At 35.2% G+C, this 72,089-nt stretch overlaps 1 protein-coding gene and 1 long non-coding RNA gene across 3 annotated transcripts in view; both read right to left on the reverse strand.

The window, feature by feature from the left end:
- Positions 1-14,854: 14,854 nt before the first annotated feature.
- Positions 14,855-38,556, reverse strand: LOC309661012. The gene is made up of 3 exons (XR_014263790.1): positions 36,517-38,556; positions 35,237-35,388; positions 14,855-20,697 (listed from the first exon to the last, which is right to left on the reverse strand). It is a non-coding gene; the product is annotated as an uncharacterized lncRNA (long non-coding RNA).
- A 6,872-nt stretch (positions 38,557-45,428) lies between these two features.
- LOC309660995 (uncharacterized protein) overlaps positions 45,429-72,089 on the reverse strand; it is a 369,759-nt gene continuing 343,098 nt past the window's right edge. Inside the window, exons 7-8 of one of the 2 annotated variants that reach the window (XM_082462220.1) lie at positions 50,588-50,668; positions 45,429-48,875 (exon numbers count right to left, since the gene is read on the reverse strand). In XM_082462220.1, the coding sequence (XP_082318346.1) occupies positions 50,591-50,668 (78 nt within the window). In that variant the 3' untranslated portion in view covers positions 45,429-48,875; positions 50,588-50,590. Of the gene's footprint in view, positions 50,669-72,089 lie in introns of both variants that reach the window. The other variant, XM_082462219.1, reaches the window with a different exon arrangement.

Below are 72,089 nucleotides of genomic sequence, written 5' to 3' on the forward strand. Positions count from 1 at the left end.
TGGAGTTGAAATCCAACAGTATACATGATTAGTTTCTTTCACTTAGTAGTATGCATTTGTTTCTTGATGGCTTTTCACATCTTGATGGTTCATTTCTTTTTAGTACTGAATAATATTCCATTGTCTGGGTGTACCACACTTATTTATCCATTCACTTATTGAAAAATATCTTGATTACTCCCAGGTTTTAGCAATTATGACTGTTATCTTCTTTATGCTAAATAAACAATAAAAATGATCAATTTATGTAACTTCAAAGAATTGTGTTTTCATACTATGTAATTAATTTCAGAATGTTTGCTATTAAATAATACAAATTTTATATGTGTCAGAACTTAAAAGTTGTCATTTTCAAGTGTCAAGATTTCTATGCTGTTAGAAATTAGCATTAAAAGTATTTAGCCACATGAAAGTAGAAAAATCCTGTTCATTTTCAGACTATAAAAAAAGATATTTGAAATGATTCTATCAAGTGATATAATATCGATAATGTATAAAATCTAAATAACCCTGGATATCTGTGCTAGTTTATTGGAAATTTTTTTTCAAAAATCTTCATATTCTTTTCCTAGAGCCTGGATCATATCCTGAAATAACCCTTAATTCTCTGCCTACTTTCTTTTTTATCTCTGTAATTCACCTAGTACAGGCAGACTGATTTTCTTTACCACTTTTGTCACTGGAACTCAAATATGTGTTTTGAAAGACCTTTCACATAAAATGAACAGAGAAAAAGAATGGTAACTGAATGGTGTTGCAGGGAGGATGGCAGATAAGGGCTAATGCTTCAAAATTAAGAGAGAAAATGATAAAACATAGATATGAGTTTCATGCCAATTGAGATTATATGGTAGAAATTTGAGGATATTTCATATGATAATTTGAACTTTCTCCACGATAATGTTTTACTTGGTTGCCTTATGACTTCAGCTCTCTGATGGATTCAAGAAAATATATAATTTTGTATTTTATCTGGCTTTTTTTTCATTGTTAGATTGAGAGCAAAAGTCTTTGTAGACTTCTATGTCCTAAGTAGAACGAGGTCCTCTTTGTTACTTTGGATATTTTAATGGCTAAATTAGAACTTTACCAGGCCAGGGAACTGAGCACTGAGGGGATTCCAGATATCTATTTAAATGTAGCCAAGCCCGCAGTCTGCAGAATAGTAGGCGATTTCTCCATGTTTTTCAGAATACTTGCTAGGGTTTGTGTCACTGGGGTAGGCTCTTTGTGGTCTAGCGCCTCCACCTATTCTGTATATTTTTCAGCCTTCAGGTCCTTTGGAGTTCAGAGGGCAGAAGTTAGTGAACTCCTAGAATGCCTTCTCTTGGCACTCCTGCCTCAATCTCTGATTTTTTTTTTTTTTTTTAATGAAAGTCTGGAGTTTCTCTGATCTATTTTTCTCAGCTCTCCTGTTCTGCCCAGTTGCATTCTGAGACTAGCTACCTTGCACGTGATGGAGAGAGTGTCCATAACATGTGGGGACACTCAACCCCCTTTTTCTGCTGCAGCTTTTGGCGTACTTCCGCTGAACATTTAGTGAGTAACTATGTAAGAGGTAGCCGGTGGGTGCAGACTCACTTTGTGCCTGGACTCTTTGGGATTTTAATCTCTCTTGCCAGTCCAGGAGCAGATAACCAAAGTCTCCTGAGTTCTGCTGCTTTCACAAACCTTCATCATAGTGGCCTTGGGTTATCTACTCAACAGTTCCACAATTATAAATGACGCTCTCATATGAAAAGCTTTTCACTTTCTGGAATTTATTTTATTTAGGTTTCTTTGAGTCTTCAAATTTTCCTCATTTTAAGGAAAACTATTACTGTATATCTTACTTAGATTGTAATGTTTGTTAGTGTGAACCTGCAGTCTTGCAAATTTCTGTATCCAGACTGGAAGCAGAACATGTTCTCAGTTATTTTAAATTTAATTTTTGTTGTTGTTACGTTTGCATCTGTAAAATCTTTTTGAAATTCACTAGACAAAGTCAACTATAAGTGAACTACACATATTCATAATATTTTTCAATGTGAGTGCCTAAATTGAAATGCTGTTTTGAACACTGACTTCTTAGGGGATTGGTTTTTGCAAACATATTAGCAAAGCAATGATGGGAAAAATCATGCTCCTATCAAAATACCAGTAAGCTGTCTTCACTATCAAACAGTTTCATCACATTGGTCTTTTCCAACCACAAAAAAAAAAAAGACATCTGGGAAGAGAGAAATTCTCTCTCCAGGTTGAGCCCCAAGGAGGCATTTGCTTTCATATGTGGGGATCAAACAAAAGAGGAAGTGGTTACATTCTACAGCTTTGCCTCCGCAGGCTATTTTTAGGCCACTTAATCTTTCATCATCCCATTTTAATCTCTTATTCTCCACACCTACACTATGTTATTAACCCCTAACCTAGTCTCTCTTGTTCTAGTGTGTCCTTTATTGGATATCCTTCAACAACCATATTGAACAACCAAAAATACTACTTTCATCATATTAATTTTCTTTTAAAAAATCAATGTCCATTATACATGACATAAAGATGCCAAAGCAAGAGTGGAAACACAGAAGCATTTTAACTAATTAAACTGGCATTTTATATTAGAAAATATTATAACACTAAGATTATATTAGTTTATAATATTTATTGCTCATTTCATGCCAGGTACAATTCTAAGTTCATTATGATAGATTGACTCAATTAATTCCCACTAAAACTGTGTGATGTGAGTAATATTATTATCATCACCTCTGTTTTACAGATAAGGAAATAGCACAGAGAGATTGAAGACGTTGCCCAAGGTCCAAAACACATACGGTTCCAAGTTGGTTATTTGACTTCTCTAGAACCTAAAATGTAACCAATACACTATACCTCAGTTGATAAAATTATATAGAAATATTAATAGAATGTAAACTGTGTGTCTAATATAATCATTTAAAAGAGGTGGTTAAAAAATGCTGTTCCTCCATTTTGCTTCATTATAAAATCATAAATTTAAGAAAGTTTAGATTAATTTTGGTTTGGTAGTTTAATTGGAGAACTTGAATTTTACTTGCTGTGAAGTATCTTTAGAAGTTAAGGAGGAAGATTAGTTCAATATATGATCTATATGCTAATGGAAACCTGGTCCACTGTTAAAGCAACTGGAACAGATATGAGTTGTTATTCCACCTGGAAAGTAGTTTGGGAGCAGGAGGGTAGAGGTAACTTTAATAGCCAAAATTTAATTCAATAAGCACTCATTCAATTCCTGGCCTAGGAAGTTTTGATAATAACAATAATAATGAACATGTAAGCCACACTTCTTAAGTTTTACGTGTTATCCTATTTGCTGATTGCTACCATGTCTTCAATATCGGAGAGGCTCTCTTAGAACATAATTATGGAAAGACATTTTTCTATTCAAACTTCCACTTACAAAGGGATAAATCTATGAATAATGAGTATTCTAAAAATCAGTACTAGCTAGTGAATACCTAGATTTATGCTACAATAGAAAAACCAAATACATGCATTGACCTTTCCAAAGGTTTGGATCTGTGGAGACCACATGCAGGGGTAACTTACTGAATACAAGGAAATCTTCCTTCGAGGAGGACAAGGTAAATTTGGAGAACAATCCCATCTTGAGTTGCAAGATCCTTCCTACAATCATTACTGATAGATTCTTACAATATTTAGCACAATACCCTGTATCTAATAGCCATTCAATCAAAATATATTGAATTGATAAATAAAATTAGTTCTAGGATACATGATAAAATTTAATTGCTAATATCATAATGAAAACTACAGTATTTTAACTATACTTTTTTAGAGTAAAAATGTATAGCTTTATAGTTTGAAGTTATAAGATTGGTGTATTATCCTCAGTCCTATAACTAACTCTTAAATTACACTTGTGTAAGTAATTAACCTCTGGGTGACCAAGTTCTCTCATCTGTAAAGCAGATACAATAATTATTATTGCCTACCCTGTGGGCATAGTGTGAGGATTAATGAGGTAATTTCTAAAAGCTAGTTGCTTGAAAGGTATTTATATTTATAAAATCTTTCTGTCCCAGGCTATTTGTTTTATTTTCATCATATACAATCAAAGTCTAAATGTTTTACAAAATAATTTTAAGTTTTAAGTCTTTTAATTTTAAGTTGACCAATTACCACTAACAGAGACCTGATGGTTCAACAAGAGTTGAAATGTAGCAATAATAATTGAAATCTTAACTAATATTTCTGTAGTGGTTTTTTTTTATTGGCTATATATTTGTATTGTACAATATATCCTTGTAGCTTTTTTTTTTTCTTTTTTGGCTGTGCTGTGTGGCATGCAGGATCTTAGTTCCTTGACCAGGGATCTAACCTGTGCCCCCTGCAGTGGATGTGTGGAGCCCTAACCACTGGACCTCCAGGGAATTCCCTCTGTAGTGTTTTATATGTCTTTTATTTTATTTTATTTTATTGGAGTATAATTGCTTTACAGTGTTGTGTTAGTTTCTGCCATACAGTGATGCAAATCAGCTACATGTATACATATACCCCCTCCCTTTTTGACCTCCCCCCCCATCCCACCCATCTAGGTCATCACAGAGCACCGAGCTGAGCTCCCTGTGCTATACAGCAGGTTCCCACTAGCTATTTTACACATGGTAGCATATTTATGTTAAACCTAATCTCCAAATTCATCCCACCCTCCCCTTCCCCCCCCGACCCTGTGTCCACATGTCCATTCTCTATGTCTGCGTTTCTATTCCTGCCCTGCAAATAGGTTCATCTGTACCATTTTTCTAGATTCGACATATATACGTTAATATACGATATTTGTTTTTGTCTTTCTGACTTACTTCACTCTGTATGACAGACTCTAGGTCCATTCACATCTCTACAAATGACCCAATTGCATTTCTTTTTATGGCTGAGTAATATTCCATTGTATATATGTACCACATCTTCTTTATCCATTCAACTGTCAATGGACATTTAGGTTGTTTCCATGTCCTGACTATTGTAAATAGGGCTGCAATGAACATTGGGATACATGTTTCTTTTTGAATTATGGCATTCTTATGGTATATGTCCAGTAGTGGAATTGCTCGGTTGTTTGGTAGTTCTATTTTTAGGTTTTTAAGGAACCTCCATACTGTTCTCCACAGTGGCTATATCAATTGACATTCCCACCAACAGTGCAAGAGGGTTCCCTTTTCTCTGCACCCTCTCCAGCATTTATTGTTTGCAGATTTTTTGATGATGGCCATTCTGACTGGTGTGAGGTGATACCTCTTTGTAGTTTTGATTTGCATATCTCTGATGATTAGTGATGTTGAGTATCCTTTCATATGTTTGTTGGCAATCTGTATATCTTCTTTGGAGAAATGTCTATTTAGGTCTTCCACCCATTTTTTGATTGGGTTTTTTTTTTTTTTTTTTCCTGATATTGAGCTGCATGAGCTGTTTGTATATTTTGGAGATAAATCCTTTGTCCACTGCTTCATTTGCAAATATTTTCTCCCATTCTGAGGGTCTTTTTGCCTGGTTTATGGTTTCCTTTGCTGTCCAAAAGCTTTGAAGTTTCATTAAGTCCCATTTCCTTACTTTTGTTTTTATTTTTATTATTCTAGGAGGTGTGTCATAAAAGATCTTGTTGTGATTTATGTCAAAGGGTGTTTTTCCTAAGTTTTCCTCTAAGAGTTTTATAGCGTTTGGCCTTACATTTAGGCCTTTAATCCATTTTGAGTTTATTTTTGTGTATGGTGTTAGGTAGTGTTCTAATTTCATTCTTTTACATGTAGTTTTCCCAGCACCATTTATTGAAGAGACTGTCTTTTCTCCATTGTATATTCTTGCCTCCTTTGTCATAGACTAGGTGACCATAGGTGTATGGGTTTATCTCTGGGCTTCCTATCCTGTACCATGGATCTATATTTCTGTTTTTGTGCCAGTACCATACTGTCTTGATTATGGTAGCTTTGTAGTATAGTCTGAAGTCAGGGAACCTGATTCCTCCAGCTCCGTTTTTCTTTCTCAAGATTGCCTTGCCTATTCAGGGTCTTTTGTGTTTCCATACAAATTGTAAATTTTTAAATTTTAATTCTGTGAAAAATTCCATTGGTAATTTGATAGGGATTGCATTGAACATGTAGATTGCTTTGGGTAGTATAGTCATTTTCACAATATTGATTCTTCCAGTCCAGGAGCATGGTATATCTCTCCATCTGTTTGTGTCATCTTTGATTTCTTTCATCAGTGTTTTATAGTTTTCTGAGTACAGGTTTTTTGCCTCCTTAGGTAGGCTTATTCCTAGGTATTTTATTCTTTTTGTTGGGATGGTAAATGGGACTGTTCCCTTGCTTTCTCTTTCTGATCTTTTGTTGTTAGTGTATAGGAATGCAAGAGATAATACATGTATTTTAAATTGAACATTCTTTTGGGTAAGTGGTCTTGTTTTCTAAAAGTTCAAACTTTCAAAATTTTCTTGTTACTTTTTTGATCCAATAGTTAGATACCAAAAGCTGCTGCGATCTATCTAGAGAAGGGTTCTTCCACTTCAGCACTACTGGCATACTGAATCTAGACTAATTTGTTTTGGGATGACTTTCCTGTGCATTATAGGATGTTTAGCAGCATCACTGACCTTTACTCACTAGATGCCAGTAACAACTCCCCATGGCTGATGTTCAAAAATGTCTCCAGTTTTGACGTTACCAATTGTCCCCTGCAGGACAAAATTACATTCAGTCAAGAACCACTGCCCTAGAAGAATTAAATAGGGTGAATGGCCTGTCCAAATTCTGCAGTAAAATCAATTTAAACAATATTAACACTAGGGAAATGCACACATAGACATACACACATACACACACACACCCCCTTAAGGGGACCATATAGCTTAGTTTGCCTGGCATAGGTCTGATTTACACTTGATATCCCAGCATCTGGTCTCATTACCATTTGTACTATATTTTCAATTTTGTAATGGAGTATCATTATTAATCCATGTAAAAAATAAACACGTGAGGATTTCATTGACTTACAATTTGTACTTCCAGTTTCTTCCATTTTTTGCCTTATTGTGTATAGGATCTGTTCTGGGTAGTGAACAGAGTTTTCACTTTAAGACCTTGTTAATATGAAAGATGTACCCATTTCTTGTTTACTCTGCCTTTTCCTGAGACAGTGAAACTGAAGCTTCCTTCTAGAGCCAGTATGCTGAGCGGTGTGGAGAGGAGGAGCTAGAACTCCCCCCAGATATGACATAGAGGTGGGATCATGCTTTCTGCCCCTGCCAGTCACTGGATGCACCAGCTAGTCATGCTTTGGCTCATGCATGGAGCCTCAAGTTGGGTAGTCAGTGGGGATCAGTTGGCAAGGTAGGAACATCAAGGTTGACTGTACAGGAAATTTATGTAGAAAGTAGAGACTAAGGAATACCATTTCAGAACATATATCTTGCTGTGGTTGTTTTTAAATTTATTATACAGTGGAAATTTACACATATTTATTTATTTTAAAGTTTGATTTTAAAAAATTTACAACAAATTATTTTAATGCAAATAAATGTATAAAAATAAAGTTGATATTTAAGGGAAATTTAAGTATTTAATTGATGTGCATGCACTGTACCAAAACGTTTGTTGACTTTTTTGATACCACTGATCCCCACTGACTGTGAGCCCATCTTGGTCTGGTGTTTTCATTTTTTGGTTAATGATTTATTAGCTGTTTGGGAAAAAATAGATTTATTTTTCACATGACATACTGCTTTCAATGTTTAAATAATAGGTTTTCATAATCTAAAAATATATATTTTTATGTTTTTAATATGATGTAGTCTGTCATCAGTAAATTAATATCCAGAGAAACAATTTATTAAGGCTTACAATTTCTAATTGTACTTTCTTCATTTGAGGGAAGTTTTTCTTTAAATTGGTTTTCTCCCACATCAAAGAATGCAAAATCCACAGATCTTGTCTTCAGCAGATAGTGTTTAAATGAGAATTATTCAATAGGCATAAGTGAATTGAAAAAAAAAAAAACAATGCTAATACCTAGAAATGCCCACATAAAATATAACTGCTACTCTTAAATTATTATCAATTATTTCAACAGTACACATGTATTCTAAAGAATGTATTATTTCACCAAGAGAAATTTTTTGTATAGGTCTTAGGCTAGATAGTGATGTTGAAGCTGAATCTGGTCTCTGTACCCCGACACTGAAGTAAATCTCAGAGACAGTTTTGGGTGAAGTAGAAAAGAATAGCTTTATTGCTTTGCCAGGCAAAGGGGGCCACAGTGCGCTAATGCCCTCAAAACTGTGTCCCAACTTGGGGGGCTTTGTGAGGAGTCTTATAGTCCAGGGTTGGATTGCTGAGGAGGATCAGGGTGTGTGCATGGCCCGCATTCCTTCAATCCACAGATCATCTGGCATCAGGTGGTGACGGGCGATCCGTGACCTTCTCTGGAATGAAAAGTGCTTCATCTACTAGTCAGCATCTTCCATTTCTTGGGGGTTTTAGTTCTGCAGGAGACCTCAAGGATATTGTTATGACTGTCCCTTGAGGGGGAACCAGGACCCTGCCCGCAAGGCTGTACTCTTGTTTCTTGACTGCTTCTCCCTGGTCTCCACATCCTCTCTCTTCCCTGATTAGCAACTGTTTGAACCTGTTCTTTGGAACTCAGAGAAGGGGACACAGAAAGGCTTTCGTGCCCAGGAGCCCCATAGGGTCCTGCTCAGTTTCAGTGCTATCAGCTAGAGATGCTTGGCAGAGGGAACTCCCCTGGACTCATGCTATTCGTGGTAAACCCCCAGAGACCTTCCCTCGCACGCCTCCCACCAGAGCCCAAGTTGTGGTCTGACTGGTTCTTCTTGTGATTGCAAGATGCATCATAGCAACTGCTGTTAGGGAACTCTGAAAAATAGAGGTTTATTGCTAACAGGTTATGGACTTGCATGCCCAAGGGTCACACAGGGAGGTCTTGGGTAAAGAGAAAGAGAAAGCCTGGACCAGGGCTCTGCCTTTGTTAGGGTCGAGGTTGGGGTACTTCGAGTTTCAGGGGTTCACTGTTTACTGGTTAATTTAATACATAAGAGAAGGAATTAACGTGCAGAAAGGGAAAAACAAATGATCAGTTATCTAGGTCACGCATGGGTTTCTAAAAGGGGAACTTCATGGGTGGGGCAGCCTGGCTCTTTATCTAGTTGAGTAGCTGGCAATGTGTTTATTCCAGATGGGTGTCTCTGAATGGGCGCCTGGGCAAACAAAAGCTTAAGGTTAGGCACTTGCCTTACAATCAAAAAAGCTAATTGTCAGGCGCTTTACACTACAGACATTTAAAATATTTTATCTAAATTACAATTTTTTTTAAAACAATTGAAGTTATTACTGAAAATCTTCTCATTGTGTATGGTATTTTATTCTTTCCATTAAAGTGACTTTTTTTTTTCTTTTTTATTCTCCAATTTCTAACCACCAGATCAATAAGCAAATGAATCACTTTTATTTTTAGGTTTTCCCATTGTCTTAGTTCAGGCTGCTATAACAAAGTACCATAGACTGGATAGCTTATAAACAACAGAAATTTATTTCTCACAGTTCTGGAGACTGGAAGGCCAAGATCAGGATGCCAGTATGGTCGGGTTCTGGTGAGAGCCTTGTTCTGGGTAGCAGACTGCTGTCTTTTTGTTGTGTCTTCACATGGCAGAAAGAGAGTGAAAGATCTCTCTGGGGTCCCTTTTATAAGGGAACTAATCCTTCTCAGGAGGACTCCACCCTGTCACAACCTGGGGTAGAATTTCAACATAATGAATTGGAGGGGGGGAGGCATAAACATTCCATCCATAACACTCATGTTCTCCTATATTTTCAAGTCTAACACATTTAGCCTTTACAAAATATTTTCACTCAACTATTTGAGAGAAAAATTCATGAATAAAACAATGTAGGATATGCAATAATTTTCATGTTTAAATACCTTGTTCTGCAGATGTGGTATGCAAAGGTGACATTTTAGCTAGTCATACTTTTCAAAGTGGTTGTGTGTTACTATAATAGTCATTTTACAGGTAACAACTGCGGTGAACTAATCCTTTTCTGCATTTTAATTTGGAAATTTTAGGCTGTAGTATTATGTATTCATTTTCCTCCAAATTTGGGATAATGCAAAGGTAACCTGATATAAAGGTTGGCAATATTAAGATTCTATTTTACTTGGTCATGATAAAACTGAGAAAAGTGGCAGAGAATAATTATTGATACACTAGGCAAAAATCTCCTTGATTTGTATACCGAGCAAGGATAAGCGTAAAGAAAATTCCAATCACGGGCTAGAGGATGTGTAAATACCTCTTGTTGAGTGATGCATGTCAGGTAAAAGAAATTGGAGAAAATTAGAGCAAAGAGGAAAATTAGTGTGACATGATGTTAAAGAGGGAAGAAGGGGAGTGGTGGTAAAGAATTCTTTTTTTTCCCCCCTAAGGCTATTGTGAAGCAATTGCAGCAGTTAAAACTTGGAGATTGGTATATTTATGTAATAAGAACATTCAAGTGTGACATAAACAGGCTTCATTCTTATAAACAAACATCACTCTGATTTCAGTGTGGAGAATGAATTTGAGTAAGGCAAGAATGAATCTCTGTGCATCAATTAAGCTTTTATGGGGTCACAGCTATGCCAGCTATGATAGCTATGATACCATCACAACAAGATGGTAATTTGGTTTAGGATTGTGATGACTGAAATGGAGAATAGAGGAACTGAAAAAACATTAGAGGATGTCATGATGAAGACTTGAATATGTGAAAGAAGAGAGGCGATGGTCCAGAGAACGAATGCTAGGATTCTGACTTAAATGACTCAACTCAATCAGAATGGAGTAGAGGGCAGCCAGGTTTGGGGAAATCCATCAGAGATTTTAAGGTCTTGTGAAATATTTAGAAAGATTTTTCACATAAGAAGTTGGATATAGGGATTTAGAGCTTGGAGGAGAAGTTTGGATCGAAGATAATTCATCAGAGTCATGGACACAAGTAACATCATCTATAAGAAGACAGAATGACAAGAGGAAGACTGCTATTAAACCTTTAGGGATACAAACGCTTATCTGACAGATGAAATAAGCCTACTAAGGAAACTGAGGAGGAGGATGGATCAGCAAGAAGGTAGGAGGAAAATCAGTTGAATGCAAAGTCATAAAAACAAGGAAAGAGAATGGTTCAAGAAATAAAGGAGTGGCTACGAGTGTTGAATAATGTTGAGAGATATAAAAAGAATCAAACAGAAAATCTTACAGGATTTTTCAGTTTGAACATAATCGCAAACTGTAGAGAGCTGTTTTATGAGAATTATTGAGGTTAAATCCAGATTGCCATGGGCAGATTCACAAGAAAGAGGTTAAATATGAAGAGGAAGAGATTGGAGAGGATGGAGGGTAATAGCATCATTAAGAAATTTTTTTTTTCATGAACTACCCAAAGCATTAGTCTATTAAAATTATCTTATAAAGTTCAGTTTAATCTTTATCATATTAGGAAATTTTGCAGTTGCCTCAGGTCGGTGAAATTATTTTCATTTGATGTCATTATAACTTGATATTAAAATGTGCTGTATTTGAAACCAGATATACCACTGTATATTTATTAGAAAATTTATAGAGTTCTATGAACTATATCCACAATAACGTATAGATAATTTTATAACTATATTATATATAATGTCAATAACTTGATATCAGACTATATATGAGATATTTATCTTATATACAGTATATGTTATATTGGGTGAGATCATACATGTGTACATATAATGTAACAAAATATTGATTAAATATGAAATTAACAAATGTCTTATTTCAAATAAAAGAAAGTACTTGTATCAGAGCTCTAGAAGAATAAATATATTACTTATGCATTTAAACTCTTTAAAATGAATTAGCCATTGAATTTAATGTTTATGAGATTATGATACATTGTAAGCTGAAATGAAAGCTGCATTTACATATGAGTTGATTATTATTCAACTTCACTCTGATATTAGCAAATGCCCAAGGAAGACTATCTGTATCAAACCATTAACCAGTATAACATTGTGGCCCAGGCATTTATATACTTACGTTTCCCTTTCCTAAGTGCACAGTGTTTTTATTACCAGAGTTGTCCTTAAAAAAATAATTACACAGGTGTATTTTTTTAAAAGACCAAAATCATAGAATGAGAATAGGACTTTCACAGAAAGAGAGGAAATTTAAGACATTTATAAAAAGTTTAAATGCTAGAAGATAAGTAGATTTCTTCTAATAAAATTAGTAGGAATGATCTACTTTTATACTTACCAGGAAAAAAATGTTTCTTAGAGAAAAAACAAAGAACAATTAAGAAAATAAGGCTTTATTCAATTGTCAGCTAAATCTTAGGATTGAGTGGCAGTGTTGGAAATGACAAGGGCACAGAGGACCACAGGATCAGAACACAAGGAGTCAGTTTAGTTCCTAAGCTCTGCGGGTGTCCAATAAATGCCAGTGCCTCAGGCCTATGAATCTTTAGATTCTGACAGAATAAAAATTTGGATTAAGACAATGGACAGCTGCTTATAGCTAGTGGCAATAGATTTGCTTCAACACCTCAGAGTTTCCTGCCTCTATTCAAATCCAGTAAAATGGATTTAAAAAAAAAAAAAAAATATATATATATATATATATATATCTCATATATAAAGTAAGCATAGATGGGCCATTTCACCCTCTTCTGACAGCCGCAGAACCTAAATTTCCATCAGCAGAGGAATGAATAAAGAAGATGTGGTACATATATACAATGGAATATTACTCAGCCATAAAAAAGAACGAAATTGGGTCATTTGTAGAGACATGGATGGACCTAGAGACTGTCATACAGAGTGAAGTAAGTCAGAAAGAGAAAAGCAAATACCACATATTAACGCATATATGTGGAATTTAGAAAAATGGTATAGATGATCTTATCGCAGGGAAGGAATAGAGACACACGTAGAGAACAAACATATGGATACCAAGGGGGAAAGGGGTGGGGTGGGAGGAATTAGGAGACTGGGATTGACATATATACACTATTGATACCATGTATAAAAGAGATAACTAATGAGAACCTACTGTACAGCACAGGGGACTCTACTCAATGCTCTGTGGTGACCTAAATGGGAAAGAAATCCAAAAAAGAGGGGATATATGTATACATATAGCTGATTCACTTCACTGTACAGCAGAAACTAACACAATATTGTAAAGCAACTATACTCCAATAAAAATTTAAAAAAAAATAAAGTAAGCATAGAAAAATCCTATCATATGACTGCATTCAGGTGCCCTCACTTTCTTCTTAACCCTTCCTTGTGTTTTCTTTTTTTCCTTAGCAGTATTGCCTGCTTTTGATCATCTGATTTGTCAGGAATTTATACCACTTTACTCTTATTGTAATGACCGATGTCTAACCATTTAATTGGGGATAGTAGGAGTAGCAATGCCAACAGGGTCCAATTTCCAAAGTCAAAACTGGGAAATACTGAGTCATTAAGCCCCTGAAAGTAAAAAAATAAAAAAGGAAGAAAAGAAAAGAAACAAATACAAAACAAAACGAAAAAGAACTCCTTCCTCCCTTTATGTTCTGGTTCTGTCTAGAAGTACTACACCGTGAAAATGTTGACTATATCAACAAGTGCGACTTTAAGTCACTCTGAAGTCTCCAAAAGTGGTTAGTTGTATCTGGCAAATATTTACTCACACCTTCATATCCATGGCACGTTGAAACAGAACGTTGAAACTTCCCAAGAAAGTGGATGATATATATTGCATACTCAGATACCTTTAGTGGCAGACACAAATTTTTAGATCATTTCAAGATGATACAGTTAAGATCTTTTTTAGCTTAGACAGCTGTATTACTTAGAACAAGAATGAAGAGCAAACCCATTATAGACTCCTGTAGCTGTGAAATCCTCGAGGGACTCTCAATATCTGTACCTGGAGAATTGGGTATAGGGAATTACAGAAAGCAGAAGTGTGTGTGCATGGATGTTGTGGCAGTGACTACTAGTTGCCTAGGAAATATCCATTCTCCCCTTCTTTAAAAATGGAGCTCCAATTTTATTCCAGGCAACCAAGTGGCAAGATTAAGGGCTTTGTTTTGCAGCCTCCATTGCAGCCAGGATGAGTCTTGTAACATTACTTAAGTATGCTCTGACTCAGCTGAAAGGGCACTATTTTCATGATCTCTTTTTACCTCTTTTCTGCCAAGTCTGTGGACAATTATCTTATGAAGCAACCTTGAGTTTGAGTCTCATGCCATTCTCAGTAGTGTACAATTAAAAGACTTGGTTGCTCACGTGCATAGAGCTACCACACTGACCTTGTTGTATTCTTCTCTCTGATTTGTGTGTGAGAGAGAAGAGCAAACTTCTTCTTGGCTTAAATATTCTTTTTATTATTTCTCACTTTTATACAGCCAAGTCAAGCCTAATTGATTCAATTGCTATTTGGACATATACAGATGGAAGTAAAGTCATTCCAGCAAGAAAAAAAGGCACAGTCCAGGAATAGTATACAGAATTCAAAGTGTAGGAAGAAAGGATGGACAGGTGTTTCTCACTGGCAGCTACTGACCTGTATTATTAAAACCAGTATAACAACTTTTAAAAAAGACATTTTATGCATTCAGGTGGAACATATACTCTCTTGTCACCTTTGCAACGTCTAACATTTATTTTGCTCACCTAAGCTCTGAATGCATTTTAGCGTCAGACATTTCAGAGTATAATAAGTAGTCAATTAAATCTGAATAAAGTCTACAGAAGGGAAAAAAATAGTTACAGTAGAATAACAGTGGAAAATTGAATCTTTTTTTTTAAAATTAATTAATTTATTTATTTTCGGCTGTGTTGGGTCTTCGTTTCTGTGCGAGGACTTTCTCTAGTTGCGGCAGGCGGGGGCCACTCTTCATCGTGGTGCGCGGGCCTCTCACTATCACGGCTCTCTTGTTGCGGAGCACAGGCTCCAGACGCGCAGGCTCAGTAGTTGTGGCTCACGGGCCTAGTTGCTACGCGGCATGTGGGATCTTCCCAGACCAGGGCTCGAACCCGTGTCCCCTGCATTGGCAGGCAGACTCACAACCACTGCGCCACCAGGGAAGCCCCGAAAATTGAATCTTTAATGGTAGATCCTCTCCATGCCGTCACACGAAGACATACAGACACCAAATTCTGATAGAAAGACAAAGTTAAGCAGGTCCACTTGTGAGACGAGGAGCAGGTCTTCCTCATGTTCGGAGTGGGATGATGACTTTATTGAATAGCACTTAAGAAATAAAATGAAAGAATTATATAGGCTGTGGTCAGAGACGGAAATTCTCAAGTTTAAGTTTTTAGAAGCGATAAGAATGGGTAATGCATATGCACATGAAAGTCTGAGAAACAGCTGTTTACAGATTGGGTGTAGCGAGCTCAGGTGTGGCTAGTTTCTGATACTGAATGGCTCCTCAGAGCCACTGCCACTCTTGCCAAAGTGATTTCTGATTAGATGGCTGCAGACTTACTGGGTAGACTGCCATTTGAGAACAAAGAAATAGTGTGTTCAAGGTATTAAATACGCAGTGGGATAAGTCTATTAATGTTTTCCCCCCTAAGATCTAAAGGGACACGGGAGAAGCAGAGGCTAATAGAGAGATGACGGTAAGGAACACTATGTCGTCAATGGAAAGTCCATTTCGGGTTCTGTAGGAAACTGGAAAAATACAATTCTCACTGTCTGTGGATAAATTCACTTCATTAATTCTAAATATCAAAATATCTTTTTCTGGTGAACATATTATTATTCCCAATAGTAAAAGTAATAAAATGAAAATTCACATTGGGACATTCTCCAAAGACACACTTCAAACTGATTGTTCAAACTAGCTCAAAAATACAAAACTGGTCAAGGATTCTATTTCATTCTTAACATCAAAATCTATACTCCACTCAGACATAGTTTACTGAAGCCTCTTTCTATGGGATTCAGAGAATTCATTCATGCATCCTCCCATTAGGTTAAGCTTATCATAGTAGATGAATTTCAAATGAAATCAAAGCTTGCTCTTCAAGTGTATTGAAACTAAGACATGATTTTCTAATTTTCAAGGATAGCTAGTGTATTTTATTTATGAGGATTTTAAGAGGCATTTAGTAATTATAATATTTAATTCATAAAATATAGAATGTATTTTACAATTTTAATTATATTACACTGATAATTAAAATTTACCTTCATTTTCCATCACATATTCAATCTGTGTTTTTCTACACATCTAGGCTGTTACTTTCTAACACTATTTGTTTCTTTGTCAATTAAATAGATGATTTCAGGTACATTTTAATGCTTTTACTAATTAATAAAATTCTGGCATGTCAGTATCAAACAATTCTAATTTAAAATACACATGCATTGTTAAAATATAGTGCTCAAATATGAAATTACACTTTAATGAAAGCTTTCCATTTTAGTTGCTTATATTCTAGGAAACTTAAACTAACAATGTTGTGGAGATAATTAATGGTGAAGGAAATTAAAGATGTACATTAATGTAAAGTGTATTATAATATTAAGTTAGTCAAATGATGTTCCTACAAAATATAGTTTATACAAAAACTAATAAATATTTGCATATGAATTTCCCTCAAGTAAATTAATGCTCAAATTCACTTACTACCATGACTAACTCTAATATTAGTGTTAATAATTACTTCTAAGTGCAAATAAATGGTAGGCTTTAACAAATATTGGTGAAAATATTACTTTAAATATGATCAAGATTTTGGAGAGCTACATAAAGAGAAATGAGCTATTTTTCTTGGATACACATTGCAACTTCTTCAGATACAATCTATGCATTTTGTGAATGTTGCTTCTGTCCTTTTAAATTGACAAAATGGAGAAGTTGGAAAGAGAAACTGTGGGCAGAAAATAGCAGACTTCTATAAATCTAGATTAGATAAACTATGTGGCCTCATGAGAATTGTTTTAGGTCTGCCGTATTCTAATTATTAGAGTCAAATCTTCTTGTGATGTGCTACAGTGCAAGGACACAGTTTTTCAGCAGTTATCAGCACTTTTTTTCTGGAAGCGAAGTCTCTAACTTATTATTCCCACACCGGCTGTTTAGGCCTCCTTCTCAGGTCTGCAACAGGCTCTTCTAACCTAGGAAGAGATCCAGGTTCGTAGGTTCTCTTCAACTACCATTGATTTGTATTAAAAATTTCAACCCCTGTTATCTGTTTCCTCTCATTAAAACCAACAAAACTGAAGAAGAGCAATTTCCCTACGAGGGAGAGAGACAGAGCAAAAGAAAAAGTAAATATAGGGAACGAGAAGAAAAATTATTTGTCATATATCAGGTATGAAATCACATATAACTCTAAAATTGAAGACAGTAAAGTATTTGTGCTAATTAAGCAAATTGCAACAGGGGGGAAAAAAAAGAAAGAGAGGCTAAAATAGCCTCAAGAATATGTGAAAATGCCATTTATAAGAGAGAAGGTAGTGATCAACTTTGGGGAGATAGTGAACACCACTGGGGAAAAGGATGATGTATATGTAATAAATACTACTGATGTTGCTTGTAGATTTCCTGATTTCTACACGTTGTGCATAGACATGATATCGAGTGTGAATGGAGCTGGAATTGAGCTGGAAGCACTCTGCTATAGTAGAGAATCTCCACTAGCTTCCCCTCATAAGCCTCCCACCAAAAGCTTTTTCTTTCTATGGGTGACTATGAGAGTGACCCGGTACCAAACAGACTGCTTGCATGCTAGGCAACCTGAGCTAAGTGATCCCTTTTTACCAACAGCTAGGTGACGTCAATCGCTGGAAAACAAGTGTGTCTGTGGAGAGTTGCAACGCCCTCTACTGGCAGAGGAGCCTTCAGTCTGATACTGGGTTGAGTGCAGCCGCTCCTGCTGGGCTGAAGGTAGGGTCCTCCATTTGCAACCAGCTCTTTACCAGGTAATCCAAGATATGTTACCCTAGAGCTGTTTTCTGGATAATGCTTATGATGATCATATTCAGAAAGAAAGAGGGGGAAAGGGCAGAAACTGGAAGAAGAAATTGAAAATGCATATAATTAGCCTAAGTATAATATTAATATCTGCAATACATAAAAATTTAATAAAGACAAATAATCTTGTAGAAATAGATAAAAAAGATTTGGAAAAAATGAAGTTATATTAGCAATTTTGGTGCAAAATTAAAACCATTAGGTCAACAACAATTAAAAGTCTGATAACGTGTTAGACAGGAAACAAACTGTGATAAACTGCTAACATGTACATAAACCTTTACAACTACCTTCAGAAATAATTTGTTGTTATCTCACAAAATTGATGATATACCTATCTTATGACTTTAAAATTTGCGTATGTGCACCAAGGGACGCATATAAGGATGTTCATAGAAACCTTGTTTGTATTAACCAAAAAACTAGAAACAATGCAAGTGTCCATCAAAAGTAAAATGGATAAATATTCACACAGTTTTCTACATTAACATAAAGGAAAGAACTGTGGCAACATATACCAGAAACTCAAGAACTCGATATTGAGAAAAAAAGAAGGCATAGAAGATTCTTTACACTAAAATAAATTAACGATATGAAAAACTAAGCAATATGTTGTTTAGGGATAGAAATTTGTGGAAAAATATAAGGAAATTCATAGGAATAAAAGCATAAAATCATGGAAATTGTTGTCTCTGGAGTACAGGAAGATAGGGTAATGTGGTCAGACACCTCAATTTTTAAAAGAAGAATGTAATTTATTAAAATGTAACTGAGGGACTTCCCTGGTGGCCCAGTGAGTAAGACTGCACGCTCCCAGTGCAGAGGGCCTGGGTTCAATCCCTGGTCAGGGAGCTAGATCCTGCATGCATGCTGCAACTAGAAGATCCTGCATGCCACAACCAAGATCCTGCGTGCTGCAACTAAGACCTGGTGCAGCCAAAATAAATAAATATATTTTTAAAAATGCAACTGATTTGTATTATGTTCATGAATAATGAAATATGTTGATGTTTTCAATAGAATTTTGTTTCATTCAATATGATTTAGAATAGACTTTCAGAAATTTTTGTGCCTGCCTTGTGGATATATAAGAAAATAAACTCCATTGTGTTATTGGGCTAAAATATTATATCACTGTTTTAAACATGATAATAAAAATGTAGCAAAATTCTATTGCATTGGAATTTGGAAGAAAAAAAGCTGCTAAATGGCATGTTTACTTTTTTATTTGAAAGAGTTGGCCACCACACTGCACATTAGAAAAAGGAAGAAAGGAAAGTTAATTTATTATTTTCACCTACACTTTACAGGAATTGTCAAATAACATGAATCATTTATAAGCCTCTTTTACATACACTTTATTGAGTTATTTTAGACAGACTATAAATGAAAAAGTATTATGAAGATGCCTGTGAAAATCCGCCACCTGGTGGAAGTCACCAGGAACTACAAAAACAATTTTTTTTTTTTTTTCCTTCTGGATGTTTCTTTATCTCCCCAAAAGGTGAAAGTGGGAGATGGAAGGAGAGGGTGCTTGTTTGTTTGTTTATGTCACAAACACCTAAACGTTATTTTGGACAAATTATAGTATCTCCTGAGTGAGTAATGTGAATAATATAGTACAATTTCTTAAACAAAAAAGTACAGTCAATATTCAAGTGCTATGAAAATATAATAATGTAGTGCAGTGCATTTTATGAGAAAAATACTTTTTGATAATAGAGGCCCAAAATAAATCTGCTAAGTTTCTATTATCATTATTATCATTAACAGACTGTAATAGTCTTAAGTACAGAACAAATGTAACTACCAAACGATCACAGTTGGAGTACATTTCAGCTATCACTTAGTTATCAAACACAGAAAAAGAGAGAAGCATTTCCTAATATACCATTGTACATATAATAGCATCCCACATCTCATGATATTTGTCTTAGCCTTCATCTTTTAAGTTTTATTTGCACTGATAAAAGAACATCCAGACTACTGATTTAGCTGTGTTATTTCTCAACTTTTCATAATATTGAATATCATTTACACACTTTTGGTCATTTATATTCTGTTCCTCTTATTTAGTTCAAAAATGGGGAAAAAAAGTCATATAATGCATTTCTTAAACTAAAAATATACTTGTTCACTGCCTAGTGCTGTATAGATAGAAAAAGGTACCATCTATTACATTCAATATTATTACTTATATGGAGGAAATAGCTGAAGTAACAATGGTTTAATGCCTACCACAATAATTCAAACCCTTTTGTAAGATTCACTATATAAATTCATATGTAAAATAAACAGAAATGTTCTATATATTTTTAAACCCCAAATAAAATTTCACAGCTTGTAAAATATCTTGATTTTGATGTCTGGTGTGGGTGTCTTGGTTCTAGAAAAATTCACTAATCTGAAGTAATGTTATATTTACTTAAAGATCCATAGTATTCCTAAATCGAGAGAATTGACATGTATAACCTAGAGTACAGAAAAAGAGAAGACAACATTTTACTGCAAATGGACATAAGAAAAGAAGATACAGATCTATATTCTGGAATACCTGGGAAGTGTAATCTCTTTTTCAATTAAATCTCTTGATTTGGATTGCTGAGCACTTGGGTGAAGAGAATTCTCCTAAGAACTTGGGATTAATCTATAAAGGAGAAAATGTTTAAAGACATTAACAATCAACTTCGGGAAGGAATAAAAATAATAATACATGATAATGAACAATGAAAAATAACAGGTTAAGATGAAAAGATAAGATAAATGACAGTGATGTTGTCCCATTAATAATTCGGTTAGGCGAGACTGGGATTTATTTTAATGTAAAAGTCAAAATAAGAGATAAGGGGTTTAGGCTTCCAAATCATCAGTTGATGGACTTATAAAACAGTAAGGTTAAGACAGCTGCAACAAAAAATTTATAAATAGACAAGAAATCAGAAGTAAAACTGGAATATTTTCTTTGGATGTGAGTAGATATCTCTATGCCCTGCAACTGCAGAGAAAAAGGCAACTGTAGTTAAAAATAAAAAGACACACACACAAAAAAACACAGAAAAGTTAGAGCACTGGCTATTAGAAGTAATATTTTTAAGCAGAGAATGAATCTTTGAACAAAAAGCTCAGTACAGAAGACTAGAAAACGTTACTGTAAGTTTCCCAGGCGGTATTTATGTCACAGTGATGCCATTAACCTATTCAAAGCTGTACAGAAAAAGAGGAAAATTATGGCCCATCTGAGTCTAGACAATCAGAATTGTATGCTGTTGCAGCTGTGTGCTATACTCTTCCAGGTTGCCCACCAACACACACTCACTAGATCCATTCTTGATGACATATTAATTTGTTGCTACAGATTTAGGAATTTCTCACTGACACACACTTATTGAGCTTACTACCTATAGTAAATTTGGTTAAATTAATCTCTTTTTATGAGTTTCTGATTTGAAAACAAAACCCAATATTTTTTACTCCTTTTATGACATCATTCTCACCATAGTTCTTAACACATTTTCATTTTACACTTTAATAATTTAACTGAATACAAACCTGTACTAACTTCTAAATCCAATTTTCTTCAAAATTCAAGTGAGCTTTCAGTCTTTGAGATGGATTTGTGTGTATTTGTGTGTGCAAACATGTTTGCTCTGAATGTAGAAATAGGAAAGTACTTTTCCATGTAACAACTAACACTGTCACTTCTAACATGGAAATTGACCCTCCTGATTCATTGATCTCAGAGCTCTGCAATTTCCTAAATACAGGAGAACTTCATCCGAATCATATTCTTTTTTGTCCAATTGTTATTTTTATTTTATTATTATTATTATTATTTTATTTTTTGGCCATGCTATGCGGCATGCAGGGTATTAGTTCTCTAACTAGGAATGGAACCCATGCGCCCTGCAGTGGAAGCCCAGAATCATAACCACTGGACCACCAGGGAAGTCCCAAAATCATATTCTTTTATCTTTGTTGATAGCTATATCACAGATATCATCATCTCCTAGAACTGCTAGAATAAAGATTTTAATTTTAGAGTGTATGATCTTTCCAACTCTCCCACATCTTTATACTTAGTGATTTGTCTCTGCCTCCTTATTGTAAAATTCAGATCCTCACCAATGTACCATTTTCAAAGACAATTAACTTTACATCATTAATTCTTGACATGCCAAAAGTGGATTCCTATTAGTCATTTGAAAAATGCCCATGAAAATAATCCAGGATTTTCATATCTTTTATTTACTACTGTATCTACTAAGTCAATCTTGAGAATGGCCCCATGAAGGCAGTTGTTTATGTTGTCACAACTTTTCATGCTTCAGACATGAACTGTGCGTTGGAGACAACATAGTAAGGCATTAAACTCCATGATGCTATTTTGCTCAACATGTCTCACAAATGAAGTTAATGTGCACAAAAAGCTATCCTCATCAAGCTTACATTTCTTCCTAAGTGAACAAACATATAAGCTCTGCTCCATCACTATTCCTTTTATATCCCCTTTTCCCCAGACCAACCAGTCTTGACCCATGTATTGCAAGTCATCATTAGTCAGCAGTTTCACTATTACATGTCCCATTATTTGCAGGATTGCTTTATTATTATTATTTTATAATCAATGTTAATTATATTAATACTATGAGCAATAATCAGAGCAGAGTATATTTGTATAATGCCTCTATTGAAGGAACACTTCAATTATTTGTAGGTCAAGTTAGGCCTGGAGTCTTTGGAACTTTTCTCTAATTCAGTGAAGAAATAAACCCCTTCTGGCTCTCTTGGCTTAGTAAATTTCTTTATTTGAAACCTTTATCCTCTGAAAGAATCATCACAACCAACTCTGTGCTTAATTACAAACATGAATCAAACTCTGAAAGCTTTTGTACAATCTGCACTTTCTTAATCTATGTAATACATCAAATTATTAAAATGTGCATTATAAATTATACCTTCACTTATAATGTGGTCATTCAGCTTGTGTTTTTTTGTATAATTCTGATTTCCCTATTCATTTTTTTCTTCCACTTTTACTGAAGTTTAATTGACATACAGCACTGTATAAATTTATGATTTGATTTACATATATCATGAAATGATTATCACAATAAGTTTAGTGAACATCCATCATCTAATATAGATACAAAATTGTTTAAAAAAACCCATTTTTCCTTGTGATGAGAATTCTTAGGATTTACTCTCTTAATTTTCATATATAACACAACAGTATTATTCAATATTTATCATGTTGTGCATTACATCCCTAGTATTCATACTTATGTGTCTTATAACTGGAAGTTTTTATCTTTTGACTACCTTCATTGAACTCCCCCTCTCCCCACCCCCTGACTGATCTCTTTTTCTATGAATTTGCTTGTTTGTTTATTTTTGAAGTATAAGTGACCTTCAACACTATGTTAGTTCCTGTTATATAACATAATGATTTGATATTTCTATACATTTAAAAATGATCACCAGGATAAGTCCAGCTATAATATGTCACCATACAAATATATTACATAGTTATTGACAATATTCCCCATACAGTACATTGCATAACCATGATTCATTTATTTTGCAACTGGAAGTTTGTACCTCAATCTCCCTCACCTACTTTTTTCCTCCCCCAACTCCTTTCCCCTTGAAAACCACCTGTTTGTTCTCTGGTTTTGTTTTTTTTTTAATGTTTAGCTTGGTTACTTAGGGCTCACTCATGGGTAATTAGGAGCTCTTTATTGGTCAAAGGTTATACTTAAACTTCCTTAACCAGTTAGATCTTTACCATTTACCACTGGATATGTATATGCCTTGGAGGCTACTATTACAGTTCAAGGAGCTGTGTTTGTCCCATTTTCAGACAAGGCCTAGTAGTTTGTATATTTCCTCTCCAATCACTCTAGAGAGGACACAGCCTTGGACATTCCCTGAGTCTTCCAGATTGCCAAGGGTGAGTATGATTTTATTTATAAGAGTTTATAGGAATTGGCTTTATAGGAGTTGCCACTGGGTCAGAGTAGCTTATTACTTAGTATATGCTCTGAGATTGTGTTTAAGCCCCCAAACAGGTGAGGCTTCTACCTTATATTCATGAGTCTGTGTGTGACTTGTTGAATGCTTTATTTGCAACTTAACTAGAACTATCACATTAACCACTTTCTCCTGCTTTAGACCTTTCAAAACAAATTAAAAAACAAAATTAAGTCAGAATATCATGATTTAAATTGAGCAATACAGCCAACAGTATATGGAAAAAGTCTTTAAGGACATGTGGGTTGAAACTAACTTCTCTTTTGTATGGTTTCTTAAATCTTTAATCAAAACGTGTTTTTTATTGTTTTTCTCAGCATCTTCATCTCTGCATAAATAAGTTAATACTGTTATTGTTTTTGCACAAATAAGTTAATATTGTCTTTGCCTGTATTAGTTTCCTGAGGCTGTTCTTTACAGAGTACCATAAACCAGGTGGCTTAAAGCAACAGAATTATATTCTCTCACAGCTCTGGAAACATCAAGTCCAAAATCAAGGTATCAACGGGGCCATCCTTCCTCTGAGATTCTTGCATCTTCCTAGCTTCCGATCACCGCTAAACCTTGTTATTCCTTGACTTGCATCTGCACTGTTCTAACCTCTGCCTCTATGGCCACAGGGTTTTCTCCCTGTGTCTCTGTATTCACATGGAATTTTCTTCTTCCTACAAGGACACCAGTCATATTGGATTAGATCCCATCCTACTCCAGTGTAACTTTACCCTAACTAATTACATTTGCAATGATTCCATTCCCAAATAAATTCATATTCAGAGGTACTGGGAGTTAGGAATTCAAAGTATTTTCTTAGGTACACGATTGGACCTATAACATTGTTTTTACACAAAATGCTACAAGTAGTACTTAGAAGCCCTTTCTTTCCCTCTTTGAGACTTGCCCAACCCCCTCAGAATGGGACAGATGAAAGGGAAGACTTAAAATAACTTCTGCCCAAACACACCCCTCATTTTAGTCTTTCCTACCAAAGCTCCAATTTAAGAACTTCTGACCTAATCTAAATATTCAGTTAAAAGATAATGAAATGTAGGCCAGAAAAGGCCATGTGACTTATCCAGAGTCATATTAATCATTAACAGAGCTGGGATTCTAATTTATGAATTTTGAATTTTCAAGTTTAAATCATTATCCAAAATGAAGTGATGAACTCAAAGTTTCATCTGTATTTGTTTTGGTGTCCAAGAATCAGGGACATAGGATGAGATATCAGGAATAACTTTGGCTATGGACCTCCATCAAAAATATTTCCTTTGATTTGAAAGGAGCCAGCATCATAAATCTGTATCATTTTTCTAATTCATGAATGGACCCAGTCATGTGTTGAATGTAATTACAGTAAAGTTAAACTGCATTTTGAAGTTTACATCAGAATTCTAGAAATAAAGAAACCAAGAGTAAAAACCAGATTAAGTCAGAGTGACAGCTATTTAAATTAGGAAGCACAGGACTTCCCTAGTGGCGTAGTGGTTAAGAATCCACCTGCCAATGCAGGGGACACGGGTTCAAACCCTGGTTTGGGAAGATCCCACATGCCGCGGAGCAACTAAGTCCATGTGCCACAACTACTGAGCCCGCATGCCACAACTACTGAAGCCCGTGTGCCTAGAGCCCGTGCTCCACAACAAGAGAAGCCACCACAATGTGAAGCTCGCGCACTGCAAGAGAAGCCACTGCAATGAGAAGCCGCGCACTGCCCAAGCCCCCACTCGCCATAACTAGAGAAAGTCCACGCATAACAACGAAGACCCAATGCAGCCAAATAAATAAATAAATGAATTTATAAATTAGGAAGCACAGCCAAGGTTATGGGGAAAGTCTGTACTCAAACAAATCTTCTATAAACCCATTTCCTTGTTTGTAGTTGTCACTGTATCTGCAAGAGACACTGGGCTCCATTTATTCCATTTGAGAACAACCAGAAGAGATACGCACTATTCGGTAAAATTGCCCATCTTTCTTTTTTTTTTTTTTTTTTAATTTATTTAATTTATTTATTTTTGGCTGTGTTGGATCTTCATTGCTGCACGTGGGCTTTCTCTAGTTGAGGTGAGTGGGGGCTACTCTTTGTTGCGGTGTGCGGGCTTCTCATTGCGGTGACTTCTCTTGTTGCGAAGCACGGGCTCTAGGCATGTGGGCTTCAGTAGTTGCGGCACGCGGGCTCAGTAGTTGTGACTCACGGGCTCTAGAGCACAGGCTCAGTAGTTGTGGCACACAGGCTTAGTTGCTCCGTGGCATGTGAGATCTTCCCGGACCAGGGCTCGAACCCGTGTCCCCTGCATTGGCAGGCAGATTCTCAACCACTGCGCCACCAGGGAAACCCCCAGATTACTGATCTAAAACTTCATCATTGGTTTCTGATGGCTAGCATCCTCTCTCTATGAAGAAGTTCTTAAATCTATAATCAAAGGGTTATAGATTAACTCCTTAACTCTTGTTTCCTTCAATATTTAACATCTTTAAAAATTCAAACTATATACTCTATGTTAGATAATCATCCCCAAGAATAGGTCTGGAATCCTTTAACATTAAGAAGCAGAGATTTTAGTCCCAAGCCCAGACCAAGAGGTTTAAAGACTCACAGAGCAATGCAAAAACTGTCAGAAGAGATGTTCCACCTGACTACATTTCTGAAGCCTTATTATTCCTTGTTTTATAGTCTGATGCATGGCTCTTTCTCAGCGTGTCATATTTTAGCCTTCCTTTTCCAGTTTTACACAGTGCTCTTTGGTCTTGACTAATGGCTTGACTTGGCTTTCGGGGGTAACTTTCCTCTTGACTCTTACATAATCCCGGTCACATAAACCACTCTTCTAATTGTTGACCACAACTTGCCACTGCGGTAGCCCCTTTTTTGAAGACTTTGGGAGGGGTACCAGCTGCTCTGTTACCCGTTGCTTCCCTCCTCTGGCAATAACTAGCCATTGCAGTTAACCTCTCACATTCTTACATATCAGTTGTAGTTCCTGACTCAGTTTATTAATTTATTCATTTGTCCATTTCTTCAAGAAATAGTTATAGATTACCAATCAATTGCCAGACACAGACAGGTTATGAGGACAAAAAGTTGTATAAAATCATATTTTTTTCTTAGCCCTATTGATCTTACAGTAAGGGGAAGATAATCATTTATCAGGACTTCCCTGGTGGTGCAGTGGTTAAGAATCCGCCTGCCAATGCAGGGGACACGGGTTCAAGCCCTGGTCCGGGAAGATCCCACATGCCACGGAGCAACTAATCCCCTGTGCCACAACTACTGAGCCTGCGCTCTAGAGCCCATAAGCCACAACTACTGAGCCCGTGTGCCACAACTACTGAAGCCCGTGTGCCTAGAGCCCGTGCTCCACAGCAAGAGAAGCCACCACAATGAGAAGCCTGCGCACCACAATGAAAGAGTAGCTCCCGCTCGCCGCAACTAGAAAAAGCCCGTGCACAGCAACAAAGATCCAAAGCAGCCAAAAAATAAATAAGTAAATAAATTTATTAAAAAAAGAAAATCATTACTCAAATAATGACTTGCTTATCATTGTCATTGCCTTGTTGGAGTTATCTGTGTTTCCCTAATTGCCAGGCTTGCTTCTTTTGGATCTCATGATATTAGAATGATTACTTTTTAATAAATTATCTTACTTATTCATTTATTTATTCTTTTCATCTGTTCATTCAACATGAATCTATTAAATAACTTTGCATCAGGCTCAAAACACTGATGATACAACATGAACACGAGAGATCTCTAGAATGAAATCTAACACAAAATCTATCAGAAAGATAACTATTAACATAAGTGATTAAAAGAAATTTATCTAGAACAAATACAGAGTACAAGAGAAGAAACACTTGAAGTATGTAAGAAGTATTTATTTTCAAGTACATACTTTCCATATAATGAGAGAATTAGGCCAAATTTTCCTCTAGTGTTTGCACATGGTAATATTATCACCTTTATCTTTGTGTGTTTGTATATGTATGTTTTTTTGGGGGTGAGTGCTATACACTGCATAGTTTGTATAATCTTAGTAGATGTATATATTTTTACAGAAAAGGAAAATGATTCTCAAACAAATTTAAGGGATTTGCTTAAGACTAACTAAGTATCTAAAAAGTGGCAGAGGTAATTTTTCAATTCAGAGCTTCTGCTGTGATTGCTCTCTCTTCCCAGGATACCAGAAAATGAAGATAATGTTAATATTCATTTAATGTACCATCAGGGTTAGGCCTACAAAGAATTCTTTAAATCACATTTAAAATTATGCAACATTTTAATAATGTAAGATCCCCTTTTTTTCCCATTTTTACTTTAATTTTATAGAGCCTAAACATTTAGCCTGTCATTAATCTGTATTGGATTCTGTGATGTGCCACTGAGATCTACCTTCAATGAAATGTTTGTTGATCTAGATGCTTGGAGCTCTGGTGGACAAAAGCTTTCAACTTCCCTGTAGAGATTGTCTCAGCTGAAGAGAGTCACTTCTTTCAAGATCATGGTCCTTCCTGGGGCTCCCCCCACTCAACCACATATCAATTCCTGACCATTTCAATTCAAATGAACAATTCGAAGGACCATTCTAGTTCCATAACTCCAGTGCATTTGGTGATGCAGCCATTGGACCTGCACTGCAGTGTGACACCTCCTTTTGCCCAATCTGTTTCTTTCCTCTCTCTTCCACAGTTATTGATTTCAAGGAAGGGCATGCCTTAGTAAATATCTAGTATACTACACTTCATCTCAATTTAGTCTGCTCTCTGGGGAATAACCCCAGTGATAGTTGTACCAGATGTGGGCTAAGAAAGTAGCTGCATAAGCTGGGTCCCTTATGATCCACCATTATTGTACCAGCTCCCCTCCCCCAGCTAACACTTATGGCAGTATGCAGGGACTTTTATCATGACCTGATGGAGGAGGAACAAAAGCAAACTATGTATGTGGATGTAAGCCAAAAATAGATGGAATTCTCTACAGATTCACCCAGTGGTGACCTTGAAAGACAGTGACAAGAGAAAATTCCCTTAATGAGCAGAGCACCTGGTGTCTACTTTGTGTGGAAAGAGATGTGGCCCAAGGTTAGAATTTACACTTACATGTGGACACTAGCAAATGGTAGGGGAAAAAAAATGAAAGATCACGGACAAGAAGGTGTAGATTAGAGAAAAAAGTATTATATATGAGAGTGGGCATAAACTATGAAGATTTTCATATCACATGTTAATGCCAACCAGAGAGCTTCTACCATGAAACAGGCAATAAACAAGTAGACAAAGTGACTCAACCTGTTAACATCAGCTGGCCTCTCTCATTGGCCATCACAGTGCTGGCAGAAATGGAGGCTATGCACGGACCCAGAAGGATGGGCTTTTGCTTACCAAGGCTCATGTAGCTCCTACTGCTGTCAAATGTCCAACCTGGCAGCAAGAAAAACCAACATTCAGTCCCCATTGTGGCACCATTCCTTGATCACACTAATTGGCCACTTAGGGATAACTTTACTACCTGGATCTTCTATCATAGGTTTGGGAACCAAAGAGTTGAAACAGGAGTGGCCCCACTTACCTTCACTCCCAATAACCCACTTAGGACATTTGTGCTTCCTGTATCTTGAACTTTAAGTTCTGTAGGTTTAGAGGTCTTGGTTCTCAAAAGGGGAACATGTCCACTGGATCCAGGAAACCCAGGGAGAATCCCATCTAATTAGAAGGTAAGAGTGTCACTTTTCATTATGGGATACTTGTGCCAAATGACAATCAGCAAGAAGATGTGAGATATGTGATATCCTTGAAGAGATAATTGACCTTGTTTACCAAGAGGAGTTAGGACTGCCGTTATACCTGGGTTCAAGGAGGAATTTGTTTTGCACACAGATGATTCATTTGGGTATTTGTTCTTATATCCCTGCTGTAGTTTGATCGTAAATGGGAAATAGCAATTCTGGCCTGAGTAGGGCATGCATGGGCTCAGAACCTAGAAATGATCATTTAAGTCACACCAGAGGTAAGCCACTGAGACCAGCAAAGGTGATAGCTGAGGAGGAGGGGAAACTTTAGGGGATAATGAAGGAGAGAAACAATGAATGTCAGTTTTGGCCAACTGCAGAAGCAGTGAATGTTTTTCAAAGTGCTAATCTTCCTCTCAAAGGATTCCTCCAGGAGGAGAGTCCACTGGAATCCCACTGAAGTTTCGGAGCATAGTTGAAGTTGTGGATTCAAAAGCTGCAAATGGGGGATGTTGTGATGCACCACCCTTTAACCATCAGCTGTCATCCCCGTCCAGGAATTGCATCAATTGCAGAGCTGCCTTGCCCCAAATCACATCCCTTTCCTGGGGTGGATCAAGTCTAATAAGTGATCTGTGTACTAGTCTAAAGACCAAGCCATCTCATTCTAACCTTAAGGTCAACTCTGAAGGGCGCATTCTAGCTTCACAGCCCATAATGGGTTGTCCAAGGCTGCTGGGCTTGCACGACAACTCAACTCTTCCTTTGTCCAAACCTGCTCCCTCCCTCTCTCTCCCATCCACAGGCATTGATCTCAAGGGTGATCCTGAATATTTATCCTACACACTAAACTCCATCTCAGAATCGGCATCTCAGAGAACGTAACCTGCAATGAACATTCTTTGACTCAATTGCAGTTTTCCTCCCCTCCTAATTTTGCTGGGATTTTCATATTTAATTAGACTAAGCTGAGATATAATAACTTTGCCTGTTGATGTTCTCTAGTTTATAACGAACTCTTTCCTCAGCATTTGGTATATTTAGTTACATAAAATTATTTATGACCACTTTATATATTCCATATGTTTCATTACCTTTAGCAATTATGCAAGACCTATAGTTTTAGTTAAATTAAAAAAAATTTTCTGTAACATAATTCTCTCACATAGAAGTATGTGTATGTGTTTAGGCGGAAATGCAATTAAGAGTGAGGAAAGGTATTATAAGTAGAAGGATGTATTTAGGACAAAAATTTCATAGATAACATTATCTACATGATTTCTAAATTTTTATATTTGATCCATTGGTTTAAATGATCACGATAAAACAGCTCTAATTGACAGTGACACATTTGAAACTGACTCATAAATAAGTATTTACATGGAAATGACTCCTATGCAAGTACTTTTCTCACAAGTTTGAGTCATATATATTTCTAATTAACTCAAATTATTTGTATTCACTAATGCAAATTATTGTAATAGCAATTTCATGAAGCTTTATATATATATACCTCTAATAAGTTTTTGTAATGATAATTATACTTTCTCTAATATCTATTTAACTTTGCTTCCTCCCCTGAGAGAGACAGAGAGAGCGTGCCTATCACAGGGATAATTTTTCAGATTTTATCTGAATATAGGTAAGTCAAAGAAATTATTTTTTTATATTTGATTCGAATTTTTTATAAATACAGAAAAATAAAAAATAATAAACAATGCATCGATATACCCACCAAGTAGACTAACTTATTACTAATATTTTGCTACTTTTGATATATATACTCAGTCCTCACTTTGCAGAGTCAGATGGTAACAGGAATTTTATCTCAATTACCACTAAAACTTGGAAATCATGGACTGCATTCTGACCTGCATGTCTCAATGAATGTGGTACTGTACAAAACAAGGACTGTGTGTGTGTGTGTGTGTGTGTGTGTGTGTGTGTGTTTCTATTTATATGTACCAATAGAAAGCAAACTATGGACATCATGACTCTTCACTCAAATGTTTCAGTTCACATCTCCTAAGAAATTCAGCATCCTCTTACATAAATACAGTACAGTCATAACCCCTAAAATATAACACCTAAATTATAATTCAATAATCTCACAGAATAATAAGCCTGTATTTTAATTTCCCCAATAATTATCCCTCCTCTCAGTCTAAGATCCTATCCAACTTTACACATTGTATTTGGTTGTGATTATACTTTTGCCTTTTTAAATTTTCAGTATATATATATATATATATATTCAATACATATATATACATATATAGAGAGAGACAGAGACAAAGAGAGAAGAGAGATACATTTTTTTCATGACCTTTTCTTGAAGCATCCAGGCCAGTAATCTTTGATAATCTGAGGTCTGAATTTTGTCTTCCAAATGATTTTTGCCCTTTAAAATAGCTTTAGTGTTAGAAACACACACGCACACAAGTATTTCCACTTCTATTGTCATTAATGAAAGATGCCATGCATTCAAGTCAGTTTTTTCATTGGATCCATTCATAGTCCTCCCTCCCACGTGCTTTGACACACATGACACTTTTTCTGACACCAGTCTTCTATTTCTGTGTACTACATATAAAGCCCTTTTATTGAGTACGAACTGAAATTGATTTTTCTGCTGTTGCCCTAGCAAATGGGAACTCAGGTATTATTAAGATTTTTTGTTCCAAAGGGTAGAGATCAGCAGATGTATTTTTTCTTCCATTTAAACACTGCTTTCTTTCCTTTCAGTATGTTATTTCAAAGAAGAGAGAAAAATATAGGACAGTATTAGCAACTCAGGCACCAAAATAATATTCTGGGGTCTGGCATACTATGTCCAAAGATTATTTTTTTGTTTGAATATCTCTAATGTGCTCTCGTATTTGCTGATATTTCTAAGGTAATTTCACACACAGGCAGTCAGCACCTGGATATGTAGGACAGTTTTGGGGGACAGTTATAACCGCTCTCATCTGCCTACACTACAGTGCACATGTCCTTGGTCACATGTATAATTTCAGTGACTTTTCTAGAATATATTTAGGGTCTATATGTATATATATGCCATATGAAAAAAAATGTACAGAATATAGATATATAGAGGGTTTTTTTTTCCCCTGCATCAGTAAATGTCAGATATCTAGAGATGTACAATTAATATGCAGATAACTTTCACATACATTTGTTCTCATGGACAGGAATTTGTATTTTTTTTATATACAACTGTTGGTATTTTTCCCCTATGCTGAATTTCTGTTTGGTAAATTTCATAGATCTGGATTCAACATTTCCTGATTTGTAGCATCCAACTTGAAAATTTTTTAAGGCACAAACCAAAGCATAAAGGAACACCCTGGGTTTTTGTTTGGAGCACTTATCCATGGTAGTTTCTGTAAATTAGTTAATATCCAATAACACTTTGCAGTTTCTGTGTTTTGTGATAATTGTATAAGCATATCTATGATTGGTTCCAGCTATTTTTGTCTTTTGCATGTGGAATATTTAAAATCTAAATTTGCAGTAAATGTATTTTCTATGGTCATTGGACAAGATTTTATTTTTCTATATGCCTTTCTGTTCAGTTCTCCTGTTTAACCATGTAGAAACTGCTGTTTAAAGACGTGGTGTCAAAAGGCAAGCTTAATAAAAGCATAAATATAAAAGGACATAAATATGACTAAATAAAATTACACCTCATGCTTTTCCAGGAGTAAAGATTTATTCACCATTTCACTGCATCATCTAACTGAAAGAAAATTTATAACACACAAACCTCATTTTTGTCTTTGTCTTGATAGTATGGAATGAGACACTTTAAACAATTATTATAGTCTTTCCTTCTCAATTTGATCAGGAAAGGGACCCATTTGATAGAGGTGTTTTCCATCATGTATGAATGTGACACCATGTCAAGATGAAGCAGAACATAGAAAGTTGCTATAATATAACTTTCAGTTGACGCACTGACTCTCTACTGCGTACAAAGTGTTATTAAAATCTGGCTTAAATATAAGCAAAGAAAGGGGAAAGTACTGTGTATTTTTATAGTGACAATAAAGTGTTTGGGGTTGGGAATAATTAATTGTTTGTTTTTACAAAACAGCAGGAGTTCACTTAGACAAATAACCAGCATTTACAAGTACTTGTAGAAAGAATAAAAGTAAGATAAATTTACCAGCAACTACTAATCTGAGAACAAAGACTATAATAGTAGCTGTAAACAGTTTTTATGTTCAGACATGCTATCACTAAAATATTTACTTCTCTGCAAATAGAAGTAAAGTGGTTTTTGGTTAAATGTTAACTTCTGTGAAAGCAGGTACAGAAAGTACGTTACAATAGCAAATATGCTTTACTATACTTCCCAATATACAACATTAAAATTTTGAAAATACTATTTCTCTGACTAATATATTACTATAATATACATATAATGTGCTATAAACATCTACATTTGAGTAAATCTTTCTGCACACAGAAGCATTTCTGTGTTTCTGTATTAAATCGGCAAATAGATCAGTAATATATTAGGATTTGGTTTTACTACCTCTCAACCAAGGCATTTCAGTATAATTTAAATATATTTATATAATATACCAGAACTTAAATAGAACATTAGTTGAAAAGGAATTTAGAAAACTTATTCATATTCTGGCCTATTCCAATTTAGAAATGTATATATACTTTCAGAAAAGACTCAAATCGGCTCACATTTATCCAGTGGCAGTGCAATCAAAAGAAAATATTTGGATTTAACTTGGTTTCAGTTTTTTCAAGCTAATGTTCATCTCCTATAATTTCATGTTCTGATAATAACCCAAATATATGTCATTCTTCAGTGATGTCTTAAGCAATTAGGGATGTACTTTAACTTTTTTGATCTAACAATGTAAAATTAGTTTGCTCTTGTATTTCAGTTCATAAGAATTTCGTGTGCCTTAATATTTGTACCTAAAAATTTTTATTCTAAGGCATACATGCAATAAAATGTCATGTGGACCGGATAAGTAGCAGTTACAGTAAGTCCCCTAGATACGAATGAGTTCCGTTCTGAGATCCCTTTCATTAAGTCCAATTTGTTCGTTAAGTCCAACAAAGTTAGCCTAGGTACCCAACTAACACAATCGGCTATATACCACTGCTTTCACGCTTGCTTCCGGACATCCTGGGCTTGAAATAAAGATACTGTACTACTGTCCTCTATACAGTACTGTACAGTAAAGTACACAAAAGCACAACCACTTGTAGAGGATGCACGCACGTGACAATGTACACCAGACTCATGAACTAACTTACGTGATTGGACATGCAAACGCACGTTCACATCTTTGAAAGTTTGCAACTTGAAGGTTTGTGTGTAGGGGACTTACTTACTGTATGTGATAAACTTCTTCCACTGTAGAATGTTGGTAGAAAAGATTCTGGGAATCTTACCCCCGTTTAGTTGATGAAAAATATTTTATCCAGGCAACTAGAGAATAGCTCTTATAAATTTTAGAGGACATGGCAAGGTTGGCTCCTATTGTTGGAAGAATCTAGAAACTGGAGAGGTCCCAGTGAGGGGGTTTACTGTGATATTTTCCAATCTGGAACCCGGAAGAAACCACAGGAATTCAAAGTTAGTCCCTTCGCAGTTCCCTCCTTGGCCCTGATTACATAACGGGATTTTAAACTACTGAACCGGTGCTTCCCGCCCAGCCTTGGCAATAACAACTTAAAGCTAGATCCCATGCTCTGTAGCACACAAGGAAGTCAGCTGCCTTGTAGTTAGACTGCAAGCATATTGCTGTGTCCCCAAGAGCTGAAAAGTCCTATGTATAGAACGTTTATATTTCCTATAATCACAATATTTCTCAGCTATACCTGCTGGGAAAAGCTGAAACTGTATTCCAAGGCTCCCACGTACTTGGTGAGGCCCTTGCTGTCCAAATACATATATCAAATATAGTTCAAGTCATGCTTAAGCAGCCAGAACCCTTTGGATCATCTCCTCCTGCTAAAGTCTTATGCTTTTGCTGAGACAGAAGTGGCTGAAAATTGTAGACAGTGTCTGCCAAGGTCACCCTTATAGTCGGCAAAATTTTCAAAGGTTCAATCTCTCCTGAGCTTCAAGATGTTTCTACGCCTGAGAATCTTTCCTGAGCCCTAACATTGCTATGGCCTATCCACCCTTGTTTTCGGTCATCATAGCTCATGTATCATTCACTTGTAGGCACTGTAGTCTTCCCTCTCTAGGAGGAGCTTTTCAAGTGAGAGCTAGGCCACTAGGTGTGTAATCACCATCTCAACCATGCTGAGTCCACAGACATTGAAAGTCTACCGCACATCTGTAGAATTGCAGTTCTTCAAATGTTAGTTTCTACCAAATACCCAGGCAAAAACATCTTGCCACACATGGAATTTCAAACCTAAAAGCCACATGCCCTGAACTCACTCAAAGCTTCTCCATGCATTTAACGTGCTTTCCTAAGGTCCACTCTTATATCTAAATATGTCAGGAATATGTACTAAATATTGGGGTCTCTGAGGGCCCTCAAAAACAGCATACCACTTTGCTGCCTAAATTCTGAAAAAGAAAATGAGAATTAAGACTGGCATATAGAAGCCAAACTGTTACTTTTGTTACTAATAAAGGCTAAACCAGTGGAACAGCTGCTTCCCAGAAAGGCAGATTTATCCATCTAGAGATGATGCTAAACTTGGGTAGAGCTCACCTTGGGTGGAGGACTTGTCCACAGAAGACCAGTGACGTGGATTTGGCAAGAACTCCTTTTCTATGTGCACAAACTGGGTTCTAGGAAAGGAGAAAGAAAGCGCTTTGGCTAAATACTCCCGGTTATTTTTCCAAATTCATCAATTAAATGCGTAGTCTCACTTCCCCAGGTAGTTGTCATTATTATTATTATCATCATTATTATCCTTCTCATGACCATTATATAACACTAGTGCAAAAAGGAAAATGATGAAAACCATAGTTTTTCATGTATTTTCTAATATAAAAATGTGTGAGTTTCTTATGAAAACTCCCATATCTTCGAGCCAAATGATAAATTCTCAACTTCCATGATTATCTGCCAACATAAGAGGTTTTGGAATTGACTCAAACCCCAAGTGGTACTGGCCTTCTGAGATCTGGTGATCACATCCAGGAGGCAGGGGTCACCTGTGACAAAGTCCTAGAAATGCACTGGCTGTGTGACATTCACCAAGGGTGACATTCACCAAGGGTGAGTCAACCAACGCCCTAATCTGAGCCAGACTTAATGAACACTTCTCAGATTTTATAGACCTCAAGTGTATTGTAAATACTCTCCCCAATTCCACCTTCTCCTAATACTATAATAACAAGTTGCACTGGAGGTTTCCAGTGTCTATTTTGTCCTGGTGCATCATCTCTTTGATATCCCTTGATATCTCATTCCAATAACGTCATAATTTCCTATCGGGTAGTGGAAAAACACAAACAAATATTTCTACCTTTCTCATTCTCTACGCTTGCCTCCAAATATTCCTCTAGATTGCAGAGGAGTTGAAAAATTCCACAATTCCAAAATCATCAACTGTGACTAAAAGGACTAACAGGAGAGCCTTTATTCAAATATATTGAATATATTGCATGTATCGTGTATCATTCAAATATATTGTTTTGAAGAGCTAATATCAGAAATTTTTCAAGAAATGTGAGATGAGTTAAACTAAATATATTTGTTCTGTTTTCTTTAAATATAGATCACAGTATGATAAATAATAGGTTTCTGTTGTGTTAGGCATTTGCAGTCTTAATTTTTTGCTAATACCCTTTAGAATACTGTAGTGTTTTTTATCACATATTTAATGAAAATTGTGATAATATGCATAACATATTTCTACTAAAAATCTGTGTGGCCTATTAATCATACCAGTTACTAATAAAAACAACTCAAGCTCATAATCCTGAGTAAATATAAGCAAGTTAAAATCAAGCTAAGGATGAATGAGAACCCTCATTTTCCAAGGTGTGTTTTGAATGACAGGTGATTACATCTAGCTGTCTGCTTCCCGACTGGAAGTTTTCAGGATAATCTAGATTTACATAACAGTTCCCTTTGCTCATTATTCCCTCCTGGCTAATTGACTCCTTTCCTTCATTTGTACTAATTAGTCTACATTTTGTGTGGCACATTAACTTGAATTGTGTCACCAAGGGAAAACAGCTTTAATAAAGTCTAACTATGCAAAATTGCTACTAAGATTGTTATTGATCACAAATATACCCTCAAAAATGAATTTAAATGAAAAATAATTAAATTATATAGAAAGATGTATATTTCAATTTGTTTTAGGAATAAAAATTCCATTTTTATATACCTTTCCTTTATCTCTTTAGACATTTACTATGAACTTTGTGATGAAATAGGCAATCTACAATTTCGGATGTGTAAAATTTCTGGTGTTTGGTGGCCAGATTGCTTCAAAAATAACCAAAGACTACTGTAAAATAAGTTCACTTGTTCTACAGTTGTGCAAGCTGATTGTGCTGATGGATTTGTGACCACTTGTAGAGACTCTACTGGATAAGCAAAGAGGGAGTTTTGCCTCTAACAAGGAAGTTGAAACTCACTAAGTGTGCCTCCTCTGCCTGAAAGACTTTTTTTTTTAACATCTTTATGGGAGTATAATAGCTTTACAATGGTGTGTTAGTTTCTGCTGTATAACAAAGTTAATCAACTATTGATATACATATATCCCCATATCTCCTCTCTCTTGCATCTCCCTCCCACCCTCCCTATCCCACCCCTCTAGGTGGACACAAAGCACCTAACTGATCTCCCTGTGCTATGCGGTTGCTTCCCACTAGCTATCTATTTTACATTAGATAGTGTATATATATCCATGCCACTCTCTCACCTCATCCCAGCTTACCCTTCCTCCTCCCCGTGTCCTCAAGTCCATTTGCTATGTCTGTGTCTTTATTCCTGTCCTGCCTCTAGGTTCATCAGAACCATTTTTTTTTAGATTCCATATATATGTTTTAGCATATGGTATTTGTTTTTCTCTTTCTGACTTACTTCACTCTGTATGACAGTCTCTAGGTCCATCCACCTCACTACAAAAAACTCAAATTTGTTTCCTTTTTGTCTGAGTAATATTCCATTGTATATATGTACCACATCTTCTTTATCCATTCATCTGTCAATGGACACTTAGGTTGCTTCCATGTCCTGGCTATTGTAAATAGAGCTGCAATGAACATTGTGGTACATGACTCTTTTTGAACTATGGTTTTCTCAGGGTACATGTCCAGTAGTGGGACTGCTGGGTCGTATGGTAGTTCTATTTTTAGTTTTTTAAGGAACCTCCATACTGTTCTCCATAGTGGCTGTATCAATTGACATTCCCACCAACAGCACAAGAGGGTTCCCTTTTCTCCACACCCTCTCCAGCATTTATTGTTTACAGATTTTTTGACGATGGCCATTCTGACTGGCATGAGGTGATACCTCTTGGTAGTTTTGATTTGCATTTCTCTAATGATTAGTGATGTTGAGCATCCTTTCATGTGTTTGTTGGCAATCTGTATATCTTCTTTGGAGAAATGTCGATTTAGGTCTTCTGCCCATTTTTGGATTGGGTTGTTTGTTTTTTTGATATTGAGCTGCATGAACTGCTTGTAAATTTTGTAGATTAATCCTTTGTAAATTGCTTCGTTTGCAAATATTTTCTCCCATTCTGAGGGTTGTCTTTTTGTTTTCTTTATGGTTTCCTTTGTTGTGCAAAAGCTTTTAAGTTTCATTAGGTCCCATTTGTTTATTTTTGTTTTTATTTCCATTTCTCTAGTAGGTGGGTCAAAAAGGATTGTGCTGTGATTTATGTCAAAGAGTGCCCTTCCTATGTTTTCCTCTAAGAGTTTTATAGTGTCCAGTCTTACATTTAGGTCTTTAAACCACTTTGAGTTTATTTTTGTGTATGGTGTTAAGAAGTGTTCTAATTTCATTCTTTTACATGTAGCTGTCCAGTTTTCCCAGCACCACTTATTGAAGAGGCTATCTTTTCTCCATTGTATATTCTTGCCTCCTTTATCAAAAATAAGGTGACCATATGTGCGTGGGTTTATCTCTGGGCTTTCTATCCTGTTCCATTGATCTATATTTTGGTTTTTGTACCAGTATCATACTGTCTTGATTACTGTAGCTTTGTAGTATAGTCTGAAGTCCTGGAGTCTGATTCCTCCAGCTCCATTTTTCTTTCCCAAGATTGCTTTGGCTATTCGGGGCCTTTTGTGTTTCCATACATATTGTAAAATTTTTTGTTCTAGTTCTGTGAAAAATGCCATTGGTAGTTTGATAAGGATTGCATTGAATCTGTAGATTGCTTTGGGTAGTATAGTCATTTTCACAATGTTGATTCTTCCAATCCAGGAATATGGTGTATCTCTCCATCTGTTTGTATCATCTTTAATTTCTTTCATCAGTGTCTTATAGTTTTCTGCATACAGGTCTTTTGTCTCCTTAGGTAGGTTTATTCCTAGGTATTTCATTCTTATTGTTGCAGCGGTAAATGGGAGTGTTCCTTTAATTTCTCTTTCAGATTTTTCATCATTAGTGTATAGGAATGCAAGAGATTTCTGTGCATTAATTTTGTATCCTGCAAATTTACCAAGTTCATTGATTAGCTCTAGTAGTTTTCTGGTAGCACCTTTAGGATTCTCCATGTACAGTATAATGTCATCTGCAAACAGTGACAGTTTTACTTCTTTTCCAGTTTCAATTCCTTTATTTCTTTTTCTTCTCTGATTGCCGTGACTAAAACTTCCAAAACTACATTGAATAATAGTGGTGAGAGTGGGCAACCTTGTCTTGGTCCTGATCTTAGTGGAAATGTTTTCAGTTTTTCACCATTGAGAATGATGTTGGCTGTGGGTTTGTCACATAAGGCCTTTATTATGCTGAGGTAAGTTCCCTCTATGCCTACTTTCTGGAGGGTTTTTATAATAAATGGGTGTTGAATTTTGTCGAAAGCTTTTTCTCAATCTATTGAGATGATCATATGGTTTTTCTCCTTCAATTTGTTAATAAGGTGTATCACATAGATTGATTTGCATATATTGAAGAATCCTTTCATTCCTGGGATAAACCCCACTTGATCATGGTGTATGATCCTTTTAATGTGCTGTTGGATTCTATTTGCTAGTATATTGTTGAGGATTTTTGCATCTATGTTCATCAGTGATATTGGCCTGCAGCTTTCCTTTTTTTGTCACATCTTTCTCTGGTTTTGGTATCAGGGTGATGGTGGCCTCGTACAATGAGTTTGGAAGTGTTCCTCCCTGTGCTATATTTTGGAAGAGTTTGAGAAGGACAGGTGTTAGCTCTTCTCTAAATGTTTGATAGAATTTGCCTGTGAAGCCATCTGGTCCTGGGCTTTTGTTTGTTGAAAGATTTATAATCACAGTCTCAATTTCAGTGCTTGTGATTGGTCTGTCTATATTTTCTATTTCTTCCTGGTTCAGTCTCAGAAGGTTGTGATTTTTTAAGAATTTGTCCATTTCTTCCAGGTTGTCCATTTTATTGGCATATAGTTGCTTGTAGTCATCTCTCATGATCCTTTGTATTTCTGAAGTGTCAGTTGTTACTTCTCCGTTTTCATTTCTAATTCTATTGATTTGAGTGTTCTCCCTTTTTTTCTTGATGAGTCTGGCTAATGGTTTATCAATTTTGTTTATCTTCTCAAAGAACCAGCTTTTAGTTTTATTGATGTTTGCTATCGTTTCCTTCATTTCTTTTTCATTTATTTCTGATCTGATCTTTATGATTTCTTTCCTTCTGCTAAATTTGGGTTTTTTTTGTTTTTCTTTCTCTAATTGCTTTAGGTGTAAGGTTAGGTTGTTTATTTGAGATGTTTCTTGTTTCTTGAGGTAGGATTGTATTGCTATAAACTTCCCCCTTAGAACTGCTTTTGCTGCATCCCATTGGTTTTGGGTCGTTGTGTTTTCATTGTCATTTTTTTCTAGGTATTTTTTAATTTTCTCTTTGATTTCTTCAGTGATCTCTTGGTTTTAAGTAGTGTATTGTTTAGCCTCCATGTGTTTGTATTTTTTACAGATTTTTTCCTGTAATTCATATCTAGTCTCATAGTGTTGTGGTTGGAAAAGATACTTGATATGATTTCAATTTTCTTAAATTTATCAAGGCTTGATTTGTGACCCAAGATATGATCTATCCTGGAGAATGTTCCATGAGCACTTGAGAAGAAAGTGTATTCTCTTGTTTTGGGATGGAAAGTCCTATAAATATCAATTAAGTCCATCTTGTTTAATGTATCATTTAAAGCTTGTGTTTCCTTATTTATTTTCATTTTGGATGATCTGTCCATTGGTGAAAGTGGGGTGTTAAATTCCCTTACTATGATTGTGTTACTGCCGATTTCCCCTTTTATAGCTGTTAGCATTTGCCTTATGTATTGAGGTGCTCCTATGTTGGGTGTATAAATATTTACAATTATTGTATCTTCTTGGATTGATCCCTTGATGATTATGTAGTGTCCCTCTTTGTCTCTTGTAATAGTCTTTATTTTAAAGTCTATTTTGTCTGATATGAGAATTGCTACTCCAGTTTTCTTTTGATTTCCATTTGCATGGAATATCTTTTTGCATCCCTCACTTTCAGTCTGTATGTGTCCCTAGGTCTGAAGTGGGTCTCTTGTAGACAGTATATATATGGGTCTTGTTTTTGTATCCATTCAGCCAGTCTATGTCTTTTGGTTGGAGCATTTTATCAATTTACATTTAAGGTAATTATCAATATGTATGTTCCTATTACCATTTTCCTAATTGTTTTGGGTTTGTTATTGTAGGTCTTTTCCTTTTCTTGTGTTTTCTGCCTAGAGAAGTTCCTTTAGCATTTGTTGTAAAGCTGGTTTGGTGGTGCTGAATTCTCTTTGCTTTTGCTTGTCTGTAATGATTTTAAATTCTCCGTCAAAACTGGATGAGATCCTTGCTGGGTAGAGTAATCTTGGTTGTAAGTTTTTCCTTTTCATCACTTTAAATATGTCCTGCCACTCCCTTCTGGCTTGCAGACTTCCTGCTGAAAGATCAGCTGTTTAGCTTATAGGGATTCCCATGTATGTTATTTGTTGCTTTTCCCTTGCTGCTTTTAATATTTTTTCTTTGTATTTAATTTTTGATAGCTTGATTAATATGTGTCTTGGCGTGTTTCTTCTTGGATTTATCCTCTATGGGACTCTCTGTGCTTCCTGGACTTGATTGATTATCTCCTTTCCCATATTAGGGAAGTTTTCAACATAATCTCTTCAAATATTTTCTCAGCCCCTTTCTTTTTCCCTTCTTCTTCTGGGACCCCTATAATTCTAATGTTGGTACATTTAATGTTGCCCCAGAGTTCTCTGAGACTGTCCTCAATTCTTTTCTTTCTTTTTTCTTTATTCTGCTCTGTGGTAGTTATTTCCACTACTTTATCTTCCAGGTCACTTATCCGTTCTTCTGCCTCAGTTTTTCTGCAATTGATTCCTGCTAGAGAATTTTTTATTTCATTTATTGTGCTGTTCATAATTGTTTTTTTGCTCTTTAGTTCTTCTAGGTCTTTGTTAAACGTTTCTTGTATTTTCTCCGCTCTATTTCCATGATTTTGGATCATCTTCCTTATCATTACTCTGAATTCTTTTTCAGGTAGACTGCCTATATCCTCTTCATTTGTTTGGTCTGCTGGGTTTTTTCCTTGCTCCTTCATCTGCTGTGTATTTCTTTGTATTCTCATTTTGCTTAACTTACTGTGTTTGGGGTCTCCTTTGTGCAGGCTGCAAGTTCGTAGTTCCTGTTGGTTTTGGTGCCTGCCCCCAGTGGGTAAGCTTGGTTCAGTGGGTTGTATAGACTTCCTGGTGGAGGGGACTGGTGCCTGTGTTCTAGTGGATGAGGCTGGATCTTGTCTTTCTGGTAGGCAGGACCATGTCTGGTGGTGTGTTTTGGGTTGTCTGTGAATTTATTATGATTTTAGGCAAACTCTCTGCTAATTGGGGGGGTTGTGTTACTGTCTTGCTAGTTGTTTGGCATACGGTGTCTAGCACTGTAGCTTACTGGTTGTTGAGTGGAGCTGGGTCTTAACGTTGGGATGGAGATCTCTGGGAGAGCTTTGGCTGTTTGATAGTACATGGGGCTGGGAGGTCTCTGGTGGACCAATGGCCTGAACTCGGCTCTCTCACCTTAGAGGCTCAGGCCTGACACCAAGCCACAGCATCAAGACACTGTTAGCCACATGGCTCAGAAGAAAGGGGAGAAAGAAAAAGAGAGGAAGAAAGAAAAATATATAAATAAATAAATAAAAATAAAATAAAGTTATTAAAATAAATAATAAAAAAATTATTACAAATAAAAAGTAATAAAAAAAGAAAGAAGAGAGCATCCAAACCAAAAATCAAATCCACCAATGATAACAGTGCTGAAAACTACTAAAAATAAAACCAAAAACCCTGACAGAAAGAACCCTAAGATAAATGCTAAACGCAAAGCTATTCAGACAAAATCACACAAAGAAGCACACACATACACACTCACCAAAAGAGAAAAAGGAAAAAAATATATCTATATATATAAAAATAAAAAAGGAAGAGAACAACCAAATCAATAAACGAATCTATCAATGACAATAAGCTCTAAATACTAAACTAAGATAAACATAAAACCAGAAACAAATTAGATGCAGAAAGTAAACCCCAAAGTCTACAGTTGCTCCCAAAATCCACTGCCTCAGTTTTGTGTTGATTCGTTGTCTATTCAGGTATTCCACAGATGGTGGGTACATCATGCTGATTGTGGAGTTTTAATCCGCTGCTCCTGAGGCTGCTGGGAGAAATTTCCCTTTCTCTTTTTTTTTCACACAGCCCCTGGGGTTCAGCTTTGGATTTGGCCCCACCTCTGCATGTAGGTTGCCTGAGGGCATCTATTCCCTGCCCAGACAGGACAGAGTTAAAGTAGCAGCTGATTAGGGGGCTCTGGCTCACTCAGGCCGGGTTGGGGAGGGAGGTGTATGGAATGCAGGGCAAGCCTGCGGCGGCAGAGGCCTGCATGACGTTGCAACAGCCTGAGGCACGCTATGTGGTCTCCCAGAGAGGTTGTCCCTGGATCATGGGACCCTGGCAGTGGTGGGATGCACAGGCTCCCAGGAGGGGAGGTGTGGATAGTGACCTGTGCTTGCACACAGGCCTCTTGGTGGCTGCAGCAGCAGCCTTAGAGTTCCATGCCCGTCTCTTGTGTCCATGCTGATAGCCGCGGCTCGCGCCCATCTCTGGAGCTTGCTTAAGTGGTGCTCTGAATCCCTCTCCTCGTGCACCCTGAAACAATGGTCACTTGCCTCTTAGGCAGTTCCAGACTTTTTCCCGGACTCCCTTCCAGCTAGCTGTGGTGCAGTAGACCCCTTCTGGCTGTGTTCACACAGCCAACCCCAATCCTCTCCCTGGGATCTGACCTCCGAAGCCCAAGCCTCAGCTCCCAGCCCCCACCCGCCCCAGCAGGTGAGCAGACAACCTCTCAGGCTGGTGAGTGCTAGTCAGCACTGATCCTCTGTGCGGGAATCTCTCTGCTTTTCCGTCTGCACCCCTGTTGCTGTGCTCTCCTCCATGGCTCCAAAGCTTCCCTCCCTCCCATCCCCCATCTCCGCCCACGAAGGGGCTTCCTAGTGTGTGGAAACCTTTCCTCCTTCACAGCTCCCTCCCAGAGGTGCATGTCCCATCCCTATTCTTTTGTCTCTGTTTTTTCTTTTTTCTTTTGCCCTACCCAGGTACGTGGGGAGTTTCTTGCCTTTGGGGAAGTCTGAGGTCTTCTGCCAGCATTCAGTAGGTGTTCTGTAGGAGTTGTTCCACATGTAGATGTATTTTTGATGTTTTTGTGCGGAGGAAGGTGATCTCCCTGTCTTACTTCTTCGCCATCTTGAAGGTCCCTCAAGAGTTGTTTTTAGTAATTCCAGAGGGTAAGAGAAGATTACAATTCCATTATCTGTTCCTATCAAGATGTTACCCGTGTCCTGAGAGACTGCTATGAAACTATTGTTGGGAAGTGGCCATTAAGTAAGAACAGAAAGTGACAACAGGCACAAGAGAATATGGGCAACTTCCAGATACATAGAATCACAAGTTTAGCTTTTAAAAGAACTTAAGGGAACAATTACCTGACAAGGGAGGTAAGGCATATCGGTGGATCCATGAACAAAGAAAAGACAATGGTGCAGTTACGGGTTTATTGTCATCTCCTAACAGGAAAGCCCTCAGGGTTAAGGAGTTGCTACAAGAAAAACTCAATGACAAATTTTAATTTGGAAGCATGTAAAGTGACTTTGTGGATTAAAAAAAAGTAGTAAATTAAGAAAATCATAGCAGCACCACTACAGTGGAAGAATTATTTTAAAAAATGCACAGTTTAGTAACTTTGAAGAGTGCTTTATTAAATGAAAATGTATTAATCCATAACTCACATTCTTAAATGAAAAACAAGCAAGTACATTTTAAAGAAGTTACAAAAAGGAAGAAATCCAAGAAAATGTGCTTAAAAATAGCATTCTATACAGAATTTAGATATCTAAATAAGAATATGGTTTCTACCAATTTACAAGTCATTTCAGATTTTATGATAACAAGTAAAGATTTCACACTTAGATTCTCTAAATGCCACTAATCAGAAGAGAAATAGGTGATTTTATGTTTGTTTAAAATTATTAACTAATATAGAAAGTTAACATGCATTGATGAGTGAAATAAACAACAAATGTATGACTTTTACACAAGATCAGATAATGACATCAGAATGATGTCTTGCTAACCTCAGTCTCACAGTGGATGCATCAGATAACTCAAGAAACTTGAAAGCTGACAGGTCATGCCTCATTGTTGCCTTCTGGATACCATGCCTAGTGGCATGGATTTCATAATTTTCTATTCTTTCTCTCACTATATATATAGGCATTTAAGAAGTCTTGACTCTATCTTAGATTCTCATAATACCAGTTGTACAGCCTGCAATAAGGTCAATCAGATTATTTATATTTTCCTTCCCCTTTTTTTCATTTCCTGTTACAGCACGGTCACAGAAAAGTCTTATGGTTAAATTTATCCTTCAGTGGATTGCCAGTCATGACTTCTCAGCTATCTCTCCCTTAACTCTTTCCTCTGTCACTCACATGCAGACCTCGGAAAGCCTTGTCATTTCTGCTTCCACAATATACCCCAGATTCATTCATTTTACTGCTTCTTCAATGCTGTCACCCTTATCTCAACAACTTTCCTCTCCCAGTCTACCAATTTGTTATTTGACATTCTTGGCTTTCTACAATCCATTCTCTACAAAGCAATGTGCTCTAACTTATAATTCAATTCATAGTATGCCCCAGCTTGAAATTCTCTAACAGCTTTCTAATTTGCTTGAGGAAAACCTGAATTCCTAATCATAGCTTACAAGGTGCTGTATGATTGGATTCTTCTGACCTTGTCTCATAACTGACTCCTTAAATAAGTTCCATTCACAAACTTATGCCTGATTTTTCCATAAAGACACTAAGCTAACTTTCATCTCAGGGCTTGGTATCACTTGCTCTTCTTTCTATTAGTAACTCTTTGCTAGTAACTTCACTTGGCTGGCATCCTTCAAATTTCATCACCTCAGGAAACCTTCACCAAAAATGCTATTTGAATTAGTTACCTTCTCCAACATACAGACAATTACCTGTTATTTTATGCAGATCTTTCCCTTTACGGCACTATCACTATTTGGAATTATCTTATTTATATAAACATTTTGCATTTATGTCTTCCTCAGCTAGACCGTTAGCTCAATAAGAGATTCCTTGACTCTTTTATTTACTCTGGTATTCGCTGGGATTGGAACAGCACATACTCAGAGTAAGTTCCCAATAATAACTGTCAAATAAATGAATGAATGAGTGAAAATAACTGTATTTTCACAAAACATCTGTATATCTGGGTTAAGTAATGAATGAATAATAATTTTATTATCAGAATTATAATGTGTTCCAAAGTTCATTTAGCCTACAAATAAAGCATAATATGATTTTAAAAAATGTCCTAGCTAGTGGACATATAACCAATTTTAAATTGAATGATAAGAAGTTCTTCACATCTTAATCAAAGTTCTTTTACAAAGATAATTTGTGAGAGAAGTGTTAAGTATATTCATTATGTTAGTTCCTTCCCTCAGAATTCAATAATTATTGCTACCAATTGTGGCCCAGAGATGCAATTGCAGTACTGCTGTAACTCTGAAAATTGCTATAGATAAGGGTTCTAAGTGTTTTTATTCTAGATCCCATCTTATTTTAATACTAAATTAAATATTTAATATCTATAATTTATTATTTTTCTTCCTTCCCTCCCTCCCTTCCTTCCTTCCTCCTTCCTTCCCTTCTTCTTCTTCCCCTTCCCCTCCTTCTCCTTCTCCTTTTTTTGATTATAGACTAGCCTGGAGCTTAAAGTTTCTAAATGACTTCTCAGTCTAGCTAAATTTCATCTTATATGGCCCATTATGTCACCCCAATATGACAAAATCTTTTGGGGATTCTAATTCACTCATCTAAGATCTCTATTATTCCATGTCTCTTCCTCTATCCCCCAAATTGGTGCTAATATCATCCAAGATACTAACTTCATTTGTAAGTAGAATTATAGAGGTGAAAGAGCTAATATTATGATGAATTTCTCTCTAGTTTGAAATCAACACATAATTTCATACATACTTTCAGGAACACATTATGTATGACACGAGAATTATGCAAATAGACATAACACATTAAGCTCCAATTGCATAAAATAAAATATTGCAAACATTTACTGACCTCATTCAGACTCAGTTCACTCAGTTAGTGATGAACACCTTTACTCTTGCTTCTAAAAGCTTGTGATAAAAGCCAACAATCAGCAGCTCCTACAGCCATCCACCGGTTACCCTGGCATCACAGAAAGTGCATCTATGTAATTCAGCTTCTCTTGGGCTCAAAGCCTCTCCTCTGTTACATAGAAAATCCAAGGCTCATGGTCAGGTAGTTCCCAACTCTAACCTCTGCTTTGAGGAGCTAAGTGCCTGGAATGAAGCAGAAAAGTGTAACTGTTTCCTCCACGTTGACATCCAACGTCCAGACAAGCTGGTCCTTGACCAGCTGTCCCAAATCTGTAACTGACATTTGTGAAGTGCTAATCCTGTTCACAGCCTGCTACCTTGATTCATCCTACCACAATCCACTCGTCTTCCTCACACAGGAATGAACGAGAGGAAAACTGATAGCTAGGGGAAACAGAGAAGAGAACGAGAGGATTTTTTTTAATAAAATAGCAACTGCATGTGACAGAAGAAGTTGTAAGCCCTGGCTGGCAAGAAGACACCAAAAGGTTGTAAGGAGGTAGGGTGAGAAAGTTTTTGCAAATTTCTCAGTTTCTACAAAGTTCATAGACACCTTTTTCTGGTTGCTGTTTTTTATATATTGTCTTCTTCTTTTTGGTGGCTTGGTTTTTTTATGATTTCACCACCAACTTGCAGTCTGCAGCATTATAAAGTTGCTTGAAATAATCATTTCTTAGCTGATATTTAAAGGGATCTGTCACACACATACATAATATTCAATCTCTGATCATATTTTATCTCCTCTAATAGTCTTACAGTTTCTGAAATAGTTAAAAATAGCTAGACTTTTTAGCAGGTGTTGGATATGGCAGTGATTGATATATGTGATAATAATGCATCATTATTATCACAGTCTCATGCTAACAGATTTTGATGTCAAAAATCTATAAGAACATCAGTTAAAACCCCCAGATTTCATATACTTTCATGCATTTCCTTGCACTCACCATTGAATATAAAGACCATTTATTTATATGTTCTTAGGAAATGAAGGCAATGAACAAAAGCTGAGATCCAGATTTTTATATCTCTACCATTCATTCATATCGTCTGTAGTACTTGATGCACTTACTTAAACAATGAGTAATTAAGAGATAAAGCTATGGTCTCAAGTAGGTATTATTCTGATGGGCAACAAAATTGCACAAATAACAGCTTGAAAAGCACTCTATATCAAGAAGGGTATGCGCAAGGAACTATAGAAGTAGTCTGATGAGGTAATTAATGAAATCTGGGGCATGGGAGGAAAATGAGCATCTTTTTGCAGAAGGTGTTATCTAGAATACAGTTTAAAAGTTGATTAGGACACAGATAGCTTTTGGAGGCTGAGGCGATTCATATGTAATTCATGTTTTTCTTTACTATGATATCCTTACATAGTCAAACCAGTTCTTTTCTATAGCTATTTTCTATAAATAAATGTTCTATAAGCATTTTTGAAAGCATTTTAAAAAGTTTTGAGGAATATTTATATGTTATGCAAACCGAGTCCTTCTTTTTATTGGAAAATAAATTTAGGCAAATTAAATCTGTACTCTGGAAACATGAATCCAAAAAAGGATGAGATGAGTTCCCAGGAATCCTCTGCTTTTATTATTTCCATTTTGTGAAACTCCCTCCTTCCACTTCTGCTCTTAGAAGAGTGGAATTTGGCCAGATATGGTAAGCAGAATTTTAATGTTATCCCCTCAAATTTCTGTCTCTTGATCTAGGTACTACGACAAAGGAACTTTGGTGTAATTCATGTTACTAATGAGCTGACTTAAAAATTGAGATATTATTTTGGATTATCTGAGTAAGTACAAAACAATCACATGAGCCCCTAAAAACAGAATAGGAAGGCAGAAGAGATGGGTCAGAAGTCAGAGAAGTTTAAAACAGGACAAGGAATCGACCTGCTATTGTCGATTTTGAAGATGGAGAAAGGGAGTCACGACCAAGGAATGCAGTCCATCTCCAGAAGCTGGAATGATCCCCTGGTTGATAGTAAGAAAGGGATACAGGAAACTCAGTCTGACAACCCCATTGTAGTAAATTCTGCCAAGCTCTGCAGTAACCTTGAGAGCAGGTTCTTCCCCTCAGCTTCCAGAAAGGAATGCAGCCCTGCCGGCACCCTGATGTCCACCTTGGGAGACTCTCTCTGAGAACTAACTGAGCTACGCTTTGCTCACATTTCTAACCCGTGCAACTGTGAGATGACAGGGGGTGCTGCTTTACACTGCTAAGGCTGTGCAACTTGTTACAGTGGGACCTAGAGATTGTCATACTGAGTGAAATAAGTCAGGCAGCGAAAGACAAATATCATATGATATCGCTTATATGTAGAATCTAAAAGAATGGTACAAATGAACTTATTTACAAAACAGAACTAGAGTCACAGATGGTTACAGGGGGGAAATGGGGAGGGGGGAGGGATACATTGGGAGACTGGGATTGACATGTACACACTACTATATATATAATAGATAACTATTGGGTTGGCCAAAAAGTTCCTTTTGCTTTCAAGTAAAAATAAAAGACACATTTTCATTTTCACCAAGAACTTTATTGAACAATGCATTCACTGTTTTGTTCCACTACTTTCTGCCATTTTTCAGGCAACTTCATAGTTCCATCTTCCCAAAACTTTTTATCTTTTTGAGCAAAGAACTGTTCCAGGTGCCTTTTACAGTCTTCCAGGGAATTGAAAAATTTCCATTAAGAGAATTTTGTAAAGACCGAAATAAATGGAAATCTGAAGGTGCGATGTCTGGTGAATCAAAACTTCCCAGCCAAGCTGTAACAGTTTTTGCCTGGTAATCAATGTCCATCAACAGAGGAATGGATAAATATTACTCAGTCATAAAAAGGAACAAAATTGGGTCATTTGTAGAGACGTGGATGAACCTAGAGACTGTTATACAGAGTGACGTAAGTCAGAAAGAGAAAAACAAATATCGTATATTAACGTATATATATGGAATCTGCAAAAATTGGTATAGACAATCTTATTTACAAAGCAGAAATAGAGACACAGATGTAGAGAACAAGTGTATGGATACCAAGGGGGAAATGGTGGGGGGTGGTGGTGGGATGAATTGGGAGATTGGGATTGACATATATACACTACTGATACTATGTGTAAAATAGATAACTAATGAGAACATACTGTGTAGCACAGGGAACTCTACTCAGTGCTCTGTGGTGACCTAAATGGGAAGGAAATCCAAAAAAGAGGAGATATATACTTATATATACTTATACTTATATATATAAGTATACTTATATATACTTATATACGTATAGCTGATTCACTTTGCTGTACAGTAGAAACTAATACCACATTGTAAAGCAACTATACTCCAGTAAAAAAAAAAAAAAAAAAAAAAAAAAAGAAGCATGCGGTCTTGCGTTATCCTGATGGAAGATTATGCATTTTCTATTGACTAATTCCAGACAATTTCCGTCGAGTGCTGCTTTCAATTGGTCTAATTGGGAGCAGTACTTCTTAGAATTAATCATTTGGTCTTCGGGACGGAGCTCATAATAGAGGACTCCCTTCCAACCCCACCATATATACATCACCTTCTTTGGATGAAGACCGGCCTTTGGTGTGGTTGGCAGTGGTTCATTTCGCTTGCCCCATGATGTCTTCCATTCCACGTTATTGTACAGTATCCACTTTTCAAATTGTCCGCCACAATTTGTTTTAAAAAACTGCACGTTTTCATTACGTTTCAGTAGAGAATCACATGCAGAAATACTGTTAGGAAGGTTTTTTTTGCTTAACTTATGTGGAACTCAAACATCAAAGCGATGAACATAACAAAGCTGGTGCAAATGATTTTCAAACTTGATTTCGATATTTTAAGTATGTCGGCTATCTCCCACGTGGTATAACGTTGATTGTTCTCAATTAATGTCTCGATTTGATCACTATCAACTTCAACTGGTCTACCCGACCATGGGGCATCGTCCAGAGAGAAATCTCCAGCACAAAACTTCGCAAACCACTTTTGACATGCTCGATCCATCACAGCACCTTCTCCATACACTGCACAAATCTTTTTTTGCGTTTCAGTTGTGTTTTACCTTTCTTGAAATAATAAACCATAATATGCCGAAAATGTTGCCTTTTTTCTTCCATCTTCAATATTAAAATGGCTACACAAAAATTCACCAAGTTTGATAAGTTTTTTAAAAAATGCACACTGATATGACAGCTGTCACAATACAATCTAACAAAATTGTTTAGAATGAATTAAAGACAACTAAGCGCTACTAGAGCCATCTTACGGAAAAAGCCAAACGAACCTTTTTGCCAATCCAATAATAACGACCTACGGTATAGCACAGGGAACTCTACTCAACACTCTGTAATGACCTATATAGGAAAAGGATCTAAAAAAGAGTGGATATATGTATATGTATAACTGAGTCACTTTGCTGTACCCCTGAACCTAACACAACATTGTAAATCAACTATACTCCAAAAAAAATTTAAAAAAAAGAAAAAACAAAATGAATACACCAAATATAGCAAACTCTTCCCCAGTTCTGTATTCTCCCATATTCTTTGATTTTCATTTTTTGTTAATCCACAGAAGAAGGTTCGGATGAAAGCGAAGCACCACTCTCCTAGCCATGCAGGAGCAGGAGAAAAGTCAATCATGTTGAGCCATGTTACTTTGAAAGTTCTTCTTTTTACCATCTCCTGGAGGTAAGACAATTACTTTTTGTTTGAGAGGAAATAGAGTTCAAGTTGACAGTAAAATTCTGTTGCGATAATGTGTTCCAACTTATTTTACTCTGAAGAATAAATAATAAACGATCACTGATAAAGAGAACATTAATACCTGAGCCAGAGTATTAAAGGCTTTAAAGCAATGGTCCTAAATTTTTATATTTGTCTTTTAGATGGGAAAATATGACCACAAACTTGGAAATAGGTTTAAAGAAGACAGACTTAAAAAATTACTTTAGAGCAGTTTATTAACAGAGTCTGGACAAGAAATAAGCTTTTGAAACATGAAAAACTATTACCAAAGCAACCAGGAGCATAATACAGTTTCAAAAAACCAAACAGAATAAAACATTTCAAAAAGATGTGGTAAAGAGACTTAAAATTGGCAAAGAGATTAATTAAAATAAGGAATTTTAAATGCCCCATTGGATTCTGAAAAACAGGAGAACATTAGTGATCTTATTAGAACTAAATTTAGCAGGTAAAAATCAGATCTAAGTGTATTGACAAGTAAGTGAGAAAAAAGAACTAGTGACAAGAAATTTAGATGAGAAATGGAAGAGTGATAGAAGGTAGATTAAGTGGATTAATGGATAATGGAAGAGCTTCTTTAGACTGAAAAACAGTTTAACCTATTCATAAACTGAAGAGAAATTTCCAGTACAAAAAAAAAAGTTTTAAAATATACGTACAGGAAGAGGAATAAAAGTTAATAACAGTAAGTGATTCCTATGAATGTAATTAATAGTCTGGAATTCAAAAGGGTAGCTGCCAGTCAGCAACTGGTGTGGGCCACAGAGGCTTTGGAAAGCCTGGGGGTCAGCAGGGGAGCTCATAGGGATGCAGAGGGAGCAGGGGCTGGAGATCAGCTTGGTGCACAGGCAAGCTGCGTGAGGGTCTGCAGAGGGGAGCAGGGCCCTGTAATGGGTATCAGGGGATCCCTTAGAAGAGCGCCCATTTCCTCAATCTGGGCATTGAATTCTCTTCCTTAAGCCTAAGAGGCCAGAATATGAAACTGAAGGAAGATTTAGGCCCTACTCCTAATTAATATCAGCACATGCCCCTCAGGGCATTCGTCAAGTTCTTGCATGTATATAAAACTTATCTCTTTACAAGTGTTCATGAGGAAATTAGTTTTCCAATCTTCAATGCTTTTAAGATTCTTTAAAAGCTATTTTACTGATTCTTCTTCCTTGTTTGCAGTAGGAAAGTTGAACCAGTTCAACCTTCAACTGCTAATACTGGGAACCAGAATAGGTTGAAATTTGACTATTTCGTTTACCTAAGACTTATATATTCAAATTTGCAGTAAATCCCTTTATGCCTCTGATGACAGTCTCTCACCACTTTAGTCAGAGCACTCCATCAACCATGGAATGACATCTCTCTCATTAGGATAAACTTTATTGCACCAAGCCCTATAAAAGTCTACATACAGTGGGCCCTCCACATCCACAGGTTTCACATCTGTGGGTTCTGCATCCTCAAATTCAACCAACCAAGGATTGAAAATACTAGGAAAAAAAAAATTCTAGAAAGTTCCAAAAGCCAAACTTGAATTTGCTGTGCACCACCAACTATTTACATAGCATTTACACTGTAGTAGGTATTATAAGTAATCTAGAGATGACTTAAAGTATATGGGAGGATGTGCTTAGGTTCTATGCAAGTACTATGCCATTTTACATAAGGGACTTGAGCATCTGTGGATTTTGGCATCTGCACCAGGTGTGTGTGGAGGTGGTGAGTCCTGAACCAATCTTCTGAGGATACTGAGGGAGGATTGTATCTGGTCTGCCCAGATCTCTCTCTGGCCATTAGAAATTCTAAAATGACAGATGGTTTTTGTCTAGTCCCCAACAGCTCTTCTTGGTCAAGAATTCTCTTCGCTTACGAACATAGTGAACCTCACAGTTATTTCTCCTTTCTGCTGGGTGAAATAGTCAGTAAAGAAAATTAAGACCTTATTTGTTTAAAATAAAAGTAAGTACTAGAAACCTGGCAATGCTCTGTAATATGATTTACCTTTTCATCTCAGCTTTTTCAGAGTATGGAACTGAGATCTAAATCTTGATCGTGGCTTTGAAATTTAACTCTATTCTGTCTCTCTAAATTTACAGATTGTTGAGTATTCCTGCTGCAACCCAGATGTCAGCCCTCATGTTTCCTACTTTGTGTTAACTTTACAAACAGGCTGAATTGACCCTTTCTGGACCCAAGGACATATCTGATTGACCAGTCTAGTCATAAAATGTCAACAAGTATTTTAAAATTTTCCATGTCATCCAGACTGCTCACTTTAATCAATTAATTTAAATTTTATTTAATTTGAAATTAGTTTATGTATTTTTTTCAGTGTCATCTTAATTTTTAATTTTCAGCACCCATCTTCTTATGGTTAAGAGGTTCTATACTAGAGAAAAACTGCCTCATTTCAGCTCCTACTTCCAATATTTAATAGGTTGGCTCCAGCAAGTTTCTTAGCATTTGTTGTGTCTCTATTTCTTCATTTGTAAGAGAATGACATTAATACCTATCTCATAATGTTATTTCAGAATAAAATATTTAATCTTTACAAACTGAAGGGAACACAGTAAGCCTTGAGATGTTAGCTCTTATTGTGATTTTAGTGTAAAATTACGATATTTTATTTTTATTATATATTGAACAATTATGCAAAAGATTATGCTTTCATGAATTTGTGCACCTCACCTATTATATTACAAATTACATTCATGTTATAATTTAAAATACATGTTCCACATTTTCTTCAATATAACTTACTAAACAATAGTATCTCTTATTTAATATTATGTTATTAAATATGAATGAATAATTTTGGTTGAGTCTAGTAAAGATTGTGCACTACTAGATTTCTCTTATCTTAGAACATTTATCAATTTATTTAATTTATTTATTTATTTTTAGTGGGTAACAATAACACAAATTTATTATTTTATAATTCTGAAGGTCACAAATCTAAAATAGGTCTCACTGGGCTAAAATAAATCTTGATCTGGGACTTCCCAGCCTCCAGATTGTGAGAGAAGAAATTCTGCTGTTTAAGCCACTCAGTCTATGGTTTGTTATGGCATCCTGAACTGACTAATCCAGATTTGTTCCTTCTAGAGGTTCTAGGGGAGAATTTGTTTCCTTGCTTTGTTCAATTTTTAAAAATTTTTTTCCTTTGGCCATGCTCCATGGCATGGGGTTGGGGAAATTCCCTGACCAGGGATCAAACCCGTGCCCCCTGCATTGGGAGCACGGAGGTTTAACCACTGGACCACCAGGGAAGTCCCACCTTATTCTATTTCTAAAGGATCAATTTATTAATTACCTTGTATATTTGTCTAGATCTTAATCTTGACAAAAATCTTTAAAAATCTAGTTTCATTTTACCTAATGGGCAATTTTTTGCCAATGATAGTAAGATGGGATTCCATTTTAAAGCCATTCATTTCCAGTATCTTAGTTAAGTGCCTTCCATATTTAATCTTGATATGTTGAAATAATACAACTTGCAGGATAATAAAAAATAAGGATGTAGATGGAGACAAACTTAAATGCATTTTGGATATGGACAGAGGCTCAGACCCAGATAGGAAGCATACACGAGTGCCCTCAGTTTCACGAAGAGTCTACTTAGTGAAAATAGAGTCCTTGGCAGAGTCTGCTGTGTTGACCACGTGGACAAAGCTCATGCCACAAAAACCATACGGGCATACATATGTTTTAATTTTGTAAAACCATCTTGAAAGCTCTATTTTTTGCCAAACAAAAGCATTCTTAAAAATGGCTTTAAACTAAAAACATATTCAGGATGTTTTTCAAAAGCAATCACTGTCTGAAAAAAAATCACTGCTGATTAAACATCTAAAAATCATCTAAAACATTATTATAGGATTTTTACTGTGCTATTTTAGAGGAAGCTTTAGAAATGTAATAAACAGAATGTGAAACAGCAAAAACAAATCATCATTTATCGATGGTACTATGCTTTTAAGCTGTACAACAAACTGTAGACTTACTGATAGTTTTGGAATTTAATAATTGCTGCAAGAAACAACATAAATGAAATTCATCATTGATCAATGTCCATCCTTGGAGTTCACAAGTACATAAAATCACTAGTAACTGGTGCCGTCTTGAAATAATGAAAAAAAAATGTTTATGACTAAATTTTGGTATGGTCAATTTTCAAAGGTCAGAATAATCAATCATTTAAAATTACTAAATTCAAATTTATATCTGTTTTAAAATTGTCCGTAGGGTTAAAATTTGAGGTGCAATACAGGTAATTCACATTAAAGCAGATTACTAATGTTAAACATTTTGAAATGGGGAACACGGGCTGCATTAATTAAAGGACGTATATCTAGCAGCAGAACCATCAAAAATATCCAGACCAGAAATCGTGGAAAAACTTGCACTTATTAAAAACAATACAGCTACAGAGTATTGGAACACATTTTTGAAATATCAATCAAACAATTTAAAAGTGTTGAAAGCAATTTTAACTATTTCCAAGATAACTCAGAGTTATGTTAGGGAATTCAGAGAAGTATTTTAATGACTCAAACAGAAAAGGTATCACTTGCTGTTTAAAACTAACTGAAACAATTTTACAACACTGTGAAGAACTGAGAATTTTTTATAGAGTTATTTTCTAAAGAAAAGCAACCTACTATAGAAAGTTACTTAACAACAGAAATAAATTTCAAAAGAAATTCTACATCAATAGAATTTCATACCACCCTATCATTTACTTTTATGGCCAAAAAAATCAGAGCTTATTAATCATGGCACTTAATTTTCACATCACCTTGTTTAAATAGGAAGGAAGTAATAGATTTCTATCTATAGACATAAATAGAAAAAATCAATATAAAAACTAAATTGTTCACATTCTTTTGTATCATCACGTTTTTTGGTGGCCTCACTGAGTCAAAAATAGTAAAATTTTATCAATTATTATAGTAACAACTAACTGTCTTTCATTCAATAGCTAGATGCATATGATGCAACTTTCTTATTCATTTATAATAATGTCAAAGTTATATATAAACATATGTTCTCTTCAAATCTTATCCAAGGCCACCCATATTTAATTGTGTAAATGATGCTAAAGCTAAACTAAACCATCTGAAGTACATGTACTCACTATTAGGTCACTGGATAATTTAAAATAAATGTACCTTATAGTAAACTTTATCATATGCGTTTTCCCATTCAAAACTGCACTACTTTATTTGAACTGTATACATGTAGTATTGTAATCTAGATCAAAACTAATAATCAGAAAGTCTGCAGTTTTTGGTTAATTTAGTATAGATAAAGTAATTTAATGGCTTATTAATGGAGGTAATCCACAATTGACAATACCATATTTCCGTATGTGTTTGTGCACATGTGTGTGTTTGTATACATGCCTTGTAGCTTAGAAAACACAACTCAAATGAGAAATGAGGTTATAATAAAACTCCTTATTAAAATTCAAATAACAGGAATACAGACATGACATATGAATATTTATTGAGGAAAAGTAGAGGAAATTGTTTATCTCGATAATTTTATATATTTTTGGAGTACCTATATAAAATATACAATTAAATAATTCACAAAGGTGCCTGAAAATTGAAATAATCTTTTTCTTCTTTGATTAATTGAAAAAATTTAACTAAAAATAAAATCAGATTTCTGAGTATCTAATCTATTGTGTATTTTTATTTCATAAACTGTTCAAGGAGATAAAAGAAAAAAATACTTTGGCAAAATTGTTATCCTTCTCTCTCAGGTTAAAAAAAAATAATGCATACCCAGTGAATTTAATTACTTTAGCCCAAGCCTGTTTCCCAGTTTCCCCACTGCTGGTCCACCTTATTTTGTACTACTTAGTGTATTCCTGCATTTTTATGATTTGTTTTCCTTTGTGAAGAAGCAGTTTGGTCAGCACTGATGTCAACAGCATTCACTGAGATATGCAAAGAATCAAACTGTAATTTTTTAAAAAATTGGTTAGAAAAAAGAAAAAGGAAGAAAAATGTTGTGTCTACTCTACCCAAAACTTCTCTCCTAAATCCCTCTTCTCGCTTGTCTCTTCATAACTGCCTGGGAAGGCCAGGGCCACAGTTCACCTTCATTCTATAGAAAAAAATATAATCTGTTTATAAGAATTCCAACAGTCATAGAAAAATACTGTTTAGGAACAAAAGTTGATTCTGTTTTTAAATTGAATATGCTTTACTTACAAAGAAAGTACATTACTGCTTGCAATTACTATCAATTAAAAATGAAAATGTGAGTACTAATGAATCACATATATGTACAAATCTATTTGTATTAATTAACAAAAATGACCAAATAGAAAAATGAAATAAATGATTATAGTCACAGTATTTCTCAAAATATTTGAGTAATTTCCAAAATACTCAGTTTTTCGAGTTACAATTCAAAAAGCTCTAAGCAGCTGTGGTACTGGATGAGGAAAAGTGTGGGACAATACACTACCATGTGTAAAATAGATAGCTAGTGGGAATGTGCTGTATAGCACAGGGAGCTCAGCTCGGTGCTCTGTGATGACCTAGATGGGTGGCATGGAGGGGGAGGGAGGTCCAAGAGGGAGGGGATATATGTATACATATAGCTGATTCACTTTATTGTATAGCAGAAACTAACACAACATTGTAAAGCAATTATACTCCAATTAAAATAAAAAAAGAATGAGTAGTGAATAAAGAAGGATTTATAGATAGTAAACTACATTCTTCTGATGAAATACAGAAAGGCAAACTGAACTAATTAACCATATTTTTTGTTGTTGTTGCAGAAATTTCTATAGAGTATGTTAATGGTGGTTAAATTCCTAGTTTTGTCTACAGATTATAAAATACCAAGACATGATTTGTAAAAAAATAGACAAATAAATTAAAATCACCCTAAACCATTATACTGAGAGACAGATAACAAGATATGAATAAATTCAGAAATACATCATGTTCTTGAATCACATTACTTCATTTCATAAAAATGTCTAGTTTCCTCAAATTAACATAAGTGTGTTTGCACAAAATTTGGAGAAAATATGACAAAAAAGTGCCAAACAGTTTATAGTTCATATGAAGGAACATGCTTATTTCTACAAAAAATATTTAAATAGAGTGAAAAATAAAAAGCATGACCTAATTCATTAAACTATATCATGAAATAACTCAATAAATATTAAAAAATTATAACAAATGACAAAAATTACCTTTCAATTTAATTGATAAATGAGAGCATATATAAAAATGCCTCAGACTAATTGCGTATATATCTGGAATAAAACATAGAACATAACCACAAAAGTACTAAAGTAAATTTAAAATTGTTAACAATTTTAGTGTAAACAAACTAACAATCTATTCAATAAATATAAGAACTGTGTAAAATCAAGATGTGTAGGTTGTACACTTTTTAAGAAAACAGTATATTTTCTGGACAGTAAACATTCAATAAGTTAAAACAAAAAAATCCCCTCTAAGGTGGGAGAAAATTTATGTCTGAAGTTGGATTGCTTTACCATTAAAGTTATATACTAACATATAGGATAACATTGAATTGAAAAGAATAGACTCTAGGATTGGCTGCATAATTTTATATAATGATTCAATTTATTTGTTTTGTGATATATACAAGTTTATTAGCCTGTCAGGTTTCTCATTTGAGAATGAGGATAATAATTCACATATATATAACAGAGCTTTGTTTGAAATTGTATATCAGTATTATGCATGGCAGATGGTAAATGTTTAATACTTGTTAATCTTATTACTTATGTGTCAACTTTTAGAGTCCTTACAAATCATTAAGAAAAAAATCTTGGAAAAGTGAGCAAAGGGCATATAAGAATGCAATTAAGAGAGAAGGAAACATAGAAACAAGAAAATTCTCTTTGATTAGATTGACGACATTAAAGACTGGAATTTCTACAACTTTTTTGGAATTTGGAAGTTTCTATTCAATTTTATGCTTGCTAAAGACTTTGACCAGGTAATCACGCTCTTGAGAATCTATTTGGAATTAAACATGTCTCCATAAGAGATATATTTAAGGATTTTTACTGTAGTCTGTATTGATAAAAAAAAAGACAAATAAAATAAAGAGAGAGAGAGAAGGAGAGAAAGGACAAAACTCAAAAGCAACTTGAATGCATGATAATAGAGAAATGGTTAGAATAATTACGCTCTATTCACATGTGCCCCATTGTTGGGCTTGACCACGTGCAATATGGCTCAGTGTCTTACGATATGCCCTTTGCTCATATATAAGGACAGTGTAGTGCAGGAACTCAACATTCAGCTTAGGTCACAGAATAAGAACACATGGACACTAAATGCCAAGTGACCTACAGCCTGGAGCAGAATTTCAGTTGACTGTAGCTTTCATATAAAGTGAGTCAGAAATAAGATTTTGTTGTTGTAAGACACAGAGATTCGGTGGTTATTTGCTTTTGTCCCAAAGGCTAACAATCCTACAATGACATATTCTAAACCTATTGAAATAATTAGACATATGATATATAGTAACAAAGAGATATGACAACATATGTATTTGTATGTGTGCATGTGTGTGTGTATTTATAATGTGCAACTTACAGAGTAGTCTCTAAATTCTGAACTTTCTTTTAAAAATATGTGAAAAATATTTGTATGTATATGTGTTTTGAATGTGTATGAGTACTAAGAATGATAGGTATAGAAAAGAACCAAACTTTAATTTTGGTTTATATGAAAAAGGAAATAGTGGTGATCGTGGGTCAGAAGAACTGGATTGAAGATAAGATTATTAATTTTTACACAACATTTATTTATCTTGTCAAGCTAGCCTGCATTGCTTGTATTATTAAGAAGAAGAAGAACAATAATAATAATACAAAAAGAACTTGTAGTGAAAATTTGGTATGAAGATATTTTACACCATTTTATTTCTTTAAAAATCATTGCAAATATTCTTACAAGAAAGTTTTAAAGGTCTAGAAATACTTGCTTCAATTAAAAATGAAATGACCCTTACTAACAAAAATTCTTTTCTAAAACCCAGAAGGTTTGGACCAAATCTTGGGTGAAAACTGAGAGATGATGCAAACTTTCTCAAAATGTAATTTTCAGGTGAATGATCTAGGGAACAGAAAAAAAAAAAAAAAATAGAGACTGTTCTCATAGAGATGCAAAATAGCCCACAGCTGAATTGCAAGAGGGAACCTGAAAGACCAGCTAGCTTTCATTGTCTAAGAAGAAAACACTCTGAGTATACTGACATTTCTCTTATCTGAAGGCAGTATAGAAGGAAGAGGAAGCATTGATCACAACACAATATTGAGAATTCAGAACAAAGGTTTTTTTCTGTGAACTATATTGACCTAATGAAAGAGGGGAAAATGCGGGAAGATGGTCTCTCTGGAATGGAGGATATAATGGATGGGGTCCCTAGTGGGTAGGGCAGAAAATTAAAACTGGCGACGTTTCAGACTACCTCTGGTCTCCTCCACCCACTACACATTGATTACTTTCTTTGATGGATACTTATGACTTAACCTGTAAGCAACAAAGAAACACCTAGAGGATTTACTGAATTTTGATGTAAAGGGAAGAATCCTGGCGATATTTGTTATTAAATAAATGGGAAAACATCCCAGAGCACATTCAAGTCCAGAAAATTGTCGAGCAAATTCTACAAAATTTTGAGGGAGAACAAATATGACACATGACTTTGGTGCCCAGTCAAATTGTCATCCAAATAGAAGGTCATAAAAGCAACTGATGGAAATTTTAAATCATGTAAGAATTTAGGAAATATGTCAGCCTTGAGTCAATCTTGATTTTAATTAAAAAAAGGATGTTAATGACAAAATCCAGCATAGCAAGAGGGTAATCATAACAAAAAATATGGAAATGGGGGACCTTATTAAATTGACTAGTATTGGCATTTAAGACATTTAAGTACTAAAGAGAGAAAACAATTGTGGGGCCTGGATATAAAATATAATTGTTTTGACAATATAAATAACACAATTTTGAGCTAAGAGATGTAAAACAGATATAAGCATGCTTTCTGTACTTATTAAGCAGCAAAATAATTACAGTAATAATGATAGTCACAAATGATAACAAAGACAAAACCAAAAACCTAACCTTCTAAATGTTTTCATAATCCATTTTTTATATTTGGGACACACTTATACTATCAAAATAATAGTCATTGTTCACTGGAAATTAAAATTTAAGTAGGCATCCTAATTGTACCTGACAATCTTATTGGGGGAGGTATATTTGCTGGAGACTTAAAGAAACTGAAAAGTATAAAATATGATATTGAATTGCATCCCGTTTGGGACAAAAATAGCTGTTAAGAATATTTTTAGGACAATGGGGAAATGTGAATATGGATTAGGTATTGGAAAATGAAAAAGTATTGGCGTGAAAAAAGATGATTGTTAACTAAAAAATGCCAGGTGATATTTTGTATGGTATGAACTCCTAATTATATTCTTCTAACCTGCAGTATTTAATCCTCATATAATATATATATATTTTGCTTGTCATTTTCTGACCACTCTATCACACCACTTTATTAAAAAATATGTAAATTGAAATTTAATATATTTAAAATTTTTCCTTGGACTATGAACTTTTCTTTTTGAATTTTATTTTATTTTATTTTTTTATACAGCAGGTTCTTATTAGTTATCTATTTTACACATATTAGTGTATATATGTCAATCCCAATCTTCCAATACATCCCATCCCCTACTTCCCCCCCTTAGTAACCATAAGTTTGTTTTCTACATCTGTGACTCTATTTCTCCTTTGCAAATAAGTTCATCTGTACCATTTTTCTAGATTCCACGGATAAGCAATATTATATGATTTTGTCTTTCTCTTTCAGACTTACTTAACTCTGTAGGACAATCTCTAGGTCCACCCAAGTTGCTGCAAATGGCATTATTTTGTTTCTTTTTATGGCTCAGTAATATTCCATAGTATATATGTACCACATCTTCTTTATCCATTCCTCTGTCGATGGACATTTAGGTTGCTTCTATGTCCTGGCTATTGTAAACAGTGTTGCAATGAACACCGGCGTGCATGCATCCTTTTGAATTAAGGTTTTCTCCAGATATATGTCCAGGAGTGGGATTGCTGGGTCATATGGTAGCTCTATTTTTACCTAAATGTAAGGCCGGATACTATGAAACTCTTAGAGGAAAACATAGGCAGAACACTCTTTGACATAAATCACAGCAAGATCTTTTACGATCCACCGTCTAGAGTAATGAAAATAAAAACAAAAATAAACAAATGGGACCTAATTAATCTTAAAAGCTTTTGCACAGCAAAGGAAACCATAAACAAAATGAAAAGACAACCCTCAGAATGGGGGAAAATATTTGCAAATGAGGCAACCGACAAGGGATTAATCTCCAAAATATACAAACAGCTCATGCAGCTCAATATCAAAAAAAAAAACAAACAACCCAATCAAAAAATGGGCAGAAGACCAAATAGACATTTCGCCAAAGAAGACATACAAATGGCCAATAGGCACATGAAAAGATGCTCAACATGACTAATTATTAGTGAAATGCAAATCAAAAGTACAATGAGGTATCACCTCACACTGGTCAAAATGGCCATCATCAAAAAATCTACAAACAACAAATGCTGGAGAGGGTGTGGAGAAAAGGGAATCCTCCTACACTATTGGTGGGAACGTACTGGTACAATTAATCGGTACAGCCACTATGGAGAACAGTATGGAGGTTCCTTAAAAAAAAACCTAATTCATCACCTTCTAAATTGCTATAGAATTAATTTTTTATTTTGCTTCTCTTTTCAAAGAAGGCAGAGATTGTTATTTACTGTGTCTACTGCTGTATCTCCATGATGTAGATTATTCTTTGACAAATAATAACTACCAAATAAGTATTTTTTGAGTAAATGAATATGTGGTCAAGGTTTTTGTTGATATTAATGATTATGTTTTTAAGATAATAAACAAAATGTTACTGAAATGGTACCAATAGACTGGGAAAGACTGAAAAGAAGGGAAGGATATGTTAAGATATCTGGGAATATGAAAAATTGTTACTTGCAGAGCACTGGTAGAGAGATGACATCAGAAAGAAGGACCATACTCCCATTTTAATAAGAGGATGGAAAAAAAGGATGTTTATGGATATATGTACTTTATAGATTTAGCGGCTAGATGTTGAGAAATTTATCATTTGAAAGTTTCTTTTGTTCTCTGTTTACTTTGACAATGTAATCATAGCCTTAGAAATAGCTGGGAGTTGGAAAATCAAACTTTTAAGTAAAGTGTAAGATAATTGAAACAGTTGTAGAAAATTAAAAGAGCTCAAAAGGCAAAAGCAGACTTATTGAAAAGTATGCAGTGATGTACATTATATATGGTAGATTGGTATGCACTATAATGAAATCAGTCCACTACTTTCATTGATCCTCTGCAGAAGTGTCAAGTAGTCTGGAATCCTAGCTTATTTATAGTAGGATTTTGTTTGGAATATAAGAATACTATGAGAATCCCAGTGAAATGATAGGTGTCTTAGTCAAATGAGAGTCAGTAGATTGACCAGGGACTTCAAACTGCAGAGAACGGAACATCAAGCCAAAAGGAGGTTGAGAGATGGGGGGAAAAAAATGTAATAGCATTAAAAGACTGCTGGTCCAGAACTTATTGAAATTTTTAGAAGTTTAGCAGTTTGGAGTGATTACTGTGGGCATGGCAGGTAGATGTAGAATAGAAGAAATAAGCAGATCTAGGAAATGATAATCGCTGTTAAGGGATTGGTCATTCATACAAGTCTATAGTCTGGGGGTGGAGAAAGAGAGACATTGTGATTCAGATTTCAAGATCTTTAATTAATGTTATTGGTAGATTTAAAGAGATTATTGGTAGATAACAAAATAAGTTTTTAAAGTAGAGAATAGTAAACTAAATGAAACAAGTCCAACATAATAATTTTTCTCGATTATTATTTTATTTTGTTTTTAAAGAAAATAGTTATCAAATTGCCAGCCTGGGGTCTCGGAGCAAGGGGAAGGGTGACTGAATGACACAGAACTCATCACCAGAACCTGAGATACATTTGTGTGGTAAACTTGAGCTATTTTTTGTGTGGTCAAAGGGCAGCCTCCTTTTGTGGAAGCTCTTAGGGAAACAAAGTCCTTAGTGAAAGCTAGATTTCATTTTGAGCAGCGGAAGTTTAGAGAAGTGAGTTTATGCTTCATTAATAAGAAGCTTAAGAGGGCGTGTTGGAGAGAAAGAGAGACTAAGGATTTTGGTCAAAGAAAAGGGGAGAGTAAAATAATTGGTGATGACCAGAGAGAGGATAAGATGATCAGAGTGGAGAGTGAGGGCTTGAAATTTGTGTTGAGACTAAGGAAGTGAGCAAGATGGTCTTGACGTACTTAGCTATTTGTCAGGCTAACACATTTCAGTGATCTTTAGATGGTATAAACAGGTTACTCTGAATTCAGCTGTGGCTAGAATCTCATTTTCCTTTGATCTTCAGGGATGGAAAACAGCAGGCTGTGAAGAGTGATTCTGACTGGCTGCCCGGCCAGTCAGGCCTGACAGGGGCTGGCATTTTGCTCTGTCCTCAGCCTTGCTGATTTGGTGAGGTATTTTCAAAACCACATAAAGAGTCTTATTGAAGAGTTTTGGACACTGAAAATTTTACATTGTTTCCAAAGTGTTGGGTGGGGATAAAGTCCCATTTACTTGGTGTCAGTTTCTACCTATGTCTGGTAAAATGGATAAACTCACAAAAATTAAGGATAATCTACATGCAAAAAGCACCAAGCACCAAACTTAAAAGTATGAACAATTTCGACCTTATCCATTTATTTTAAAAGGAATGTTTTAAAGGAAAACTTTGGGGGAAGATTATGAGTAAATATACAAGTTCTTTTTAAAATTTTTCAACCCCCAAAACATTTGTTGGTCCATAGATAATTTTATTTGAAAAATCAATGTTGTCTATCATGATGGTCACGAAATACACCTCCCCCCATATTTTGGTGTTTAAAATACTGCAAAGTATGAAGTGGTTTAAAATGTAAGTATAAAAATATACAATGTATCGGTGCAGTCTTTAGAAAGACTAATTCCCTGGCCCCAGAACAGCCCAGAGGGGCACATTCAGGCATCTCTCTGTGTGCTAACAGGGAAATGTCTCCAGGATTTATTGTTCCGTTAGAAAACAATAAGAAGTAGCCAAAGAGTATGTTAGCATGCACACTTATCTCATTTGTTTTATACAAGAAAAGGTATATATACACTTTTCAGAGCACATTTTGTTTACTTTACTGATTAAATCTACTTGAGTGTCCCAAATAAATGTTCCAATACTTAAAAAAAATATATATATATATATACAATGTATATTATTAATACAGAAAAATAGCATTAAAGTTCTCCAGATTGAAATAAATATTCATGCTACGTTTAATGTGTTTTTTAATATTCTGTGTTTATTGTTTTCCAGAAGAGAATTTTTCCTGAACTACTGAAATTCTTTTGCTATTATACTCTAATATTTTTTAAAAAATCAAAGTAAAGTGATCTTATTTCTAGCAAATTTTGAGTATGGCTGATTTTTTTGTTTATAAATAAAATAAATGGTAACTATGTTTAGTAGGTAACTTCAAAATGTGTGATTTTAATTCTTTTCTTTAAAATGACTATTTAGTTTTTTACAGCAATGTTAAATTAATTAATTTTCAACAACTTTCTTGGTATTTATCTGTTTTTAAATTAGTATCCCTTAAATCTATCTACACATCATATAAATATACCATGTCTGGGTCTTTCTTTAGAATAATTATGAAATACTTTATATTACCAATGTGTTCTGTATATTGAGTTTGTTTTGAGTATTAGAATTACTTACTATAGAATGAATCACTAGAGTCTAGCAGGGTGATGCAATGGAAGAAACAGAAGTAAAAATCAAATTTCCTAGGTTCTCTTTTTCTTTTTATTCCTAAAATAATAGTTTGATCTTTGGCTTCTGACCAGGAAATATCCACTCCACTCTGTTCAAAAATGCCTGATAATTCTTTATCAGGTTACAAAATATGCCATTACACAATTAGAATAAAAGACCCAGTAAAGATAAATTTAGGAAAGATAAAACACATAAATTCCCTGAGCCGGAAAGAAAGTGAACTCTTCTTTTACTAACTAGATAGTGCTAGAGTTCTCGTTAGCACATAAGTAGAGAAAGTTAAGGTCCATAGAGTGGCACAGATTCATGGAAGAGCTTAATTCAGCCTACTTTTGATTCTATAGTCCCATACAGTAACAATGTTTCCTATAGTATGTCATCAAAGATTTTTACAGAAATAACAAAAACACTCATTTCAGTTTTCTCTACGTTTTGATCTGGTTTCTAGTAGCCATGATACCACCATAGAAATATACATCTTGATTCCTCACCCCATTATTAGCATCTTTGTACAAATTTGGATTAATTTCTCTTTCAGTGGCCTTTTCTCTATGAGATATATCTCAAACTCTCATCACATTTGAATGTGGCTCTCATAACGTAATGTAGCTTCTTGGTGAGAATAATCCTTTTTTGTGCTTTTACTGTTTCTTAAGTCACCATGTCAATAACTCTACAGTCAAAACATTAAAGAAGCTTTAAAGGTATGAAAAATTACTGATACAATAATAATTTTATAAAGTCTTAATATGAAAGAATTCTCAAGAATGATTAGAAGCTGCACCTATAGAATTTTATTGAAAATTTATGAAAGTACTACATTCAAATTCATTTCTGCTCCTGAAATATAATAAAAGTTTAAGTAATTGAAATCTAGACAGTCTAAATTACAAATTAATCTTAAAATTTGGTTATGTTACTCGTTCTGTTCTCATTTATGCAGAGGCAAGAATATAATTACTTTAGCAATTTCCCCTCTGTATCAGTCCATTTATTAATTGCCTCATAGTGTTTCTCCTTTGGAATAACTCACTTTACAAGAAATACACCAACAGTTATTATTACATAAATGTCTATCTTAATTATAACATTAATAATGATACTAATTTCTATATTTTTTTGGCATATACCATTTGCTGGATCTTGAGCTAAATTTGTTAACTGTATTAACTCATTTGATCCTTACCACAATCCTATGAATGGAATACTACTATTATTTTCCTTTTACAGATGTAATTACTGAGTCTTAGAAAGTTGAAATTGATAACCCCAAATTGTACAATGAGAAAACATTAGAATTGAAACGTAAATTCAGGTAGTTTTACTTCAGATCACAAATTTATAAATATTACCCTTTCATCTTAAATGGGTCAATAATGTGACATACTGAAGTGATTTCTTAAATAATGTCTTTATCATATCATGAGGTATTATTTAACTCCTTATGCCTATTTATTGTACTATATAACGGTGATTTAAATAGTGACATAAGGCCAAACGGTGTGACAGAAAGTGTTCAGGTCAGAAATCAGTATTTTCTGGCATTCCCCCATCTTTCTAAGCTTGAATTTTTTTTTTAACTTTTGGAAAATAATATTGATCTTTCAATTATTGGAGAGGATGATATTAGACAATGTGATCTATGCATTGTATGTACATATTGATTATTAACATTGAGTAGTCAATCTATAAGACATAGAAGTCCAAGTTATATGGAATAAAGAAATAGAAAGATGGGCAACAGTATATGAATTAATAAAATCTTAAAATTTGTTTTCTGACTCATATCTTCACTTTTCATATTTCTTCACTCTTATTCCATAAACTTCCATGAATAACTAAGTAAAATCATTACTACTGGTAGTAAACTGCCAACATGTTGCCTCATCTCCTTGAAAAATTAACTGGATACCTTCCTTATCCTGCGGGGGCTCTGATACTCTACTCTGGGCAACACTATTTTCCCTATCCACTACCAGAAATGAGCCAACCTTGTGTTGTCCCAAATCTAGTGATCTTAGGACTTTATTGTCCACAAAGAGAATGGAAAAGAAAAGAAGAAAAAAGAGAATCTCTCTCTAAATACAATTGAATAAATAAATAGATAAATACATAAATTCTGGTATATAAACAGGAGGTGATATGTTTATTTACATTAAAGCATGCTTGACTTAATACCTTCCTGAAATATTTGCATTTTATCAGAGAAGAAAAACTTTTCTTAAAAAGAAATGAATATTTAATACTGAATTCTATGAATTAGAAAATTGATATACACTAATATGTATAAAATGGATAACTAATAAGAACCTGCTGTATAAAAAAATAAATAAAATTAAATTAAAAAATTTAAAAAAAAAAGAAAAAGAAAGTCAACAGTACTTTTTCTCCAACTAATATATTTCCATTGAAGGGAGAGTTGTTAAATATTGGGTATTTGAGACCTTCAGGTTTCCTGGACATTAAATCCTTAAGGCAGCCATTTATTTTTCTTACATAAAATGTGATTCTGTCTAGAAAAATGGTACAGATGAACCGGTTTGCAAGACAGAAATAGAGACGTAGATGTAGAGAACAAATGTATGGACACCAAGGGGGGAAAGCAGTGGGGTGGTGGTGGTGGGATGAATTGGGAGATGGGGATTGACATGTATACACTAATATGTATAAAATAGATAACTAATAAGAACCTGCTGTACAAAAATAAATAAAATAAAATTTAAACAACAACAAAAATGTGATTCTGACTAAAAGCCATACATCAAGACTTAGGAGTTGGTGAAATAAGAATTACATATATAAAAGAAGTAAAATACAATTTCAAGCTACTATAGTCTATAGGGTTTCAAATAACTATCCTGACTTATAGGCATTGTTCTAAACAATTAACATGTACTAAGTAATTTAATTTGTATCACAATATTATGAAATAGGTTATTTTTTCATTATACAAGTGAAGAAACTGAGACACAGATGTTATTAAAACTGCTCTCAAGTTGTATACAACCAGTGGTTGGCAGAGCTGAATTCCCAGCCTAGGCACCCTGCATTGGTAAGCACAATGCAATGCTGCTTTCTGATAAGTCAGCAAACATAGTTATTGTTTTGTGCTGAATCAGAGACTTCTCTGATATCCCAGCATCTTTTTATATTAGCAACACAAGTGCCAGAAACCTACAGGAATTACCATATATGGTAGTTTTTCTTATCAAACTTTAGAGTTTTCACCCATGAATCATCAGAAGTTCACTTATCTGTGAACAGAGAAAATAGACCTTTACTCTTATCTGTCATTTTAAAGCAATAAATGTGATAAGATTTCTTTTCACTAGGGCAGCTTGCTTATTTTTGACTTTCCTTATTTTTTTTAATAGAATAAGTTAAAACGTGGCAGCTGTTTTTCCACTGACAACATAGCTAATTCTACTACTTTTCAGTAGAAAGGTGTGTGAATAGCAGTGTGTCAACCTAACAAACTGTCAATAGACCATCTCTTTCCACATGAAGCTCCCTGTTTAAACTACTTTTGGACATTTTTATTCTCCAAGCATTTTGATTTTTGAGTTAATCAAATTTTCTGAACTGAGTCAGGAAATATTTATTACCATTAAAAAATATAAAGGAAAAAGATAACTAATGTTTTCATTATACATATTTTTCCCTTTAA

This window comes from Balaenoptera physalus (assembly GCF_965194825.1).
Source record: "Balaenoptera physalus genome assembly, chromosome: 5".
NCBI classification, from domain to species: Eukaryota; Metazoa; Chordata; class Mammalia; order Artiodactyla; family Balaenopteridae; genus Balaenoptera; species Balaenoptera physalus.